The sequence below is a fragment of the Acomys russatus genome, chromosome 6 (genome assembly GCF_903995435.1).
Source record: "Acomys russatus chromosome 6, mAcoRus1.1, whole genome shotgun sequence".
Classification (NCBI taxonomy): domain Eukaryota; kingdom Metazoa; phylum Chordata; class Mammalia; order Rodentia; family Muridae; genus Acomys; species Acomys russatus.
The window spans coordinates 84,973,169-85,043,023 of NC_067142.1; the positions used below are offsets into that span (position 1 = coordinate 84,973,169).

At 48.6% G+C, this 69,855-nt stretch overlaps 3 protein-coding genes across 4 annotated transcripts; 2 read left to right on the top strand and 1 right to left on the bottom strand.

The window, feature by feature from the left end:
• Positions 1-5,304: 5,304 nt before the first annotated feature.
• Positions 5,305-20,278, bottom strand: Tatdn3 (TatD DNase domain containing 3). 2 transcript variants are annotated; one of them, XM_051148138.1, is made up of 10 exons: positions 20,222-20,278; positions 18,364-18,396; positions 17,063-17,136; positions 16,067-16,151; positions 14,110-14,172; positions 12,838-12,947; positions 12,099-12,154; positions 10,082-10,194; positions 8,050-8,127; positions 5,305-5,602 (listed from the first exon to the last, which is right to left on the bottom strand). In XM_051148138.1, exons 1-10 carry the CDS (start codon positions 20,276-20,278, stop codon positions 5,459-5,461), a joined length of 813 nt encoding a protein of 270 aa, XP_051004095.1. In that variant the 3' UTR covers positions 5,305-5,458. The 2 variants fall into 2 exon arrangements, with proteins under 2 accessions (XP_051004095.1, XP_051004094.1); XM_051148137.1 differs by having other exon boundaries at positions 8,050-8,130.
• Positions 20,279-20,439: 161 nt separating this feature from the next.
• Positions 20,440-40,134, top strand: Nsl1 (NSL1 component of MIS12 kinetochore complex). Its single transcript, XM_051148139.1, has 6 exons — positions 20,440-20,689; positions 22,816-22,894; positions 27,948-28,078; positions 29,855-29,909; positions 37,865-37,932; positions 39,378-40,134. Exons 1-6 carry the CDS (start codon positions 20,456-20,458, stop codon positions 39,654-39,656), a joined length of 846 nt encoding a protein of 281 aa, XP_051004096.1. The 5' UTR covers positions 20,440-20,455; the 3' UTR covers positions 39,657-40,134.
• A 15,083-nt stretch (positions 40,135-55,217) lies between these two features.
• Batf3 (basic leucine zipper ATF-like transcription factor 3) lies at positions 55,218-66,909 on the top strand. Its single transcript, XM_051148284.1, has 3 exons — positions 55,218-55,361; positions 57,387-57,491; positions 66,527-66,909. The coding sequence occupies exons 1-3, from the start codon at positions 55,293-55,295 to the stop codon at positions 66,707-66,709; spliced, it is 357 nt and encodes a 118-aa protein (XP_051004241.1). The 5' UTR covers positions 55,218-55,292; the 3' UTR covers positions 66,710-66,909.
• Positions 66,910-69,855: the final 2,946 nt, after the last annotated feature.

A 69,855-nucleotide genomic window follows, 5' to 3' on the forward strand; every position in this document is an offset into this window, starting at 1 on the left:
AAGCCAGATCATGGAAACAGCCCAAGTGTCCCTCAGTAGAAGAATGGATAAAGAAACTGTGGTACATTTATACTATGGAATACTACTCAGCTGTTAAAAGCAAGGAATTCCCAAAATTTGTGGACAAATGAATTGAACTAGAAATGATCATAATGAGTTAACCCAGAAGCAGAAAGACTCAAATGGTATATACTCACTTATAACAAGACACTAGCCAAGGGACATGTCCCATAAAAGTCTTCACCTACCAGGAAACTGGGACAGAGTGGAGGACATCCTATTGGGACTCTAGATGAGAGAAGTATGGGAGAATAGCAAAGTAGAAGGATCCAGAGGGTCCTAGAAACCTACAAGTAGAACATTATGACGGGCAGATCTGGGCCCAGGGGTTCTGCTCAAAACTATGGTACCAGACAAGGACAATACGTGCAGTAAACATCTACCCAGATCTAGCCAATGGACAGGACATTCTCCACAGATGAGTGAAGAGTGGGGACTGATTCTGCCCAGCTGACATTCTTAATTGTAAAAGAAATACTGCAGCCCTCCGTTCTGCCAGGTCACTCAGGACAGCAGGATGTCAGCTGTCACCAATTTGACAGTGGAGAGAACGTCCACCTCTTAGAACACACACACGCACACCTTCAGACAACACAGAGCCTAACACATCTAACCCAGGACTAACTCATAATAGTGTCGAAGCTGCAAACCAGTTATCCCAACATCATTTAGAAAGCCCTTTGTCTTTGCTTTGAGTTTTGATCAAGTGAGAACTAGGGTGGAGATAAAGGGGCGCTGTGAGTTCAAGGCCAGCCTGGTCTACAAATGGAGTCCAGGACAGCCAGCCAGCGCTACACAGAGAGATCCTGTCTTGAAAAAACAAAAACAAAACAAAAAATGTTGGCTTTGTTACTGGAAAAACCAGATCTTCACTGGAGAGACTCACCAGAAAGCAGTCTGGTAGCCAAGTCATCCCTAAAGTATCTCTGGTCCCCAGGGTGGAACTGGACATCTGCTCTAGACTGAGAGCAAGTGAGAGCCCCGGAGGGCAGCAGGCGCAGAGAGAGTTCTCATTTGTTAATTAGGAGCTAGTTTAATAAAGGTGTTAATTTGGTGGGTTTCAACAAATACTAAGCTATCCACATCACTAGCTGCAAAGTTAACAGCCTCCTTTTGGAAGACAGTGCTCTCCTCTGTGCTGGTTGTTGAAGGGTGCTGAGGTCCCGCACTGGCCTTCGCAGGCAGCAGGTGTGCCCTGTGAGTTGCTCTCTGTTACTGTGGAAGGGCACTGTGGCCCAGGCTACTGAGAGAAGGAAGAGTTTGACTTTCAGTTCCAGAAGGTTAGTGAGCATGACTTGAGGCAGCAGGTGGGCATGGCAGCTGCAGCAGGATGCTGAGAGCTCGAGACCTGAACCTGGAGCACAAGGCAGAGGGCTCGCTGCAAGGAGAGCTGAGCCTTAACCCTTCAAAGCTAACTCCCAGTACACACTCCAGCAGCCCACACCCCAAACTTCCTCAAACAGCACCATGACCTGGGGCCCAAGTGTTCAAATGCGGGTGCCTGCCGGGACATTCTCATTCAAGCCTAACTGCCAGAGCACTTGCATCTCTTCTGTTCTCCTGGGACCCTTTTAATTTCTGATCTCTCTCTCTCTCTCATCCTTCAGCCATGTATACTATCACAGTCACTCCACTTGAAGTCACTTGCAGTTTTGTATTGCTGAGACAAAATCCCTGTCACCAAACACATAATTTATCACCACCAGTCTCACCTCCCTCATCTGGGAAGGTGGACAAAGACCCGTGTGAAACTCTGGCCCTCACCGTCCAACCCCGCCCCCATCCAGTGTGTCAGCAAGTCTTGTCAACTTCTCCTTCAAAATCAGTCCCGAATCTGAACTCTACCACCACCCGGCTCAGCCTGTAATCACAGAAGTGTATCAGCCTCTGGTATACAGTGCTCGGGCTCCCCAGTTTGTACCCTTTCTGTTCCCACCTTTACTTCCCTGGACAACACGAATGAACATGTGTCCTATGTCACTTCCTGCTACACTGAGGGTAAAATCCGCATTCCCAGCCTGTGCTGTGTAGTTCTCCAAGAACAGTCCCGACTTGTCTTGTGTCCACATCTCCTCTGCTTACCTGGTCCTTGGCTTTGCTTTCTTCCTCTGCTGGGACATGCCAAGCTGACTCCAGCTGCCACCTCAGGACCTTGGCATGTGTCTCCCTTCCCTGGTGTGTGTGTGTGTGTGTGTGTGTGTGTGTGTGTCTGTCTGTCTGTCTGTCTGTCTGTCTTTCTGAAATATGCAATGTCCACAGTTAATCCCAGCACAAGAACAAACAAGTGAGGAATAATGATGCTCTCTGCCCTTCAGGTTACTCCAAACCGCAATAGATTAGATTTCTGAAATGCTTTTCTCCTTTCTGGTGTTTTGCTTATGAGCCTAGACTTTCACAGCTGAGTCATCAGCCCAATAAATTTAATTTTTATCTTTCAGATAATGCCATATTTGGATAAAGGACATCTCTAGAGACACACAAATAAACTCTTCTGTCAGTCTTCAATGTCTGTGAATTATTTAGAAACATTAGCTATAAACTGGCCTGGCGTCATGGTGGATACCTGTAACCTCAGCACTTAGGAGGACAGTGAATTCCAGGCCAGCCTGGGCTATGTCTCAGGACCTTGTCCCTAAAAGGGCTGGGGACATGTAATAAGACTAGAGCTGAGTTTTCACTTCACAACAGTAGATCCCTAGTTTCAAGAACCTTGACAGGCAATAATCCTTTCCTGAGCATGGGCCCTGGCAGAAGACATTAGATGCTTGATTCACAGCCAAAGGCCCAACCTTTGCCTGTAAGGAGACGTTATCTTTATTATGTGATATAGCCAGGCGTACCTCTGCTCCAAAGGGAAATCTTATCTGTCCTCTGAGGTGATTGCCTGTCCCCAAGGCTATCAGACAGAGCCTCTGCTCCCTGGCTGGACAGAAACAAGAAATAAGATCCACAGTTAATATCCTAAGCAGCCCGATTAGAGATGTCAGGAGTGAACACAGAGCATGAATGCCATGTGGCCGTCCGTATCCATCGCCTCAGCCTTGGAACAACTGGTGGCAGTTCTCTGAACTTGCCTCTGTCCCTTAGCTCCCCCCACCCTCCTGTGAGTTCAATGTCACCTCCTTCAAAACTTCCTTTAGCCGTTCCCATGAAACATTTCTACTTTGCCCTGTGTAGCCCAGAGCAGCCTCAAGCTAAAGCCAGAAATGCAGGAGACATGTGTTGGACCCTGACCCCACCTGAACCAGCAGGCAAGGAGCCGTGCATCTCCCAAGAGTCCGCCGTGAGAACACTTGGCTTCCTGTGGGCCGTGAAGCCGGCTAATGCGCACTGAGGACTGCACACTGCTTCCCTGGCACTCTGGGGAGAACATTGGTATGGCAGCATTGTCACTGTAGCCACAGACAGCTACCTCCTCTCTAAGCTCATACAGACATCCATGCCATTCCTCAGGCCTGCATTGTGCCCAAAGAGATGGGGTGGCAGAGGTAGAGGCCAGACAGAACCACCCACCTTGACCATCCTTGACCAAACCAATCTGACAAGAGGGCCTGGGTCAGTATAAAGGCTGAGCTGTGACTCAGCATGGATGGGCCGTGGGTGGGCTGTGTGAGGATGCTCAGACAATGAGCCCTTACCCACATCTGTACTTTCCCATGCGCAGAAGACACTCCACTTAGGAGCAGAGACCAGAGCATCTGCACATTTCTTCTGGAGTCTTTGCTGGCAAAGCTCTTTTATATATGCCTCCCTTTGTAGGCTGTCCCTCCTCCATGAACCCATGAGGCAGATTACAGAGAGCAGCCTGGACCATAGACATTGTTACTAGGCTGAGGTGCTGGGATGCCTTTAACCTCAGCACTCAGCAGGCAGAAGCAGGTGCATGTCTGTGAGTTCAAGGTCAGCCTGATTGGCGTAGTGAGTTCCAGGCAGACAGGCTAGGCTTTCTAGGGGTGGGAGTGGGGATAGGAATGAAATAAAAACCACTTTACCGTGTCCACATTGGGAAGAAGTCCAGGCTACTGTCTTGCCTGTTTTGTGGCATTTAGATTTAAACAGAGGAGTAGAACTAAATAGTCCTAGTGAAGAACTGTTCTCAGCCACAATCAACCCGTCGTTGTCTAGGCTCTGGTCTGTCCTGAAGGTGGTCTGGTACGTTGTCAGAGCTCCCAATGGCCCTTTGAGGAAAACTCGCTCCCTGAAAGGAGATCCTTGGACTTGGAAGTCTCTTAGGCAGAGATACGGTGTTCTCTGTAAGACGCCTGCCAGTAGCTGAGAGAGGGGAGGGCTGCTGTAAGGCACTGTGACCAAAGCAGCAGATGGAATCCAGCATTGCCTCCTTAAACACCTTCACTCTTGCCGAGATGCCAGGGCCAGCACAGTAGCTCACTAGCCACAACCACCCCATTCAAGCCCTGACTTTCATGCTTAAGCACAAGGGTCATGGGCTTCCTAATTTCAAGAACTAACTAACAGGTGTATGGACAAGTGAGCCAGTCTTTCTTCTGTTACTGTCTCCATCGATGAAGCCAGCCAAACATCTCCTGTCCTGTAGTCACAGAGGCCTACAGTCAATTCCTCAGAGCTGTGTCCTTCCTGGCCAGGTACTGTGGCATGAGGCTGCAGCCACGGCTGTGTAGGAGGCTGAGGCAGCATTACCGAGCCTAAGCAACAGAGTGTCTCCGTAGGAGGCAGGAAATGTCTCAGTGCTCTCACAGCTCAGATCTGGTTCCTTCTCACCTGCACAGCTCAGTTGCACAGCACACCCATAGAGGCCACTGACCACCAAATCTGAAGCATATCAAACTCCGCCATGCACACACTAATTAGTACGTATCCAAAAGACAAAAACCTATGGAGCATCTTCTATGAGCTTATTGTTAAGTGGGGGGACGTGGAGGGGGGTTTGAGGCTCTCTTCCCTCGAGTGGCAATAACTCCAGAAGCCTGTGTGTCCAGTCTGTGACTTCAAAGTACCACAGGGTTACAGTGAGAACCCAGGGTTTCAGTATCAAAGCCAAATCTCCCTTTTATAGAAATAGAGCTTTTAGAAGTCATTATTTTATTCATGTGCATGCATGTCTGGGTAGGGGTATTACCACATGTGTGCTAGTGCTGGAGGAGGCCAGAGACGGGGTTGCATCTTCTGGAGCTGGACAGCGTCACAGGCAGTAGTGAGCCACCCAACATGGCTGCTGGGAATTGGTGGTCTTGAGAGCTCTGGGAGAGTAGCGGGGTGCGCCAAGTGGCCCAAATTTGTTCTTAAGAGGAACATTTCTGTGAAACTATGACTGCTAGCCACATAAAATGGCTTCTTCGTTTCAGATCATTGAAGTGAATGCCTGCTCTCCCGAGCGCTGCCCTGAGCTGGCTGGGCCTTGCACTGGGCGGTTTTGAAGCTATTTCTGGAGCAGGCACTGAAGCTTGGGAAACAGTTTCAATGCATTCTGCGTCGTCACTTCTCGGACCTCCTCCACCGAGAGCCCTTTCACTCGGGCGATGCACTCTGCTGAAATGGAAACGTTGCAGGGTTCATTCCGTGTCTGAAAGAGAACAAAGCTTGACACTCAGTGTACACATCCCTGGAGACTGTAGCTAAGACACACACGGGAGTGAGCCGATAAAACACCCAGTGAGCTCCTTGTCTACCATGAAGGGACTGGCATTTCTTCATTAATGCTTTTTCAAATGGGGGCGGTGAACTTGGCAGGTTTGGTGACAGTGTTGACTCTAAGTCTGTGCTGCTCCAGGAAAGAACCAGGAGACACTTGGAGCTGGAGCCCTGAGCAGCAGCCTGTGAAGCAGCCTGGGCCAGGAAGGGTAGCCCGCCTGAAGGCTTAGCTGTCCTTTGTTCTGGTGCACACGTGACTTCTGGGTAAGGTCACTGCACTCCACTTGGCCCCTCACTTCAAAGGCTCCCAGCCCAGTGTGGTTTAAAAAGCCCCAAGGGCTGGAAAGACTACTCCAAGCAGGCTCTGCCATCTGGATGACTTTAAGGTAACCTCTGCCCCCCATTTTAATACAAGTGAAATAAATACACATTCTCCTTACACTTAGTGGTGTTTCTTTTTTTTTTTTTTTAATTTATTTTATATGCATTGGTGTTTAGCCTACATGTATGTCTGTGTGTGGGTGTCAGATCCTGGAGTTACGGACAGCTGTGAGCTGCCATTGTGGGTTCTGAGAATTGAACCTGGGTCCTCTGGAAGAGAAGCCAATGCTCTTAACCACTGAGCCATCTCCCCAGCCCCTCAGTGGTGTGTTTTAGTGACAACAACAACAACAAAAGCAACAGCAACATTTCTGCAGTCAACAGCATTTAGACTTAAAGAAAAACATTCCTGTAATTATTAAGTGGATACTTGAAATAATAATAAGAGGAATAACATTATTAAGGCAAAAACCCTTGATAATGCAGGCTAACAAAAAAAGAAGTGTGTCAAAGATTCTCATTCAAGGCTGTTCAGCATAGCACAGACTGGCCGAGTGTGCTGGCACACATCTGAGTTTCCAGCCCCTGGGAGGCAGAAGCAGAGGGATCAGGTGTGTAAGGCCAAATGCTGGCTACATGAGACCTGACCTGTCTCAGAAAATTAAACAAAAGCACACAATTTATATATACATATGTATATATATGGACATTATGTTTATACAAAATATTACATACATAGAATGTATATAATGTATACATATATTTTGGCTAATACCAAGTTTTTTATTACAACTTTATTATTTTACATGTATTAACATTTTGCCTGCACATATGTGTACACACCACATGCCTGCCTATTGTCTGTGGAGGCCAGAGGAGGGCATCGGGTTCTCTGGAATTGGAATTACAAGTGCTTATGAGCCAACATGTGGGTGCTGGGAATAGAACCCAGGTCCTCTGGAAGAACAGCCAATGCTCTTAACCGCTGAGCCATCTTTCCAGCCCATAACACGTTTTGCTTATTTGTTTGTTTTTTGGCTGTTTGGTTTCTCTGTGTAGCCCTGGCTGTCCTGGAACTCACTCTGCAGACCAGGCTGGCCTCCAACTCACAAAGATCCATCTGCTGCTACCTCCTGAGTACTGAGATGAAGAGCGTGCGCCACCACTGCCAGGCAACAACAAGTTTTAACAGTGGAACATTATGTAGTTATTAACTACGTTGAGGAAAAGTACATTTATTAATATATATCAGTGAAAGAAGGTTGGAAATAATGCTTCCAGGCTGATCCTATCTTAAGGAGCTAAGTCTGTATGTCTGTATATGGATATAGTGGTCTGGAAGGACATGAGACCTTAACCTACTGATTTTTCATGTATAAGGCTTCGTTCCTTTCTTGGAAGGTCTCATTTAACCTCAGGGTGACACTATGAGAAGACAGCATTCTGTTCACAGCAAAGATGATATCCGAAAAAAACTAATGAGGCTGGGTGTGGTGGCTTTAGTCCCAGCACTCAGGAGGCAGAGGCAGGTGGATCGCTGTGAGTTCAAGGCCAGCCTGGTCCACAGAGGGAGTCCAGGACAGCAGAGCTGTATAATAAAGGCTGTTTTTTAACTTTGTATCAGGTACTGCTAGGCACTTTCATATAATACTGAAAATATTTCACTATTTTAGCCATGTCTCATAACTGAAAAGTCAGCCAGGCATAGTGGTACATATGTATAATCCAGTCCTTGGGGAAGCAGAGGCAGAAGGACCAGGCTCAGCTATATAATGAATGGATAGATAGATAGATAGATAGATAGATAGAGATGATAGAGTTTTGGAGAAATTAAGTAGCTTCTCCAAAGTCAGGCAACTAAGTCTTGAACTCTCAAAAAACATCTGAGAGGAAGCCTTGATAACCCAGACATGTTTTCTAGCACATCTCACAGGAAAGCAGTGCCCTGCAGTGGATAGGCCTCAGCTCAGCATCCGAGTGCCTTGCAGAGTCCCTGCTAAGCCAGAACAGACCCTGGAAGGATGCATCTGCATCCCCACAAGCCCGAGAGCTGCTTACCATTTTTTCTGGTCCTAGCACAGGTGAATCTGTTTCTAAGCAGATAGAACTTAGAGGCAGCTGTTTCACAAGCTTCTGCTTCTTAGAGAAAAGAGAGAGTAAGTTTATAACAGGAGGAAGTGAACAACAGTGACTTACATGTGGGCGGGTCTTGTCCTGAAGGGCACTTCCATGCATCCTTACCACTAAGGCACCAGTGGTCTCTCGACAGCTAGCATGCTGTCACCAGACTACTTCTGACAGCCACTTTAAAATAGGAATATTGCCTAAAATTGCAAAAATTATCCAAAGCTTCCAGGGAACCAAATGGATTAAAATAAAAATAAGAAATGCCCCACAAGAAATCTAGTGCAGGGCTGGGGAGATGGCTCAGAGGTTAAGAGCACCATCTGCTCTTCCAAAGGTCCTGAGTTCAATTCCCAATAACCACAAGGTGGCTCATGACCAGCTGTCATGAGATCTGGTGCCCTCTTGTGGTGGGCAGGCACACATTTGGGCAGAATACTGTATAAATAATTAATAAAATTTAAAAAAGAAAGTACACAGAAAATGCTGCTAAGAAAGAGATTTTAAGTTCTCTGGTTAGCTGTCAGTTCTACATTCTGCACTTTGGGTTTTGAAAAGTGATACAGATGTGTCTCACAGAACTGAAGACATCACTGATTGCACTCTGTATCCTCATCGACAGAGTATGGAAAAATATGTGTCATAAAAGTGACCAAATATGGCAAATTACGAAAGATTTCCTTTTAAGTATTTTGAAGTGTAATTCATATGGCATAACAGTCACTCTTTAAATATATATATTTGATTAAGATATAACCAGTTGTTTCTTATTCATCCCTCCAATCACTAGCCAAAAGCAACCAACTTTCTGCCTTGTCTGCATTTCATAGAAACAGAATCTCCTAACGTGTATCCTTTTGTGTCAGGCTGCTCTCTCCTAATATGTTTCATGGCTCACTCATGCTGTGACATGATTAGGTATCCCATTCCTCCTTGTGGCCGAGGCATGCCACCCTGTGCAGGTGTGCCACACCGTGCTGCTCGGGCAGTGGCCACTAGACTCACCTCTAGCTTGTTTCTGGTCACGCACAAGGCCCCACTTTTGTGTAGGATATTTTTTTCCTTTGGGTGTATCTTCCTAGGGCGGAGTTAGTTGGTAACAGTAATTCTACACTTAGTTTCAGGGGGACTCCGACTCAGTGGTGTGGAATGCACCCCTGCACTCCCCTGAGGGAATGACACCAGCTTCTCTTCAGGCACCAACTGCTCTTTTCTGTTGTTTTCTTCAGAGAATTATCTGCTTTGTGGTTAGACTTAAATCCTTTGCCCGCTTTGCGGCCAGGTTCCTGTTTTCATCATTGGACTGTATTTGTACCTACCTACCCCGGGTACTGTGCTCTCACGGGACACATGATTTGAAACTACTTTTCTTTCTGTGGATTGTCTTTTCGGTTTACTGATAGTATATTTTGAAATATAGAAGTCTTATTTTCTTTTATTGTGGACATTTAATTGTTTGTTTGTTTGTTTTTGTTCTTTGTTTTTTGAGACAGGGTTTCTCTGTGTAGTCCTGGCTGTCCTGGACTTAACTTTGTAGACTAAGTTGGCCTCGAACTCACAGTGATCCACCTGCCTCTGCCTCCCTGAGTGCTGGGATTACAGGTGTGTGCCACCGTGCCCGGCTTCAGATTCATTTTTAAGTTTTCTATATGTTTGAATAGAAACTTAAGACTAATTTTGGGCTGGGCAATGGTGGCACACGCCTTTAATCCCAGCACTTGGGAGGCAGAGGCAGGGGGATCGCTGTGAGTTCAAGGCCAGCCTGATCTAAAAAGTGAGTCCAGGGCAGTCAAGGCTATAAACAGAGAAACCCTGTCTCGAAAACCAAAAAATAAAAAAATAAAAATAAATAAAAAACTAATTTTGAAATGTAACTAAAATAGTATCATAAGTTTGTCACAAAGCTTAGGTTTTAAATCGTACCTCACAAAGTGTTTTAACAAAGCGTTTTAATCGGAGACTTTACCTGCCCACTTCTTACGATGGACGGTGGTATTGAGAAGTAGTAACCAGCCCTCACTCCCTCCATGGCTACGGATGGCCGGCCGTCGAACGCGTGCAGGAGCACCTGCTCAGCACCTCTCAAGGGAAAAAGAAATCAGTGTTCGGTTCTGTCCCTACAAGAGCTAGTCAAAATAAACAGAGTCTGGATTTTAAGAAATATTTATCACCGGGATATAACGATCAGATTCCATGATAAATAGACAATGTTCAGAAAAAAGACAAACACTGAAATGCAATTTTTAAAACAATCATCTAAACTTTCTACATTTCTAGATCTTTTCTATATGCCTGTGAGCTGCAAAATGATTATTTAATAGAAGGGTGTTAAGCAAACTGATTTTCCTAACAGAAATTCAAGTAGAAAAAAAATGGACTTATAATTAAACAAGCCTTGGTTCATGAAACCAACCCCTACTCTTTGTGCATGCATGTGTGTGCATGTGTGTATGTGTTTGCACGCGCGTGTGTCGCTGAGGACCAGACCCAGACCCTTCCTCATACGAGGCAATCCCTCTCCCACTAAGGAACGTTCTTCCACACCGGCTGCAGCTCTTTTTTTTTTTTTAATATAGCATGTATTTATTGTATGCGCATTGGCAGTTTGCCTACATGTATATTTGTGTGAGGGTGTCACAGACAGATGTGAGCTCCGGCTGCAGCTCTTACAGGATAATTGTCCAGCTGACTCCTGAAGGGACAGATTCCTCACTGACCACACCTCTAACTGCATGGAGTTTTATTACTTCATCGTCTTTTTTTTTCAAATAGTGTGAATATTCATTATGGTCATAAATTTGTTATAAAATTTATTTAGTAGGTCACAACCAATCAATGTATGCTTTTGTACACACATACTGTAGACTAAACACACATGTACATGTACATGTACATGCACTGCTTGTTATACGTCGGACGGCCGTTTTTAATGCATATAGGAGTCTAAAAATAAGATGCATTTCTTATTGTTGGTGGCATTTTAAGCTTTGGAAGAGAATTATGTTCAGATTAGGAGAGTCCAGAGCAGGTAGCTGTGTTCTTTACAGATGATGGCCACAATCTGCACAGTACTGCTTTTTTATTTACTTATTCTTTTTACATATTTAATTTGTTGTATATATGTGTTTGCATAAATACCACGTGCCATAGCAGAGGGCAAAGGTTCTTGCCTGATACCTTCTGGTATCTGAGACTTGACATCTGGTCTTCAGGCGTGTGTGCAAGCCTCTCTACTCTCTGGCCCCCAAGGCAGCAGACAGAAAACATGCATACCAGGAGCAATGAGACTGCCCTTTTTGCCTTACTTTCTTCTTTCTTGTTAGAGCCAGGGGCAGGAAAGATGGCTGTATGGTTAACAGTACTTGCTGGTCTTACAGAGGACCTAGGTTCAGTTCCCAAAACTCACATGGCAGCTCACAACTTTCTATGAGTCTAGATCTAGGGCACCTGATCCCCTCTTCAGGCCTCTGAGGACACCTGGCACAGGTGCAATGAATGTACATATATACATGCAAAAAACACTCATATGCATAAGATAAAAATAAATTGAGAAATCTGAACTTCAAGTTTTCACTTGCTCTAGTTAAGCCTGATAAATACATAACTGCACAAAAATAACCTTGTAAATATTAGCCTGGCAAACAAATCCATCCTGGTGAGTTTCTTTCTTTCTTTCTTTTCTTCTTCTTCTTCTTCTTCTTCTTCTTTTTTTTTTTTTTTTTTTTTTTTTTTTTTTTTGGTTTTCTGAGACAAGGTTTCTTTGTGTAGCCCTGACTGTCCTGGACTCAATGTGTAGACCAGGCTAGCCTCGAACTCACAGAGATCTGCCTGTCTCCCAAGTGCCGGGATTAAAAGCGAGTGCCACCACGCCCGGCTCCTGGAGGGTTTTGTCTCCACTCTTCATACATTTCTTCAGGGACGCACGCTTGCTCCCTAGAGCCTCAGCTGGAACTGCGAAGCCTGAATGTTAGGGATATAAGTACCTTGCTCACGTAAGAGGCTGATGGTGGGTCTTCCAGCTGAGCGCGAATGCACGTTTCTGTTTAACAATAACAAAATTCCTTTGAAGACTTTTAATTAGGAAAATACTGTTTTGTGGTATTAAAATAATCCCTGAGGCTGGAGAGATGACTCAGCTACTCTCACAGAGGACCAGGTTTCATCCCAGCACACAGGGCAGCAGCGGGTTAACAGCTCTAACTGCAGTTCCAGGTACCCCACGCCCTCTCCTGGCCACCACAGGCACTGCACGCACACGGACCACAGACACACATGCAGGCAAACATCCACGCACAGAGAGAATGACTTTTAAAAAGTAACTCGGGGGGGGGGGGGGGGTTGGGGATTTAGCTCAGTGGTAGAGCGCTTGCCTAGCAAGCACAAGGCCCTGGGTTCGGTCCTCAGCTCTGGAAAAAAAAAAAAAGATTAAAAAGTAACTCGGGGCAGGGACAGGTTGGGGTGGGGGCTGGCTGGAGAGATGGCTCAGTGGTTAAGAACACTGTCTGCTCTTCCAAAGGGCCCAGGCTCAATTCCTGGCACTCACATGGCAGCTCACAACTGTCTAATTCCAGTTCCAGGAGAGGAGACCTGACACCCTCACACCAATGCACATTAAAAACAAAACAAAACAAAAACCTCACGGGAAAAGAGACATAGGGCTCATTATAAGAGGACCAGCCATTACACAATTTGCTCTTTAGTTACGAGAGATAGTTCACCTACAAAGGCACGTTGAGTCTTTTGGCCAATTGGACCTGTCTGATCAGGACCTGTCTTTGCTCCTCCTTCTCTTCATTGGTGCCCACAAATCTAGGGGAGAAGTCTAGCCCCACCTGCAACAGGAAGACAAAGATTGTCACATCTCACATCTCACATCTCCACGTGTGACGCCCACAGAGACTATGAGTGGGTACTCAGGGCACATATATCACTACACAGCAGCCCCATGAAAATACTAGCCAAGTAGACATAATTAACTTCAATATACCCCAACATCTAAGCTGTTTTATAGTTCTCTTGTGGGGTACCACAACTCTAAAACCCACTATGTATGTCACACATCTCAGTCTGGGGCCAGCACTGACAAGTCACACCAGGCCACGCACTGGCACTGCAGGTTACAGAAGCCCATTTCTATTGCTGCTGCCTGGACGTGCGTGCTAAGAACTCTCTCCAGAATTTAAGAAACATGGTATTTCATTTTTTTTTCCCCCCCAGAGCTGAGGACCGAACCCGGGGCCTTGCACTTGCTAGGCAAGCACTCTACCACTGAGCTAAATCTCCAACCCCAGAAACGGTATTTCATCACAAACTCAAGACTAAAGTATGCCTTTATGTTACCTGTGATTTTTTTTTTGTTTGTTTTGTTTTGTTTTGTTTTGTTTTTTCGAGACAGGGCTTCTCTGTGTAGCCTTGGCTGTCCTAGACTTGCTTTATAGACCAGGCTGGCCTTGAACTCACAGCGATCTGCCTGCCTCTGCCTCCCAAGTGCTGGATTAAAGATGTGTGCCACCACCACCCGGCTGTGAAGCTTCTTTAAAAATTGCGTTTATTGGGTTGAAAGTCACACAGGGATACCACAGTGCACATGTGGAGGTCAGAGGACAACTTTCAGAAGTCAGTTCTCTCCTCCTGCCATGTAGGTCCAGGTCCTCAAACTTGGTGGCAGCTGCTTTCACATGTGGAACCATCTCACTGGCCCTCCCTCTCCAGGCCTCTCAGCCTCACAGAGCAATGGCCACACTTAAGCAAAAGCAAAGTCTTTAGAAATATTATTACAGCATCTTCTCCCACTAGGAGGAGCCTAGAGTAAGGCTTTCTGTTGCTTAATCCCCAAGTGCTTTTGTTTCCTGAAGAAGTATCCCATTCTTGGCAGGCTAAACAGGATAAGCACAGCTATCTAAGTCGGTTACAGCGACTAGTACTGAGCTAAGGATTAGTGCCTCTATCCTGTGGAGGTCTGGACTGGACATTGTCTCGTCAGCAAAGGTTTACCTCTCCAATTGCCAGCAACCGATCCTTGTATTTCTCAATAACAGGCAACGCTACATCCAAATCCTGCAAGGAAAAGAGATGTAAATGTGTCAACGCCCAGAGTAGGAGCATCGTTCCTCAGTGTGTGCTGCGTGCCAGGCCCTAAGCCACACTGGGACTTCACGTCACTGCATCCACTCCCCACGTCAGCAGCTCTAACTAACATCTGAGTAGGAACAGCCACACATGTTCCGGCCACAGGCTTGTGAGGCCCTCTCTGCTTAGGAGGCATTCGCTCACAGGTCTGACTTGCAGTTCCTGGAGAGGCTGAGAGGTCACAGGTGGTGGCCATGCACATGGCTCTGTCGTCCCTAAGCAGCGGTTTGTCAGTTCATGACAGTGACACTCCATATTCCCTTCACTTTCTTTGCATTGATTTGTCTTGAGCTCGGGCTCGGGCTATCTGTCACAGGAGTTCAACGATACAAACAATGCGCTTCCCGTATGAGCTTGGGAACTACTGAGGCAGTGGCACGCTGTTCATTTCTGTGACGTTACCTTTGCATTTAAGAGAACTTTGCCTGTGGTGGCCTTCTAAGGAGAAGACAAAATTTAGAAATTGCTTATATAAAAGCCGGGTGGTGTTGGCACACGCCTTTAATCCCAGCTCTTGGGAGGCAGGAGCAGGTGGAGTGCTGTGAGTTCGAGGACAGGCTGATCTACAAAGTGAGTCCGGGACACAGAGAACTCCTGTCTCGAGAGAAGCAAGGAAGGGAGGGAAGCAGCTGACGGAGGAGCAGGTGTGTGCTCATGGAGAGAGGGAGGCAGAGCAGAGGGAGAGCAGTGAAGGCCTCCAAAAGACGTCACAGCAGACTTGGTCAGAAAGAGCCCACTCTGCCTGGGAGCTACCAGCTAGGACCTCACACTGTGGAGAAGCTGCCTGGCATCAGCTGGGACGGTTGTCAGACAAGACATCTTCCTCGGTGGACATTCAGAGCGCTCTGCCTCTGGGGCCAGGGCACTGGACAAGAGGAGAAACAGCTTGCTTACAAAGTCTGAGTCAGAAAAGAGGAATGAAGTTTGGATTTGCGTGGGTTTTTTGTTGTTGTTGTTTTTTTTTTTTTTTTAGTTTTTTGAGACAAGGTTTCTCTGTGTAGCCTTGGCCATCCTGGACTCACTTTGTAGACCAGGCTGGCCTCGAACTCACAGCGATCCACCTGCCTCTGCCTCCCGAGTGCTGGGATTAAAGGCGTGCACCACCACCGCCGGTGACTTTTAACTTTTTAACTGGGGACTGAACCCAGGCCCTTGAACATGGTAGGCAAGCACTCTTTCACTGAGGTAGGGCTCATCCCTCTTTGTAATTTTTACTTTAAGGTAGTCTCACTTTGAGACAAGATTCTCACTGGGACCTAGGAGGAGGAGGAAGAAGAGGAGGAGGAAGAGGAGGAAGAGGCGGACAAAGAGGAGGAGGAAGAGGAAGAGGAGGAAGAGAGGAGAGAAAAAAGAAGGACATAGAGGAGGAGAAGAAGGAGAAGGAGAAAGATAAGGAGGAGGAGGAACAGGAAGGAGGAGGAAGAAGAGGAAAGAGGAGGAGGGGGAGGAAGAAGAGGAGGAGAAGGAGGAGGAAGAGGAGGAAGAGAAGAAAAAGGAGGTGGAAGAGGAAGAGGAGAAGGACAAAGAGGAAGATGAGAAGGAAGAGGAGGAAGAGGAAGGAAGAGGGAGGAGGAAGAGGAAGGAGGAAAGGGGGAAGAGGAAGGAGGAAGAAGAGGAAGAGAGGAGGAAGAAGAAGAACAGCAGCAGCAGCCGCAGCAACCTTGGCTGATGTTACAGCTCAGGGCAGAATGCTTGCTTAGCATGTCTGAGGCTGTAGGTCCCATCCACACACCACAAAGAACAGAAACTAGAGAGTAGTGTGGGGACGGTTACTGAGTCAACAGTTCCACCCGTTGTGGCTCTTATTTTACATGACGTTTACCTTTAATGTCACACTTCTTGGTTTTTCTGGTGAAAGTTCTTGAACTGGGTGAACTCCCAGACATGGCAGGATGAATCCAGTATACCTAAAAATGTAGAAAAACTTAGAGAACAACTTTGGGCCAGGAGATCAGTGTCTCCCTACAGAACAAAAAGGAAAAAGCCTCTGCTTTTAGGGCTATGTTAAGATGTCTTCTCCTCACTGATCATGCTATTTCCCTTGAGACAAAGTCTCACTATGTAGCTTTGGCTGGCCTGGAACTTACTCTGTAGACCAGGCTAGCCTTAAACTCACAAAGATCCTTCTGCCTCTATCTCCTGAGTGCTGGATTAAAGGCGTACTCTATCAAGCCCAGCTGCTTTTCCTCATTCTTTCAAAAAACAATTCTTTGATGTTATTTATTTTGGACATAACTATTTTTATTTGCAACATTTTAAAATCATCATTAAGCAGGTGTAGGCTCTGTGCTTTGGTCTCAGCATTAAGATGGCGAGAACGGGAGGGCTGCCTGAGTTCCTGAGGTCAAGACTGGCCTCAGCAACATAAAATAAAACTTTAATTAGAAGTAGCATCAGAGCAGGAGAGGTGGCTCCACAGATAAAGCTCCAGGACCTGAATTCAGCTCCCAGCTAGGCAGGCATGGTGGCTTCCTGTAACCTCAGCCCTGGGGAGGCAGACGAAGAGGCAGGGGACCCCTGGAGCCAGGCAGGACAGCCAGCCTAGCCAGAGCCAGTGAGCTCGTGGTTTAGTGAGGAACCTAACCTCACTACATACAGAGGGAGCCACCAAGGAAGACACCTAACATCAGCCGAGGGTGTCTACATGCCCACATATGCATGCACATCTGCACACAAATGTGAACACACACACACCCAACAAAGAAGAAGAAGAAGAAGAAGAAGAAGAAGAAGAAGAAGAAGAAGAAGAAGAAGAAAACAACAACAACAAACAAACAACAGCAGCAGCAGCAGCAACAGCAACAGGAACAGCAAAAACCTTTCTGAAAGTTGTATAATTCTTTCAAATTCTCCTGCGTGTTCAGCAACTGTCACAAGGGCTATAACATTAGCCTAAAAAACAAAACAAAACACAAGAATAGAACAGAATACCAAATAATATACTCATTTAATATAAATTAAGGGAAATGTTAAAGCTTTCTATATAATCAAAAGGATTATTTCTTTTTATTTATTTATTTATTACTTATTATTTCTTATTATTATTCTTACAGTTCTTATTATTTCCAGCCTTCCCTATGTTTGATGAGTACAACTGTCCCCTCATTAACCTACGCGGACCAAAAGCAGGCACTGCTCTAATTTTCTGGACAAAGACAGTGTGTGGGAGCAAATGAGGTCTTTAGGGTCACGTGACCCCAAAGCCCATTGCCACTTAAGCTGCCTCACGACGGTGTGCAGCTAATTCCATAAATACTTTCAAGATTTTATAATTTGTATTTTTAAATTTTATTTTTACTTATTCTCTGTGTGTGCACACGCATGTGCATGTGCACGCCACAGTGAGCATGTGGAATCCGAGAACACCTCTGTGGAGTCAGTTCTGCTCTTCCACTGTGGTACCAGGGACTGCGCTCGGAACATCAGGTTTGCAAGTGTTTTTTATCCATGGAGCCATCTCTCCAGCCCTTGCTAACTTTTTTTCTAACAAATCAAACTGTTTCAGAAGATCTTTGTAATTTATCCTAGATCTCCAAGACAATGTGACTTTAAGAAGTGAAAGAGTGGGGGCTGGAAAAATGGCTCAGAGGTTAAGAGCACTGGCTGTTCTACCAAAGGTTCTGAGTTCAATTCCCAGCAACCACAAAGTGGCTCACAACCATCTAAATGAGATCTGGTGTACTCTTCTGGTGTGCGGACAGAATACTGTATAAATAATGAATAAATAAATCTTAAAAAAAAAAAAAGTGAAAGACTGACTGGCCCATTCTTCAGTGCTGCCAAGCATGGTGGCTGTAGGAACATATTTTCAAATCAGACTAACATGTCTCTGTCACTTCACTGGCATGTGTCTTTGACCTATTACTAACCTTTAGACATTAGATTCCTCATCTTTCTGACGGAGCACATATGACTATAAAAGAGCAACTGCCTCAGAAAGTGAGACTTTAAATGAGCTAACATTCAGTAGGGGCTTAGCTCTGTGGCTGGCATGGAGAGAACACTTTAATGCTGTTTACTGTGGAAAGCCTAGCAGAGTCCGTCTAAACAATACCTAAAACCAGCACGTCGTGAGGAGGCAGAGGGGAGCAAACGGGGAGGCTGTGGACACTAACTTACCTTCTTGGCTTTCTCCAACACATCATCCAGATCCTACAACAAATGTAAGCAAGCACACTTACTGTACGCGAGTAATTGACTGCTCTTTGGCCACATACGTGCAGAAGAGGCACCATAACGGACAACATTGTTAGCAAGGGGCAGGGTGGCAGAAAATGATGGGCCACCATTGACTCTTGCACTCAGAGCACACACTGCACCGAAACAGAAACCTCTGCTGCCAAGCACACGTCCTCTCTCACTCCACCCGTTAGCCGCTTTTGGACGTCTCCCCCACACTTTGCTTTTATATCACTGGTGGCTGCTCTGAATTCGCCTTGACTGTCCTTTTGTGACTTCAGGCTCTTTTCTCTGCCTCAAGAGACCTCATGTTTCTCTGTGTTCATTTACCATCCTCAGCACGTGCACCTCCAGGCCAGAAGAGGGCGCCAGATCTCATTACAGATGGCTGCGAGCCACCATGTGGCTGCTGGGAATTGAACTCACGACCTCTGGAAGAGCAGTCAGTGCTCTTAACCTCTGAGCCATCTCTCCAGCCCATATCTTCAGCTTTTTATGGTTTTTGGCTATCGTGCTGAATCTCCAAGTGGCCTCAGTGTTTACTGTCCCCTGGACCCAGGACTCTCACTGACTATATAATCTCCACTGGAATGGGATTAGACTTACCAGTATGTCCTCACTTAGGGTTTCTATCTGCCCGCCTCCCTACTCCAGTCCCAAACCGTGGGTCTTTCCTCATCTCAACAAAGAGCATCACCACCTGATACTCATGATATTCTTACAGACTGGCCTCTACTGTTAGGATTCTGCTTCAGTCTGCCTACCTGTGATGTCACTGCTTACCTGCCATGGGGGACGTGCCTCTACCCTGGGCCATATAAAAGACACCCTCCACGTGCCCCCCCAACCCGCACTCTCTCTATCTCTCTTCTTCTCTACCTCTTCCCTACTTTCTCTGTTTCTCTTCTCTTTTTCTGGGGTACCCCTTCCCCCCTGCTCTCTATATGCTCATGCTCCCCCAATTCTCATTTAATAAACTCTGTATAACATGACATCTGCCTAGTACCTTGTATTCTATCATCCGCCTTAATCTTTAATTTTTATATATAACATCTACAATCTCTTGCTTGTAAACTGAGACATTTCTTAAAGGGTTAGCTTTCTCTCCTCCACGTTTTTGCCACTCAGCAGCAACTTTGTCTTCAGAATATTCTGTTTCTTCTTCTTTAAAAAATCACTCTTAAGGCTCTAATGGGTTAAAACTGTGCACCTAATGCAATCTGAATGTCTTACTGACCTACCTCTCCCATCCCATGAAAATCTCCTCAGTCTTTGAAATTTCTCTTTTATTAAGCATTTCCAGCTGTTCGTTAACTAAAATAGGCCAAATTCTACACTGTATTCGGTTCTGCAACCTGCCGGTGTTCCTCATTATCGTTCACTCCCACCGCGAGAGTCACCTCCAAGAAACAGACACCTGCTCCCCTCCATCTTCACTCTCCCCAGCAGCCGGCGGCGAAGCCTATTCCCACCCCTACACACGTGCCCCATCCCGTGCTATTCTTGTTTGCCCCTCTCCCGGCCTAGAACGGGGACCTCTGCTAAGGCCTAGGATGGATCAGCCCAGAACAGGGGTGGTAGGAGAAAGGGCTGTTGAAACGACAAACGCAAGCTTCGTGGAGTTAGTTCACCGCTGTCTAAGATGAGAAAGAACAACCAGTACCACGATGGAGAGTCAAAGGGAAACCGGTCAGGTCGCCTTAGACCTAAGTTCTGAGGATCTGGGGGAGAAAAGATAACTTGCAGGAAAGGACGCAGCCCTCCCGACTCCCGCAAGCCCCAAATCGCCCTCACATACGCTGTCAAAATCCGGGGCGGAGAGATGGCAATGACAGTCCACCAGCCCCAAACCCATAGCTGCTTCTGCAGGCTTCTCAACCGGAAGCCGGCCGGAACTCTGGGACCGCGGACACCCGGGGGGAACCGTATGGCTGTGGCGGGTAGAGTTTCCGGCCGGACACGTTCAGGAGCGTTTCAATGAAGGAAGCATCCTTCCGCTCTCAGCGGGCCCGCCTCAATTCAAACCGGGAAGATGGCGGGCGTTTCTGAGTCAGTGCTGGTCTCAGCCCCGCAGGATCAGAACAGCCCGGCCGCCTCAGACCCCCAGGTCACGGCATCCGCCTCTTCCCTAGAGGACTTCCGAGTGCGCTGCACCTTGAAAAGGGCCGTGGTGGAAGTGATGGAGATGTGCGGTCGCTTCGTGCAGGAGCTCGGGGCCGCGCTGCCGGAGGACGTCCGCGAGCTCGCCCTGAGGGACGCGCAGTGGGTAGGACCGGCCCCCCTGCTTCCTGGCCCTCACTCCACTCAGCCTGCCTCCAGGCTTCGCCCATGTCAGGCCTCCGCTGATCCAACGATGGCCCAGATTGACAGGGGAAATGCCAGGGAAGGCAGGTGGATGCTCGTGCCACCTGGGTACTTCATGTCCCTTGGACATACAGGGCAAACACGTATGCAATCGTAAGGAACAGGCAGCGTTATGCCCATATATTTTACTATGTACAGTACTATACGTATAAATAAGGCATCGCATTTTGCTTTCATACTAAGCTTTCGAATCGGATGGCTTATGTTTTACAAAACATCTCCTTTGGTACTAGCCGTGGTGTAAATGTTCAGTAAGGACAAAGTGGGTCCCAGCGCATGTTTACTGTCTGGTATGAGGAATTCTCCAGGACGCGGTGATCCTCCAAGTCAGCCACTTGGCTAGTCTTTTGGTCTTTGCGTTTGTTTTTGTTTGTTTTGTAGCATTGTGTGAATGCAGGAAAAACGTTTTAAGTCGAAAAGAGATGGAGAAGCTGTCTTGATGTTAGTGCCACCCTGGTGCCACTAAATTTTATTAAGATCTAGCCATGCTGGACATGACAGTGTACATCCAGCATTTGGGAGACAGATGCATGCAAGGCTGGCCCACACGATGAATTCCAGCCAGGGCTGTGTAGAGATACTGTGTGTGTGTGTGTGTGTGTGTGTCCCCGACCTGCCCCATCTGCCTTTATAACTCTTTTCCCCTTTCTTCAGTATTTTGCAAAACCCTGAGTACGAAGGTTCTGGGAAGCAGATACCGGCCTATATGTAGGGGAAATGCAGCATATTTGTGACCAAATGACAACAGTCAGAGTAAAAATAGAGGTTATCAGTCTGAAAAAAAAACAAAAACAAAAACAAAAACAAACAAAAGCTGGGCGTGGTGGTGCACGCCTTTAATCCCAGCACTCGGGAGGCAGAGGCAGGCGGATCACTGTGAGTTCGAGGCCAACCTGGTCTACAAAGTGAGTCCAGGACGGCCAAGGCTACACAGAGAAACCCTGTCTCGAAAAACCAAAAAAAACAAACAAACAAACAAACAAACAAAAATGAGGAGTGGCCGGATGTGTAGCTTACTCGTAAGAGTTCTTGCAGCACGCACAGCCAGACTGAGTGAGAGAAGAATGAAGGACTCTCCCCTGGGTTCCTGTATTGCAGCTTTGTGCGCAGCAGCTCTTATGTCTCATGGCACTTTGAGGAGTTGTCTTGGGAGGTGGCTGTAAATAAGAAGGTTTGTCTGATTCTAAGAAAAGAAAAAGACAAATGTGGCTCCTCCTCCTCCTCCTCCTCCAGACCAGGCTGACCTCAAACTCAGCCGCCTGCCTTTAAAGATTTATATTTATTATTATGCACACAGTGCTCTGCCTGCATGTACGCCTGCAGGCCAGAAGAGGGCATCAAGATCACATTACAGATGGCTGCTGGGAATTGAACTCAGGACCTCTGGAAGAGCAGTCAGTGCTCTTAACCCCTGAGCCGTCTCTCCAGCCCCCGGGATGAGATCTTAAAGAGAATTAAAAGTGGGTGTTCGGAGAGAAGCTTTGACTATGTGGATGCACCTCCACATAAAACTGAGAAACACAGTAACATTCTTTTAAAAATTTTTTAACGTTTAATTATATTCTATGTGCATTGGTATGAAGGTGTCAAAAGCCCCTGGAACTGGAACTATAGACAGTTGTGAGCTGCCATGTGGGTGCTGGGAATTGAACCCAGGTCCTTTGGGAGAATAGACAGAACTCTTAACCACTGAGCCATCTCTCCAGCCCCCACAATAATATTCTTAAAGATTCATGAAGCTGCAATGAGCATTTCAAAGGCAGATTGTATTTGCATTTAAACCTTGAGAGTTTAATATAATAGGAATTTTACCCTATAAAATGGCTTTTTCTCCTTTAGTGCTGGGAATTGAATGCAGGGCCAGTGCAGTTATTACTGTGTGGTGTGTGTATTTAGCTGTACTCCTAACATATATTTTCATTGTTTCTATCCTGTTAAACAGAGAGATTCTGTTACTGTTTTGCAAACATGTCTGAACTCAGTATTTAGAATCATGTTGCTGACTTGGCTGCTGTGAATTTATTGCAGACTTTTGAGTCAGCTGTGCAGGAGAATGTCAGCTTTAACGGACAAGCCTGGCAGGAAGCTGCAGATCATTGTTTTATGGGTATGTGACTTTTTTTTTCTCTCTGTCTTTAACTTTGTTTTCTTTTTAAAGAGAACTCAGGTTCTCTGGAAGAATATCCACTGCTCCTAACCTCTGAGCCCTCTCTCTAGTCCCATCTGGCCTTAACTTCTGAGGTTGTTTTTTTTGCAGCTAACTTTATTATTCATTCATTCTTTCTTTCTTTCTTTCTTTATTTTTGGTTTTTCTAGATAGGGTTTCTGTGTGCATCTTTGCCTATACTGGAACTCACTTGTAGACCAGGCTGGCCTCAAACTCAGAGACCTGCCTGCCTCTGCCTCCTGAGTGCTGGGATTAAATGCCTGCCACCCTGCCTGCTAACTTTATTTTAAATGCTATTTTATAATCCCTGTTTTCATTGTTTCTCTGTGGTTTAAATAAGAATGACCTCATTAGGTTTATCTGTTTGACTTCCTAGTCATCAGAGAGTGGCACTATTTGAGGAGTATTGAAAGAATTGTGTCAACTGGAGGGTGAGCTTTGAGGTTTCAGAAGCCCATGCCAGGCTCAGGCCACCCCCCACCCCCTACCCCATCACCACCACCCATTTTGTGGATCGGGATGTAGCTCTCCACATGCACCATGCTCCCCAACATGATAATAATGGACCAAGCCTTTGAACCCGTAAGCAAACCCCCTATTAAATGTTTTCTTTTATAAGAGTTGCCTTAGTCAGGCTTGTAAGCCCCTCAGAGCTAGAGAGTGCCCAGGCCCATCCTACAGAAAAAAAACAAAAACAAAATCAAACAAAAAAAAAACAAACCAGCAATCCAAGATCAATCCAAGATCAGGCTACCCTGAGAGGATTTACCCCCAAAAATTCTAAGTAAAGCCTGCCTCCTGCCCAATTCTTTTTTGTTTTGTTTTGTTTTGTTTTTTTGAGACAAGGCTTCTCTGTGTAGCCCTTGCTGTCCTGGAACTTGCTCTGTAGACCAGGCTACAGGCTAGGCTCAGACTCACAGAGATCTACCTGCCTCTGCCTCCCGAGTGCTGGGAGGATTGAAGGCGTGCCCGGCCTGCGCAATTCTTTGTTGCTTCCCTGCTGTCTTTTTCTCTCCCAATAAATTTCTTGAGTGAGATGCGTTGTGCAGTATGACTTTGTGGCATTCCTTGGCTCCCAGGATCCTTTCTGCTCTAACACAATGGTGTCTGTTCACAGCAATAGAACAGTGACTGCGACACTCTCTTTTATAAACATTTTACTTATTGTGTGGGGATGTACACACATGTAGGAGTTGTTTTCTCCTTCCACCCTGAGGGCTCCAGGATCACACGCAGGTCCTCGGGCTTGGTGGCGAGCGCTTTTACTTGCTGAGCCATCTCCCTGGCCTTAGTCTCAGTTATTTAAAAAAAAACAATTATGGAGTAAAAAGAAGAAAGTAATGTAGATTATTGAACACAGCCCAAGAGAAATTTAGTGGGTACCTTGATCTATCCTGTATGGTATCTGATATCCTAAAAGGTCTGCCATCTGTCCTTCAGACGCTTTTGCCAATAAGCTCTTCGGGGATATTGTAGATTTACCACCAGTTTAAAAAAAAAGAAAAGGCCCAGAAAATCCCTGTACATCCTTATAACGCAGGTTATAGATTTGCATTGCTTAGATGATACTTAGATGATACAGTGAAATGTTTTTACATGTAACGTTAAGCCGTATGAGTCATGCAGAGGATGCCACAAATTTTTGTTTTGTTTTGCTTTTCAAGACAAGGTCTCTATAATAGCTCTGGCTGTTCTGGACTCACTTTGTTGACCAGGCTGTCCTCAAACACATAGAGATCCACGTGCCTCTGTCCCCCAAATGCTCCCCCTCTGAGTGCTGGATCACAGGCGGGCACCACCACATTGGGCTTAGACTTGATTGTACCTTACTAATGGTGCTGGCATGCCTGCAGAGAAAGGCCAGAGTAGGAAGGAAGCATCAATAGGAGGAGAGTGACCAGTTAGAGAGAAGAGGCGGATGTCCCTACCTGAAGGGCTGTCCTGACAGGCCACATGTCTGCCTGGCCCTCAGGGCTGAGTAGCATCTCGGATGACATTCATTGCTTTGTGTTTACATTGTCCCATTGTTTGGGCTGATTATAGGCCCACTAGCAGCTCTCTGTGCTTATAACTTTCTTCTTAACAGTAGGAGAGTGCTTTGTCTAGAAAAACTTCCTTTATCTCAGAGAAGAGTAGGCCTCCAATGGGTACTAACCTACCCAGGCATCTCAAGTCACAGCAAGACTAAGCGTATCCTCTGCCACTGGGGCCTGAGAAGGCAGTGGCAGGCAACAGAGTAAGAGACATGCCCTACTCCCACTGTTAGGGGACACACATGTTGACCACACTGTACATCTGCTGCATATGTGTAGGGGGTCTAGGTCCAGTCCATGCATGCTCTTTGGTGGTTCAGTCTCTGTGAGGCCCCATGGGCCCAGGTTAGTTTACTCTGTAGGTCTTCATGTGACCTTGACACTTCCTGCTCCTTACAGCCTTCCTCCCACTCTTCCACAGAACTCTCCAAGCTCTGCCTCTCGTTTGGCTGTGGGTCTCTGCATTATTCTAGGCTTCTGTCTGCAAGCATAGCAGGGTATCATTAATAGTGACAGGAGTTGGCTCTCTCCAATGGGGTGGGTCTCAAGTTGGGACAGTCATTGGTTTGCTATTCAATCTCTGCTCCATCTTTACCCCTGCACTTGTTGCAGGCAAGACAAATTTTAGATCTAAGGTTTTATGGGTGGTGTCCCCCTCCCTCCACCGGAAGTCCCACCTGGCTACAGGAGGTGGCCCCTTCAGGCTCTTAACCCCTACTGCTAGAAGTCTCAGCTAGGGTCACCTCCCATGTACTCCAGGAACTTCCCCTATGCCAGAGATGCCCCTCACCACCAATTTCCGCTCCCTCTTCTGGTTCCCCCACCCTCCCCTGCTCTCCACACACCTGATCCCCACCACATTTTCCTCCTCACCCCCTCGCCCACCCAGTTCCCTTCCTCCATCTACTTCAGATGTCTGTTTCCTGTTCTGAGTGAAACTCAGCATCTTCCCTTGGGCCCTCCTTGGCAGCTTTGTGTCTGTGGACTGTAGTGTGACTATCCTGTAGTTTATGGCTAATATCCACTTATGAGTGAGTACACATCATGACTGTCTTTCTGGGTCTGGGTTATATCACTTAGGATGATCTTTTATAGTTCCATCCATTTGCCTGCAAATTTCACGATTTCCTTGTTTTTAATAGCTGAGTAGTATTCCATTGTGTAAATGTACCACATTTTCTTTTATCCATTCTTCAGTTGAGGGACATAAAAACTACATGGTATTGGTATAAAAAAAGGTTGGCCAATGGAATCAAATCAAAGACCTAGAAATAAACCCACACATCTAAGGGCACTTGATTTTTGACAAAGAAGCAAAAACCATACAATGGAAAAAAGGAAAGCATCTTCAAATTATGCCGGTCTAACTGGATGTCTGCATGTAGAGTAGAAGAATGCAAATAGATCCATATTTTTCACCCTGCATAAAACTCAAGTCCAAGTGGATCAAAGACCTCAACATAAAACTGGATACACTAAATCTAATAGAAGAGGAAGTGGGAAAGAGGTTTGAACTCATTGATACAGGAGACAACCTCCCAAACAGAACACCAACAGATCAGTCTCTAAGATCAGCAATCAATAAATGGGACCTCATGAAACTGAAAAGCTTCTGCAAGGCAAAGGACACTGTCCATAGGACAAAACAGCAGCCTACAGAATTGACTTGGTTTTGTTTTGTTTTGTTTTTCCGAGACTGGATTTCTCTGTGTATCCTTGGCTGTCCTGGACTCACTTTGTAGACCAGGCTGGCCTTGAACTCACAGTGATCCACCTGCCTCTGCCTCCCAAATGCTGGGATTAAAGGCATGTGCCACCACAGCCTGGCTTTAGCTTTTGTTGTTGTTTGAGACAGGGTTTCTCTGTGTATCCTTGGCTGTCCTGGACTCACTTTGTAGACCAGGCTGGCCTTGAACTCACAGTGATCCACCTGCCTCTGCCTCCCGAGTGCTGAGATTAAAGGTGTGCGCCACCACGCCCAGCTTAAATTTTTTTTTTCCCAATGAGGCCAATTGTGTCTGTGTACACTTACTTCTTTTAGGGTAATTCATTTCTGTTCCCTATCCTAAACCGTCTGAGCCCAGATTTACACACTAGTAACACACTCCTGCTCCAGCTTGCACGCCACTGTTTTACACTCCAGGGAAGATTTGATAGAACAGTTAGTTGTTGCTAAATGAGAAAGTCCCCTGTGTCACCATGCCTTTCATTTTGTTCCTGCCCCTGTCCAGGTGAGTCTGATCTCAGTGGGCACTCTTCTCACTGCTGCCATCGCAGGTTGGGTTGGCACAAAGTGAAAGCTTGTCCCTGTATGAGTTGCCTTTTGCAGTTTAGTTATTGGTGGGGAAGGGGGCAGAGGACGGACTCAGGGCCGCCCATTTCGAGCACACACTGAGCGCTGAGCTGCACCTCAGCCCTTTTCCTGTTATTTGTCCTGTGCCATTTGGATCACTTCTGTTTGGAAAGACTCCGTGTCTGTACACTTTCCTTTCCCAAACCCCTTTTCATCCATTTGCCTTTGTTTTTGTTTTTTTGTTTTGTTGTTTTTGAGACAGAGTCTCTCTGTGTACTCTTCATTGCCCTGGACTTTCTTTGTAGACCAGGCTGGCCTCGAACTCACAGTGATCCTCCTGCCTCTGCCTCCCGAGTGATGGGATTAAAGGCGTGTGCCACCACTGCCATTGCCTTTGTTTGCACCTAGATTCCAGGCTTAAATGTCATGACTTCAGCTCCACTGGTAACTGTTTCCTTGTTCTGTATCCGTGTCTTTCTGTCCTGTTGCGTGTGTCAGGTTACAAGTGCTGTCTCTGGGACGGGCTGCCTGTCTTTGTATTTCCACAGGTGCTTCAAGTTGATCAGTGCAGCGATGAGGGCTCCATTAGTTTGCCATGCTTGTTTTCTTTAATTATTTTGTAAATTGAGCCTATTTCCATGCTAACAATGGACTTTTTCTGAAATAGATTCTGACATCAAAGTGCTTGAAGATGAATTTGATGAGCTCATAGTAGACGTGGCAACAAAGCGCAGGCAGCATCCCAGAAGGATCCTCGAGAGCGTCATCAAAACCTTGAAAGCACAGCATGAGAGTCTGGTAAGATGTTTATATTTAAGTCCTTGCACAGTGTTTTACCACAATAAAAATTACTTTTCAAATAGTGCAGTCTGGCCTTGAACTCCTGATCTTTCAACCTCCACCTCTCTGGTGTGCTGGGATCACAGTATGTGCCACCACACCTGGCTGTCTCAGCATTCTAGATAGGCTTGCTTTTTCCTGTAGGTGTCAGTCACCATGCCTGTCATGTGACAGATTTATTAAAATTGGGACAAATGCAAATTAGTCCTAGATTAAACCTGAATCATAATTCAAATGAGGCAGGCCCAGAAGCAGTTTAGACTGGAGTGTAATGCTGAGGAAATTTGCTGGGGAGACATTGCCTCCCCACCCCAGGTGACTACATGCAGGCCTTAGATTGTGCAACCCTCTTTGCCTCTTTGCCTTTCGTTTTTTAAGTCAGTAGAACTTTCAAGTGTGACCCTTCCAGTAGTTTCTCCTTCAGTAATGTTTTAGGGCACTAGAGGTCTACATTTGATCTAAATATTCAGAGTCATACTTTGATAGGGAAAAAGAAATCCTGGAATATTTCCTCTTTTTCACATCTGTCCTTAAAGAAAACCCTTCCAGTCAGGTGTGGTGCCATATGCTTTTAATCCCAGCACTCGGGAGGCAGAGGCAGGCGGGTCCTGAATTATGAGGCCAACCTGGTCCACAGAGTATGTCCAGGACAGCCAAGCTACACAGAGATGCCCTGTCTCAAAAAAAGAAAGGAAGGGAGAGAGAGAGAGAGAGAGAGAAAGAAACCCCGTCCCAGACTCCAGGAGAAGTGCTTGCTGTGTGTTGATCGCATTGTCCCTCCCTCCTGGCTCACCTCCCTAAAGAAAACTCTCAAAGTATTCAGTGAAGCAAAGGGTGGAGAGACAGAGCTGCAGGGCAGCAGTGTGTTGCTCCCCCCACTTTTTCACACTTTGGCTCCGAGTGTGATTGAGCAAGAGTAATAAGGAATGTTTCCTGTTTCCTTTTGCCTGGTTGGGGAATGTCCAGCTGTTCCTATGTGCCACAGGTGTGCATAGTAATTGGCTGGTGTGGTAGTCTAGCCCCTTTTTAAAAAGGTTTCTGTGGAAATAGGAAATCTGAGTTCCAAACCTTTGCCCTGAATAAACTTCCACCACACTGTGGTCATTACCGTGTATTTTAATTTAGCTTTCATTTTAGTTTTTCAAGACAGAGTTTCTCTGCATAGCCTTCGCTATCCTGGACTCACTTTGTAGGCCAGGCTGGCCTCGAACTCACAGCAATCCACCTGCCTCTGCCTCCTGAGTGCCGGGATTAAAGGCGTGCACCACGCCCAGCTTTACCCTGTGTTTTAAACACCACTGCACCTTCACTTTGTCTTTCTGATTATAGTTTTCATAGTGTGACTTTGTACTGTATGCAGCAGGTGGCAGTACATAAAAGGTTTTCAAATCTAAGGACTCTGTCCCCAAGAGTTCAGGATCCAAAAAGAGAAAAACCTGGAGGCTGGCACTGTTGACTGTGCGCTTGCTTGTACTGGAGGCTGGCACTGTTGACTGTGCGCTTGCTTGTACTGGAGGCTGGCACTGTTGACTGAGTGCCTGCTTGTACTGGAGGCTGGCACTGTTGACTGTGCGCCTGCTTGTACTGGAGGCTGGCACTGTTGACTGTGCGCCTGCTTGTACTGGAGGCTGGCACTGTTGACTGTGTGCTTGCTCACACTGGCTGAAAGAGCTGCTTGTTTTATCTGAGGCATCGCGTGTCTAAATGGAATGTTTTCGTTTGTGCTGTGTTTAGAAGCAGTACCGTCCTGTTGTACATCCCTCGGACCTGAAATGTGACCCTGACCCAGGTAAGCCAGTTGGAGAATGTGTTGAAAATGATGCTCCCTCTATAATGGTCCCAGCTGTGAGTCTCCTCCTCCACAGCCAGTGCGTAGCACTTGCTTTTTGATTTTATAACAGTCTTCGTCATTGTGTGATCATCCTTTCTCCGATATTACGTGCCCAAGCATTGGATGCTCCAGACTGCAACTGCTCAGCTGTCTCTGTGCTTCCACAGGAACTTGCGTCTCTTTCTGTTTTTTTTTTTTTTTTAAAGATTTTATTTATTTATTGTATATGAGTGCTCTATCTGTATGTACACCTGTGTGCCAGAAGAGGAAATTAGATCATGTTACAGATGGTTGTGAGCCACCATGTGGTTGCTGGGAATTGAACTCGGGACCTCTGGAAGAACAGACAATGCTCTTAAGTGCTGAGCCATCTCTCCAGCCCCTCTTTCTGTTTTGCTGTAGGTTTCTTTTATTGTTTTCATGTGTTCAGATCCTGTCTTTAATATGGTCTGCCTGGTTTTGTACATTTTTATTATATTTTTATATTATCTTCTTGAGTTCATTTGGTTCAGTCCCAGTGCTGATAAATATAGCTAGGCCACAGTTGGTGAGTGCCTCTTAGATTCAGACCATAATCTTGTCCTGTGGAACTCGGTTATTTTCTAGTGTCTGGCCCCCCAGGCCCCCCTTGGGGAGCCCTGCCTGGACACAGTGCCCTTTATTCTCTTGCTCTGTCTCCCAGTTCGGACATGTTGTGCTGTGGCTCTGCTCTCTCAGTGTCCCTGTGAAGCTGTGGCTGCTCTGCATGTTACCCGACCATACAGTCTGTACAACGCTTCTGGAGCGAGAAATGGACCTCTGTGCCCGCTGCGTATTGATAAGCCCAGGGCTTCTGCTGACAAGTTTAGTTCTTCTGAATAGCAGATAGAATTCACTGTTACGACTTTCTTATTGTCCTGTGGAGAATAGAACCTGGCCCTGCTACACGAGTGCTTGCCAACGCACCACATCCCCAGTGAGCTTTGTGTGTGTCGTGGTTTTTGAGGCCCCATTATGTAGCTCAGGCGACCCTTGAACTCATCGTCATCCTGCCTCCCCCTCCTGGTGCTGGGATTAGCTGTGAACCACCATGTCTCACTCAGTAGTCGTTTTTTGATACTTGGTGATTTATCAAGCAAATTTTCAAAATTCTGAAATAACTATTGGCTTTAATTTTATGCCTTCCTTCTGGGTGTATGTACTTGTTGCTTGTACGTTCTTAGGCTCCTTAGATAAAGGTTGTGAAAGGCCAGCTCTGAGTTTCTAGTCTGTCTTTGCTCTTTTATTTTTTTATTTGCTTTCATCATGTTGACTGTATTGAACTCATGACCCCAGAGCAGTAGAAGATTGAGGTGCATGGGATCACAGATGTGTAACCTGTTTTCATCTTCAGAAGGAATGCTGACTGCCCTCGGTTCTCACACAAGGCATTGGTGGCCTCGGTGGTCTCAGTGGCCTCCTTAGAAACCGAGTCAAGCCAGGTGTCCTGTGCATGCTTGCTTGTTTGTGCTCAGGAAATACATTGGAAGTAAATAGGAAGCTCTCAGCTGGCACATTCCTGCTGAATCTGCAGGCTTTGGAGGTTCATGTTCCCTTGTTTAGTCAGCACACTGACCCGGAAGCAAAACTGGGCTTATTACCCAATCTTTCATTTCCACTTTTTCATTTCCCTCAGTTTTAGAAAGCAGGCAGCTAGGGAAGAGTGTTCTCAGGGTGCTGAACTTCCACATTTTTTACGGGCACACCCCCTCCCCCTGCCCCCACCGGCCTATTTTCTGAGTGTTTACTGATAAGATGTGGCTCTTGTTGTCTGGAGCAACCCTGAGCAGTCGTTAGTATAAAGTCCTGAGGTGAGGAGAGTCTTTCCCCACTGCCCAGCACTAACCATGCAGTGATGGCAGAGGTGCATTAAGTTTGTCTATAGTCACACTTGCGGTCTAGGCTGGCCCTGGGGGTTCAGCTCCTGTTTCCTGGCAGTGCTGCCTGGCTTCCAGCACTGCTGAGTCTCGGCAGACACTCAGAGCAAGGATATGTCAGAGTTCACATGTGCACCTAGGCTGAGAGAGAGACGGACAGACAGAGACAGAGAGATTGTTTTGGAGGTAGGTATGAGTGCCTATGGCCAGGGAATAGAGATTTAGGCTACTTCAGATTCCATGTTACAATGTGGTAACAGTTGCTTGGCATTTTGTGATAGCAGAGAAAACCATAAACCGAGAGGCTGTCGGGGTCCATCAGTGGAAGTGCCAGCAGGTGGCTCCTCAGGTGCACTCTGACAGCACTGGTAGCCTTTGGGTTGACAGAGCCTGGGCTCCGTTTACAGACTTTGTACAAAGACCTCAGGCCACTGACAAAGGAGGGCACACACCTGGAAGGCTAACGATGGCTGGGACGATGCGGCTCTGGGCTGGAAGCATCTTACCCTGAGAAGGCTCCCTGTGAGGTGCTGTTCTTCTAGGAACTTTCTGTTGGCCTTGGTAGAGTGGTACACACTGGCGCCAGGGGAACCCACCCCGTCTCTTAGACGGCTCGGGCCAGCCACCAGCACTAGGAGACTCCCGTATCAAGACTGCTTCCGTGTTCTTCCCAGACACAAAACACAGCTGATTGGCTTAGCATCACTGGGACGAAGACAGCAAAATGCTGATTGCTTTGAGTTTCCTTAGCAAGTATTCATGCTGGAAAATGATGTTTTTCTTAAAATTTTTATTGACTTACTGTGTATGTTTGTGCAGGCAACACCTGTGCGTGCTGCAGCATCTGAAGTCAGAGGACGACTTACAGAAGTCACGTCGTCCAATTGGCAGCAAATGCCTTTTCCTGCTGAGCCGTCTTGCCAGCCCAGAAACTAATCCTTGCGTATATACAGTATAGCCACGTGTTTAATGAGTAATGAGTTTTGTTCACTTTTGGGTTCTGTTTTTGAGACAGGATCTTGCTAATGGTCAGGATGACCTGGAATGTGTGGTCCTCTTCTCCTCGCTGCCTGCCTTCTGCACTGAGGTCACAGGTGGCTGGCACCTTACTGACTTGTAGAGCTCTGCCTGTTCCTCCCCACCCCCATCTTTATTTTTGAAAAGTCTTTCTTTGATTCTATTCCTAGAATTATTGATAGCTTGGGTTTTACTTTATCTTGTCTTGTCTTTTATTTTTTGTTTTTGAGACATCATATGTCTCTGGCTGGTCTGGAACTTGTTGTGTACACCAGGCTGACTTCAAGTTCAGAGAGATCCGCCTCCTCTGCCTCCCAGGTGCTGGGATTACAAGTGATACCACCACGAACTGCAGAAATGTTCTCGTTTTGAAAGGAAAGTATTTAATTTGCTTGATTAGAGAAAGAAGAGGTATTGTAAATCCAGAGTTAGACATTTAATTTCAGAATGGCACCGGGCATATTTTTATTCCAAGAAGCTTTCATTATGCTGGAGCTGAGTTTTGCCCTTTTGCAAATTACATTTTTTTTTTAAGATAAATTAATTTTGTGTATACAGTGCTCTGCCTGCATGTACACCTGCACACCAGAAGAGGACATTAGATCTCATAGATGGTTGTGAGCCACCATGTGGTTGCTGGGAATTGAACTCAGGACCTCTGGAAGAGCAGTCAGTGCTCTTAACCTCTGAGCCATCTCTCCAGCCCATGAATTACATTTTCAGGAAGATAGTATATGATTTCTGGTAAGGTGATACTTTTTAGAGAGCTACAGTGGATTCCAGAAGATATGAGTTCTAATTCTATCTCATTGCAGTTCCCTTTCTCGGGTTATTTGTAAAAGGAAGCATGAGATATGCTCTGAAATGGCCTAAGAATGACAGACTGTGTGGTGACCACAGCAGTCCATAGAGCAGAACAGGCTTCAGGGTGTGGGTGTGTGTCTGAGGTCTTAGCTGTCACAGGCAGGTTCCTCAGAAGCCTCATTTGTATTCGCCAGCTTCACCTTTTGTTTTGTTTTGTTTTAGACAGCACCTTTCTATGTAGACCTGGCTGCCCTAGAGCTCGCTATGTAGACCTGGCTGTCCTGGAGCTCGCTAGGTAGTCCAGGCTGTCCTGGAGCTCGCTATGTAGACCTGGCTGTCCTGGAGCTCGCTATGTGGTCCAGGCTGTCCTGGAGCTCGTTATGTAGTCCAGGCTGTCCTGGAGCTCGCTATGTAGACCTGGCTGTCCTGGAGCTCGCTATGTAGTCCAGGCTGGGATTAAAGGCATGTGCCGCTGCTGCCTGCTGTCCACTAACTTCACCTTTAATCTCTGTTATTCTTGTAGAAAAAGATCAGTCTACTCAGCCCTCACATCTTACACCATGTAACTGCCCTGCAGTGTAAGCCGTCGCTGCTGCATCCCTTCCAGTGTGACTGTTGCTTCTCTCTCTGTTCTGTCCTATCTCTCACTGCTTTTCTCCCAGAACTGTAAATTCTGAGGTGTGGTAAACACTTGAGGTTAGATAGGGTTTCTCTGTGTAGCCTTGGCTGTCCTGGACTCACTTTGTAGACCAGGCTGGCCTCAAACTCACAGCCACCCGCCTGCCTCTGCCTCCTGAGTGCAGGTTTTTCAGGTGTGAGCTTCCCGCACTAGGCTCCATCAGTCTTGTTTGTAACCTTCCATCTTCCTAGTGCAGTCTTTCCCAGCTGCCCTCGCCTGCGTGATCGTATCTGTCCCTTTCACCTCTATCCTGGGAATTTCCTCACTCCTCTCCTGCTGTGGATCACGTTTCCTGGTTCCTGTTTTCTCCTGTTTCTGGTTTATTTCCTTATTTGGGTAGAGTGTATTCTATCCACCTACCTACCTCTGACGCTGTACTCCCCAGTCCATTTGCCATCAGATCCCTGTTTAAGGCAAACTTTCCATAGTACAGTCAGTTCCTCTGTGAGTTGATGTCACCAGCTCCGATTAAGGAAGTGTCCACTATCATGTCTGTGTCCTGCCATATCTTTCAAGCACCTACTCTGAGGTTCTGTGATCACCACTAAAGATCCCAGGACTAGAGAGAGAGCACAGTCCGTGTCCCAGGAAGTTCTCAATGACTGGGGGAGTCCAAGCTTCTCACTGTTGTCCATACTGCCCTCTAGTGGCTCTTCTGAAGAAGGCGGAAGCTGTTTGGAGGTAAAGGATGGTGTGGCAGAGGCACACACAATATGTATGTATTAAAGACCATCGCCATCTAGGTACTTGAGTGTGATAGCTAGAAATATGATAAACATTTTAAACTGTTTTCAAATGTGCCTTATTACGTTTTCACGTACACAGTAAATATAAGAGATTATCCAAAAAACCTGTAGTCACATGTAGTCTATTGTGCTTTTTCAGGTCAATAATTGAGCCTGCTTCTTTAAGTTTAGGAGTATTTTATCTGGGAGAGAGTAAAGTGAGGAACGAGATGTATCGGATACCCCCAGAGACCTGAAGGTTTCCCCGTAGGCTTGCCTGGTAGCCAAGCGTTTAACACATTGGCCTTTGAGGAACATTCTAGACTCACTGGTATATTATAGATAGCCACTCACTGAGAATTTTAATTGACACTTAGGACTAAGTGCATTGATTTGATAGCATACTGCTCCAATGTTGGATTGATTACCTGTTACTTAATAAATTATCTCAGAATTGAACAGCTTAAAACAATAAACACGTGTTATATCCCTTATGATTTCTGAGGCCGTTAACCTGGTAAAAGGGGCTTTAGTTCCTCAAACCACAGGAACTGTAAGTTACCAGTCCTGCAGAGAGGAAAAGGACCTCATGCATATGAGTGTGCACACTGAAGTGGGGCTCATCAGGTCATCGTAGGCTAGCTAATGTGCACAAAGTTGCTGTACTAGGGTTCTCTAAAGGAGCAGTGGATGGAATGAATATGAGAGAGAGTGTGAGTGAGAGTTATTAGAGTGACCCGCAGCTGTGGCCTGTGTAGTTTCACTATGGCTCTCTCCTGACGCAAAGGCCAAGGTAGCTGTTCAGTCAGTTTCCACTGGTTCCTATAGAGCTGCTGCTGTTGAGTCTACATTGAAATCCCAGAGAAGTAGGATCTAATAACAGTGAAGGAGCGCCTCAGCAGCAGGATGGATGAACTTCCTAGCAAGAGTGAGGGCAAGCAGGCAAAGAACAGAAGCTTCCTTCTTCCCTGTCCTTTCATGTGGCTCCCATCAGAAGATGTCCAGATTTAGGGTGCATCTTCCAATGGCAAGTGATGGAATTAGGAAAACCCCTCCCAGACTTACAATCACATCGACAACAACAATTAACCATAGTTGTGGTAGAAATACACAGACAACTTAGCATGTGGGGCTGGGGAGAGGACTCAGCAATCAAGAGCACTAGCAGCTCTGAGAAGGAGACAGGAGTTGGGCTCTCCTAACCTCTTTTAAGTCCAGCTTCAGAGGAGCTCACAACCTTCTCTGGCTGCTGTGGACATGTTCATACGTGAGCGCACACACACATGTGGACATGTTCATGCATGGACACACATAAACAAAACAGAGTGTGCCATCACTGATAGATAGCCAGGCTTGTGCACCAGGGTTCTGGAGCAGCCCACTCCCCAGAAGGAAACTCTGCAGGCGTTTCCCTTCCTGGTCCCTGGCAAGACCGGGCTGCATTCTGACTCCGGCTTTGCCTGTGGTAAGTGCAGCCCTGCAGTGCGCACCTTCCCGCAGTGTCTGCTGAGGTGTTTCTAGTGCTGCTTTACTCTTTTTGTGGCTGGTGACCAAAGTGTGCCTGGTCAGTATTTATTCTCAGCATGAGACACCCTAGAGTCACTGGGAGCCAGAACTGTCAGAGTCCTTCGCCTCCCGAGTGCCCAAATTGTGGCCCAAACAATTGTGGCCCAAAATGTTGGACCCTGGGGGTCCAATTGAACCTCAGTTAAAGGATTACCCCATGAGGGAGCTGGTTTGTATAAGAAAGCTGGCTATGCATGAGCCAGTGGGAGAGTAAGCCAGTAAGCAGCATTCCTCTTGGGTTCCTGCCTTGGCTTCGCTCAGTGGTAGATGGTGACCTGTAGGTGAAGTCAGATAACACTTACGTCCCCCAGCTGCTGGTGGCAACTGGCTTAGTCAGGTTTCAGCTGCCATGAGAGACCTCATGATCACAGCAGCGCTCACATTTAGCTGGGGCTGACCTACGGTGTCAGAGGTCTGTCCAGTGTCGGGGTGGGATTCACGGCGGCTTGCAGGCCAATAGAATGCTGGAAAGGTAGCTGGGAGTTCTACATCTGGATCAGCAGGCAGCAGGGAGAGAGAGATGCTGGGCATGGCTTGAGCATTTGGAACCTTAGAGCCTACCCCAAGTGACATACTTCCTCCAACAAAGCCACACCTACTCCAGCAAGGCCACACCTCCCGGTAGTGCCACTCCCTAGTGACCAAGCATTCAAGTATATTCAAACCACCATAAAATGACAGTTAGCAAAGCATCAGAATCAAGTTAGAATGGTGTTTCCCCTGGTGACTGCTGTGTCTGGGATGCAGCACTCAGGAGGCAGAGGCAGGTGGATCGCTGTGAGTTCAAGGCCAGCTTGATCTACAAAGCGAGTCCAGGACAGCCAAGGCTACAGGATTCCTCGCCACCCTGCCTCTCAGTTTCCAGCCTGGCAGCCAACTTAACACAGGGTGGTGGCCTTTCCATTTATCTTGATGAATTAAATCCGACATTGATTTTGGTAGATTATGAAGTACTTGGGTCAGGGTTGGTGCACACCTTTAATCCCAGCACTAGGGAGGCAGAGGCAGGCAGATCTCCTTGAGTTTAAGGCCAGCTTGGTCTACAGACTGAATTCAAGGACAGCCAGGGCTGAACAGAGAAACTCTGCCTCAAACAAACAAAGTACTCTTAGAAAGATGAGAATAAGGTGACTCGTCCTTACAGATTTCTGTCTGGATTGCATCTAAATGTCTTTAGGATTGGCTAATTAGATAGAAGCTAAAATACTGTTTGGTGGTTTCTTGCAGCTTCTCGTGTGGAAAATTTGAAATCCCGTGGAGAAGACATAGCTAAGAAAATCAGTGACGCCATGAAGGTAAAAGTTGTGCTAAGTATGTAGCGTGGGAAAGACCAGTGCTCACCGTCGGGCACAGGTGTGTTTGGGGCTGCAGGAGGAGGCTCAGGAGTCCCATGGGATCTCCATTATTAGGTTCCATTTATTAGGTGCCTACTGTGTGCCAGATAATCTGCCTGGCAGGTACCCATTTATCAGGTGCCTACTGTGTGCCACATAGTCTATGTGGCAGGCACTTCCTGGAAGCCAGGTATTCTGCTGGCTTCTCTAGTGGGTCATACTTTATGAGCTGTGTTGGCAGCTGGTCAGACACACTGGGATAATAATGTTGGTAACATTTATGGACCGTGTGTCTGCTTTACGCTTACTATCTCATTTAATTCTCTAGGTATGTTAGCCCCCGATTTATAGATGGGAAAACTGAAGCACTAAGCCTAAATAAGTTGCCCAACCAAGTGACTGAGCCGGGGTATCTGGCTTTGGAATTTGTTCTTTTGTTGTTTCTGCTTTTGTACTGGGCTTGAACCCAGGCCTCACATATGCTTAGCACATGCTGTGCCCGAGCTGCTCCCTCACCGGGGAGTCTTGCTCTTAATCACTGCATTACACTGTTCCAGCTGCAGACCCTCAAAGCCACAATGACATGGCTTCTAAGGGGACATTATTTTATCTAAATATAAGAACAAATTCCTGGTACATAGAAATTAGTTTTAAACTCCTGCTGAACCTTCTCAGTTCTGAAACACACTTTCTGTGGCATTACTTTGTGGTTTGTGTAATTCTATGTTTTCTGATAATTGATCATTTTGCTACTTTTATCCTATTCTCGATCCAGCCTCGGTGGGCCAGGCACTGAGCCTGCTTCAGTTTTGTAACACAGCGTGACTGACACAGATGGGGTCACTCGTGTACTTCCTGTCGGTTGTGTCTGTCATGTTTTAGGCATGGAGTCCGGTTCTCTGTTTTGAGGACATGGCCTCACTGTGTCCCACAGGCTGGCTTCAAACCAGCTGTAGTCACCGAGTGCGGGCGTTACCTTCCTGTCCTGCCGTGGCTGGCCACGGGGAGCTCTCAGCAGAGTCTAACTGCTGACTGTCCCGCCCATTGCAGCGCCTGCTGCCGCTGGCCTTGATCAGGACTCTACAGCATGGCCGCCCTTCAGGCTGGGAATTCGTAGCTCTGAATTTCCCTTGCTCCTATCAAACTTAACATCACCACCAGTTGTTGTGGGAATAACCCATATGGTCTGAGTCTTAGCTTTTAATTAAAATCCCTCCACTTAAACTAGGATTTTAAAACACAGAGCCAGATATGTATAACCACACAGCACCAGGTCTTAGCGCTAGAGTTGAAGTAAAGAATTCCATCCTGGGATTTAAAGAATGAACAGTCAGTGTGTCCATGTCTGTGTATAGTGTGCCTGAGTCTGTGCGTTCACCTTTCAACCTGAGGTCTTCCTTCCCAAGGCTTTGCCTGTGCTAATTGAACAAGGAGACGGCTTTTCCCAGGTCTTAAAGATGCAGCCTGTCATCAAGCTACAGAGGATCAACCAGGAAGTCTTCTCCAGCTGTTATGGGAAAGCAGATACCAAGCCTGACAAGGTTGTCACACAAGTAGAAACCACGCCAACTGAGACTGTAGCCAGGAAAGCCTCAAACGTAGTGCTAAAGAGAAAGCAAGCCCCGGACTGCTCCCAGAGAAAGTGCTACCCGCTGCGGCTGAAGAGAATTAATCTCGATATATAAGCTCTGTTTGTTGGGGAGCTGAAAGTTAGTGCTCTCAACATGTGGTCACAGTCTGAGGCCTGGGAGACGTCATTTAAAGTAGCAGTGACAATGTGCAGGTACTATGCGCTGTGGGGGTTCGTGGGCTGTGGTGGAATGCTGTACTTCTTTCCGAGTCTCCCTGTGCAGTAGGAAAAGCCCTCGCAGTGTTGCACACCTGTCCGTGTCCTCACATGCCATCAGCTCGGCTGCCTTCCTGCTTTCCACGCTTCCCAGGGGGACATGCTCGAAGGGGTTTTCTTGATGTGCAGCTCTCTCTGGTGCTGCTTAACTCCGATGGTGGCTGTTCTGACCATGCCTTTTATGGCGTTAAAGTTCAGTGGTTGATTTCACTTCAGAAGTGCCCAAACAGGCAAGGCTAGGACACCAGGCTGTGTGGCAGCATGGTGGGTTTCCAGGGAGCGAGTGCTGTGGAGCAAGATGGGAGCAGGAGCTTGGAGGCGTGTCTGCCTGAAAGGCCTGTTCCACACACATGCTCTACAGTGATGCTCAGACGGGCTTGGACTGACCAGCGAGTGCTGGGCATGGATGTGACTGTGGCTGAAGCACTTGCTTATTAGTAGTGAGCTTTGAGAGGTGCTCAGTCCTCAATGCACAGACTGGGTGACGAGGAACCCCAATGGTATTTGGGGCTCACTACAACAGGAGTTCTTTTTTTTTTTTTTTTTTTGGTTTTTCGAGACAGGGTCTCTCTGTGTTAGCTTTGGCTATCCTGTACTCCCTTTGTAGACCAGGCTGGCCTCGAATTCACAGTGATCCTCCTGCCTCTGCCTCCCGAATGCTGAGATTAAAGGCGTGCACCACCACACCTGGTGCACAACAGGAGTTCTTAACGAGGGTTGTCTTCCCAGGCACCTTTGGTAATGATGAAGATGCTTTGCCTGCTGTAACAAGATTTGGAGCGGGGTGCTGCGGGGGGGAGGGTGCCGCACATGTCCCAGTGGATGACACAACTAACCTTTTGCCCCAAGACCAGTGACGCTGAGGTGGAGAGGCCTGCTGAGGGGAGAGCAGGCCAACAGCAGAAGGAGGTGTGTGATTATTGCAGCGTTCCCAACAAGTCTGGGAGGGGCTGTTTGTCCCGTTGCACTTAGCTCTTGTCAGAGCGCCCCACTGTCAGCCTTCATAAGACAACTGCATTTATGATCTTACTGTATATAACCAGACTCTAGAATGTATATATATATATATATAAAGTCTCCAAATTTAAAAAAAAAGTTAATTCTAGTTGCATTTTTATTGAGTTTTAAGGGATGCAGGTTGGTAGAGTTAAATGGTGTCATGGCTTGGGCTTTGCTCTGAAGTGTGTAAGCAAAGAAAAGAGATGAAGAGGTCGGCTAAGCAGATGCAGGAGAACGTTGGCGGCATTGAGCCTCTGTGATAAAACAGTTACTCTGGGCTTTGAAAATGTGTGTGTGTGTGTGTGTGTGTGTGTGTGTGTGTGTGTGTGTGTGTGTATTTACGTTTGTTTTCTTGTGAAGCAGCTGGATAGATGAGACTTGTCGTCTTGAGAAGCTTGCCCTGCAGGCAGGCACGCAGTGCTGAGCACCAGTGCTGAGCAGGCCTGCGCTGTGACAGGAGTTACGGCTTCTTAGGCCGTGGCTTAGCAGGATGAGGGTCCTGAAGCTAAGAACCCAGTTGGAGCTGAGAGGAAACTGAAAGTCTTCCGTCTGCTGGAAAAGGGAGAGTGAGTCGGAGAGGGCATTTAAATTCACCGTGAGGGCTGGAGAGAGAGCTGAGAAGTTAAGCGCTCTTTGCAGAGGACCCAGGCTTCATTCCCAGCACCCACACAGTGGCTCACAGCCAGCCACCTCTAACTCAAGTCCGTGGGATATGAAGCCTTCTGCTGGCCTTCCTGGGCACTGCACACATATGGTTATAGGCAAAAGGCCCATACTCATTTTTAAAAATTCTCTGTCGGCAAAACTTAAACAAAAGGCCAAATCTAGCCTGGTTCTCTCCTAAATAGAAGCCCGACACCCTCACTCATATGTCCTTCCCAATAAATTTCTTATTAAAAAAACAAAAGCAAAGCCAAATCTAGGCCCCAGGAAGGGAGAGCCCTCAAGAAGACTGCAAATTCTTAAGGGCATCAGTTGAGGGCTGGTGAGATGGACCAGCCTGTGAGAGCACCTGCCACAAAGCCTGACAGCCTGACTTTGATTTCTATGGTCCACATGGTGGAAGGAGAGAACAGACTCTCATAAATTGTCCTCTGACCTCCACAAGTGCACAATGTGTCACAAGCACTGCCCCCTACACACACACACACACACACACACACACACACACACACACACACACACACACACACACACACACACACACACACACACACAACGCTAGCTGTTGGGTCTAGATGAGCCTCCTTATGTGTTGGAAAGTCTTACAATCCAGGTTTGAATTCAGGACTCATTTTCAGGAGTATGCCTCTTACACACTTGCTGACCCAGCGGTAGCAGTTCTGGGGGGGGGGGGTGGCTCTCCTGCCTGTGCAAACAGTTCCCGCCTGTCCACCGTGCTCCTGCCACATGGTATCAGTGGAAGCCAAGGACCCCTTGGGGAGAAGAATCTGAAGGAGACGGGGAGCCAGAGCCCCCTGCACTTTGACCTCCAGAGGGAACATGAAAGTGAAACTGAGGCTTTGGCAATTTCTGTGGAATCAAATGTTTGCAAGAAATGGCTTTTTCTATTTCTAGAAACTGCAGTAGAGCATTAAGAAGTTCATAAACAAACACAACCCACTGCCTGGGGTGATGGACTCTGTCCCCAGCACCCCCAGGCTTGCCCACCTTGGGACACCAGTGGCTTCGAGCTGGGGGCCCTGTGCTGGGTTCCCCAACAGCGTGAAACAGAGACATGCCCTCTGAGGCAGCAGGAGAGCCATGACCAGCTTCGCTCAGTGTCATCTGCGAAAGGGGCTTCCCCCACAGAGATCTCAGCCGCTGCCGAAAGAGGCACCGCAGACCAAAATCCAAACGCTCAGAAAACATGGATTTTCCTAAGGAAATGCACTTTCTCTTTCATGCCTCCCAAAAATCTGATTAAATGTTATGCAAACAGATTTGTTCCAGCCTCGGGGTCTCCTGTCCATTCTGCTCTTGTTTGTTCAAGATAGAAGATGGCTCAGAATGAAGGACGGGAGGCGGGAGGTCATCAGCAGAGCCAGCTGGGTGGGAGTGTAATATGGTGGTAGAGTTCAGACAACAGTGTTGGTTAAAGCAGTGTACAGATAATAAAGATTATTATATAGGTCTTGGCTATGCTGTCCAGGCTGGTCTTACAGTGTTTTTGTTGCTTTTGAGACAAAGTCTCACTACATGGCTCAGACTGGCCTCACACTTGACATCTTTCTATGTCAGCCTCCCACTCTGGCCTGAGGATAATCTCAGTCTCTTGCACTGAAGTGATGATCCTCCTGCCTCAGCCTCCCGAGTAGCTTGGGATATAGATGTGGATTGTGGCACCCGCGGTACCGAGTCGAGGGCAAGGGACTGCAGATATAACTCATGCACACACACACACACACACACACACACACACACACACACAAACACACAAACACAGCGGGTCCTTCGTGCTAAGAGAGCAGCAGCTGCAGCAGCAGTGGTGGCAGTGGTTTATTATTCTTGCCCCCTCTCAGAGTTCCAAAGAGCCTTCTTAGAGGCAGCAAAACAGGAATCCTCCTCCCAGGTGAAATCCCTCAAGAGGTGATTGCACACAGGAGGAAAAGTCTCGAGGAAGGGAGGGGTGCGTTCTCAGAGCAGTAAACATGACTAGCTAACCAAGATAAACACAGACATGGAAGCTGCTAGAAACAGGACATGAAACAGCAAGACAGGCAGGCAGCCCAGTCGGGCCTGGTTCCTACCGTGGGTCCCGTATCCAGCAGAAGCAACAAAGCCAGAATCCACCATACCCTGCAGCGATACAAAAATACATCTATCACCAGGTCAGGGAAGGGGGGTGGGCTATGTCTGTTAATTTTTTAGGAGCAAAGCCTTGTTCTGTAACCTGAAGCCTACTGCATAGCCCAGGCTAGCCTGAAACTTTTGGTGGTCCTTTCATTTAGTCCTCTGAGTGCGGGGATTATAGGGTGTGTGCCACTGTTACTGCTGAGGGGCTAGATTGGGTTAGTTTTCTCTTAAAAGGTGGGGAAATCTAGACCATCACTGTGGAGAGCAGGGGAAATCTCAGACACACATACTAGAGGTGAGGATGCACACAGCGTAGCACAGAGGACAGCGTGTGCATGTGAGCGAGAGGGTTGAGGCTCCAGGGCCCCAAATCCAGTCTCTAAGGCTGGGGTTTAAGTGCCTTTGAGGGGTCATCAGTCCCAGTAGGCCCACATCTTCAAAGTGAAGGTGTCCTGACCCCACCATGACCGCTTGGGACCACTGTGCCCAGGGACAGCCTACTGATGAGGGACAGCCCACCAGGCCTTCGTTCAGGAGTGTGAGGAAGATGCCAGAGGTTTGCCATGTTTATGGATGTGTGGTCCCTCTTCCTGTCGTAATTTCTATAGGAGATCTGTCCAACTCCCTGTCCCTCACCACCACACCTGGAAGCCCTGGGAGTTGATTCAGTTTTGTGGTACTAGGGGTCAAAGCCAAGGTCTTGGGCACAGTGAGCAAGCACCTGCCACTGAGTTCATGCTCAGTCTACACCACTGGATTGCTGAAGGGGACAGCAAAGTGCCAGTATTCCCACATGCTGAGTGGGTTTTTCCACCATGTGCGAAGATCTGTTCCTCAGACCCTCCCCTCCCCCTCACTATCCGTCATGATGAAGAGATCGGGCTGGGAGCCGCTGAGGCCCTTGCGGCTTTCTAGCGGACATCTGAGCAGGAGCAGTGAGGCCGAGCTCCCACCTCTGAGGCTCCTGGCTAGGGCCTAGCCTGGTCATGTCCTCAGCACTGCACCCCAGCCTCTTGACTGTCCGCCTTGATTTCAGCAACACAAGCCAATACAGATTGGCAAACATCTCTGCCTTTCTCAGGCGGCAGGCATGGCTAACGGAAAGCAGGAGAGGCAGCTATGAATGGAAACCTGCCAAAAGCAGGGCCTCCTCGGCTCAAATGTGCTTTACTGTGCGTGCTCAGGACCTACCAGCTGCCAAGGCCAGGCTGGCGTCACTGCAGGTGTGAGCAGTTCTCCACTCGGTCACAAGAGATTCTGAATCAGGGGCTGATTTAATGAAGTTTCGAGGCGACTTCCTGACAACTGAGTCGTCAGATTTTAGAACAGTCCACACCACACATCTAATCCAGTGTCCTTTCTCTTCAGAGAAACTAAAATTTTAATCATCTTTTTAGTCACCAAATCAGTCCTCCAAGTGACTATGCTCTGAGAACATGGAGGCTGAGTTCCTGACCCTGCCTTCTGCCGTCTTAGGCTGGCTGGCACAGTTGTGTCAGCCCCATCTTACAGCAAAGGCCAGGCCTGGTGGCCCTCTGATGACACCTCACTTCTACTCTATGTTTAAACTTTATTTTTATGTGTTTTGCCTGCCTGTATGTATGTGCGCCCTGTGTGCAGTGCCCACACAGGCCAGAAGGGGGGGCACAGCCGTTGAAACTGGAGTTAGGTGGTTGTGAGCTTCCATATGGGTGCTGGGAACTGAACCCTGGTCCTATGCAATAGCAGCTAGTGTTCTTGCTGAGTCATCTCTCCAGCTCCACCCCTTTCCATTAATAAAAAAGCACAGGCCAGCTCAGACTCAAAATCGGGTCAGGCAGGGAACTGCAGAAAGGTGTGGACACTGAAGAGTGGCTCACTGTGGCCACCAGGCTCATGGTCTTCTATACCTGGAGTCTGGAACTGGACAGATGGCTCAGTGATTAAAGCCAGAGTACTGGGTTCAAGTCCCAGCACCCACACGATGGCTCACGACCTCAGTTCCAGGGGATTCAACACCCTCTTCTGACCTCTGCAGGAACCAGGTATGCATATAGGCAAAAACACCCATGTGCATAAAATAATATTTGAAAAAGCAAATTTAACCCCTGCAATCCCTTCACTCAGTCGCATAACTCCCAGCACTCAGGAGGCCATAAGTTTGGGTGCTGGTTAGTCCTTGTCAACCTGACACAAGCTAGAGTCCTTGAGAAGGGGCCCTCGGTTGAGGAATTGCCTCCATCAGAATGGCCTGTGGAGCAGAGCACGGTGACACACACCTGTAATCCCAGCACTCGGGAGGCAGAGGCAGGCGATGGCCGTGAGTTCGAGGTCAACCCAGTCTACAAATCCAGTCTAGGACAGTCAAGCCTGCACAAACTTTGTCTCAAAAAACCAACCAAACAGCTGGGCCTGGTGGCACATGCCTTTAATCCCAGCACCCGGGAGGCAGAGGTAGGCAGATTGCCATGAGTTCAAGGCCTGCCTGGTCTACAAAGTGAGTCCAGGACAGCCAGGGCTACACAGAGAAACCCTGTCTTGAAAAGCCAAAACCAAACCAAACCAAACCGACAAAAAACCAACAAAAAACCAAACCAAACCAAACCAAAATACCCAAAACTCAGAATGGCTGTGAGCAAACCTGCAAGGCATTTTCTGGATTAGTGACTGATGTGGGAAGGCCCAGCTCACTAAGTGGTGCCGCCCCCGGGCAGGTGGTTCCAGGTGCTGTAAGAAAAGCTGAGGAAGCCGCAGAGAGCAAGCCAGCAAGCAGTGTTCCACGTGGTCTCTGCTTCTCTTCCTGACCCCAGGCTCTTGCCTTGGCTTCCCTCAAGTTGTTTTGGTCAGTGTTTTGTCAGTTACAGAAAAAAACTAGGACACTAGGCAGGCCTTTTCCCAACTGAGCTGCTACCCCAGCTGATGGCCAGAGACCCCTGGGAACATGCTTCCTGGATGGCTCAGTGGTTACGAGCTCTGGCTGCGCTTCCAAAGGACCCAGGTTCAAATTCCAGCACCTACATGGCAGTTCACAACTGTCTCTAACTCCAGTGCCAGGGAATCTGACACCTCTTCGCACAGACAGAATACATGGAGGTAAAACACAAATGTAAATAAAATAAAATGGTTTTTTGTTGTTGTTGTTGTTGTTTGTTTTTTGGTTGTTTTCGAGACAGTGTCTCTCTGTGTAGCCGTGGCTGTCCTGGACTAACTTTGTAGACCAGGCTGGCCTTGAACTCACAGTGATCTGCCTGCCTCTGCCTCCCGAGTGCTGGGATTAAAGGTGTGTGCCACTATGCCCAGCTTGGTTTTTCTGTTTTTTTGTTTTTTCAAAGAAGAAGAACATGGTTCCCACAAATGCCTCTTGCTGGGGCACCCATTCCAGAAGCCTCTGGAACCCTGGTCTGTTCTTTGTAACCACGCTTTCCAGGGTGGCTGGGAGGAGCCCTGGCTGGAAACAGGAAATTTGTACTGTTTTTCCTTCTTGGTTTCCCATGCACTGAGAAACTGCCCAGCTCCAGAGCTGCCCGCGGCTCTCTATGGCTCTTACTAGGACGTTCGTGCTTCAGTCACAGGCTGTGAGGCTCAGCAAGATGATCCGAAGCCAGGTCAGAGGGCGAGCCTAACGTCAGCCCAGGGGACACATCCCAAAGACACTGGCCTTCAGAGGGGCCTCAGAGTGACAAAAACAACAGACCCGGAAATAGGCCTCAAACACCAAGGATAGAGCTGGCAGATTGCCCAAGGCTGAGCATGCCAAGTTCTGTGAAAGTTCTTGGAAGACACAGGAGGTGGCTGGTGCCTCTTTGCTTCCATGAGAGGTGAGGGGAGTGGGAGTAAGAGGAAACCTATTTGTAGAACATGTGGGGCCAAAAATAATCCCGAGAAACTGCAGCATCAGCGCTGCCAACTATAGCATAGTGGGCATCGACACAGGTGGATCAGGTAGACCAGAAGTACGCTGCCGAGGCCTTGCCTGGTTCAAACTGCACTGGTCAGGAAATGAAGGCTTTTACCTGCACCTGTGTGCACTGGCCTGTCAGGGGGAGGCAAGCAGGAGAGTTGCTCAGCCATCGCCTGGACTTCTGAGCTCAGACAGTGGAGGCTTCTTCAAAATCAAGAAGCAAAGCAAGGCAGAAGCAGTGCTCACTTTAAAGGGTGAACATGAGTGACAGTGACCAGGGAGAGACCTTAGCTGGGCAAGTGCTTGCTTGGCAAGAAAGAAGATCCGAGATTGACCCCAGCACCCACCTAAAGAGCTGGAAGTGGGGGATAAACATGCTGAGACAGGGGCATCCCTGGGGCTCGCTGGCCAGTCAGCCCCGCCTCCTTGGTGAGTTCCAGGACAATGAGAGAGCCTGGCTTCCATATGCACGTGCACACATGTGAACACACACATACACAAACACAGCTCCGTATTTGAAGAAGTACAATCAGGAAGGAGAGATGTTTAATTTTATGATCAGTCTTGCTAAAATGCATGGAAAGGCGAATTAAGATGACAGGCAAATAAAATTTTGCACTTACTAGACAGGAAAACATAATAAACAGGACAACAAGATCGACGAGGATGTAGGATTCAGCTGGCAGCACTGATGGACAGTGTCTAAGAGGCCTGGCTGCCCTTCCAGAGGGCCCAGGTTCAATTCTCAGCACCCACATGGTGGCTCACAGCCATCTGTAACTCCAGTTCCATGGTGATCCGATGCCCCCTTCTGGCTTCTTCTGACACACCAGGTGTGCACACGGTACACATATATATGTGCAGACAAAATCAGCCTAAAAAATTTAAATACAAGATAAAAATAGACAAGGTAGAGCTCATCATAAATCTAAAGAAATGACAACTCCCTAAAATCATGAGTCCTGTGTTTTATTGGCTTCCTGGTACTTCTGAGATGATTTCTCACTATACATTTCTAATTAGCTGCTTTGTGGGTTTTTTTTTTTTTTAATTTAAAATACAGTTCAATGGATCTATAGCACCTCTTTCCACAGAGACCAGAAAGATTAATTCAGCCATATAAATGTATGATAACTTAAGAAACACCCAGTTAATTCACAGGCAAATGGGGGTGGGGGAATGTCATGTAATTTTTAAGAGTTGGCAGACTTGGAAAAGTCCCTATTAATTTTTTTGAAATATTGAAGTTGTAATTTTCAGGACATTTATGGTTTCTTTTCCTGTGATTCATGATTCTTAGAACTGATGGTTTAGTTAATTAGTCATTGGTGTCCCCAGTAAGTGGCCTACAGGCTAGGCTCCAGGTGACAGCACGGAGAGCTGTAAATGCCTTTGTTTTTATAGCCCACTTTACTGTTGTTTTAAGTGAAAATCCCAAATTGTTCTATTATACCAGTGAAGACTCAGGAGCCAGATGCTGGGGTGAAAACCTGCTAGCTCAGAGAGGCAGAGAAAGCACCCAGTTGACCCTCCTATTTGGCTCATGTCCCGATGGAAAATGCCTAAAAAGCTTACTAGCTCAGCTGACAGCCCAGGAGGAAAAGGCAAAAAAACTCAAAGCCAAAGGCTTGCTAGCGCAAAGCTCAAAAAGCCAAAGGCCAAGGAGCTGAGGAGCTCAAGAGCTAAAAAGCTAAAAGCTAAAGAGCCCAAGAGCTAAGAGCTCCTTCTCCTACACAGTCTTAAATACCCTAAACTCAAAGTCCCTCCTACTCTTTAATCCCTGTCAGTTGATTTCTTGCCCCGCCTCTTGACCCAGGGTTAACTTTATTAAATCCTTGTACAGAAAGCTCTTGGAGTAAACATATGTGCTAGGGTTGGCTGAACCTCACCTTAATCACTTGTTTACAATAAACAGAAAGTTCTAGGATTAAAGGTGTGTGTTAGGGCTCAACCAGGATAAACCAAAGACAGGTTTTCACAATTCACAGTCTCAGGGATCAGAATGGGATCAAATAGCCTTCAGCACTACTTCATGACTGGACCACCCAACAGTCGATCAGTGCTGACCTTTTCCTCTAAATGAACCATTTCCTCTTGCATAATCTGAGATTCCTCGTAATTGGTTTGTGGGCATAAGACATTTCTATTGGTTGTAACTCCCTGCTGTTGTCTTTTTTACGTTTCTTTGGTTATATGCATTTTTATTTTTCAGTTCTCTAATATATAAACAGTTTAGAGGGGCACATGCTGTGCCCTTCACAAATGGACAAATCAGGAGTCTGCTTCTGGCACCCTGTCTACTGAAACATACCTGTGCGTTTCCAAACAACAGTTAAAATGCCATGCTCAGGGGGCTGAGAGAGAGCTCAGCAGCCGAGAGCATTGGCTGATTTTCCAAAGGGCCAGGTTTGATTTCTAACACCCACATGGTGCTCACAACCATCTGTAACTCCAGGTTCGGTCTCCTCGAACATCAGACAAAACATTCATACACTTAATAGTTTAAAAATTAAGCCATATTCAAGCTTCGTGGAAAGCGTTGCTCCTGTCACTAAGATGCACAGGACGCAGGGGCTCCATTTCCACTGTGCGCAATGTTTTGTATTTAAGTCCTGAAGGGAGCAAACTGTTTTTGAAGAATTGTAAACAAGAAGGGCGCCCATGCTTGCAGCTTTCTGTTTGATGACACAGAATTTTCAGGCTGGATGCTTGGGTGTTCAGTTCAACTCTGAGTTCCCTTCTACCGCCCACACAGCTCTGGTGCTGGGCTGTGTGGGAGCTGTTTTTGTCTTGGTAGAACATATCACTGTTGCACAGTTTAGCATGCAGGACGGAGGGAGTATTCCTGGAGGCAATGCAACTGGCAAACACTTGTCTCTGCATGAAAGTGTCTGCAAAGCACACATGGGCCCCCGTGGGTGGACTTCCTGGTTAAGCCTGCCTTTTCTGGGGTCCCTCAAATGCTTGCAGTCACCTCAACACTGCTAGACTTGAGATGGTAAGGCACAATGAACTGAAGAGACAAAGTTCTTACCCATTTGTGGTTAAAATACCCCATTTTTACCAATTTCATTGTTAACTGTTGAAAATGGTCCCCACGGGTCCATTTTGAAAATTTTCCCCAGTAGGTGGTGCTATGTTGACACTGTGGGACTTTTAGAAGGAAGGGTCACATTGGTGGGTATTCTCTGCTTCCTGTCAGCAGTGGACAGTCCACTGCCATGAACCTCACTATATCTTCTGTGCCTCGACTGACCGGAACCTCTGAAGCTTGTAGACCAAAACCAACTATTTTCTGCCTTACTTTTCCCCCCTTTCCTTATTCCATTTTCTGGTCTCTGTGTAGTGTGCATGTATGTGTAAGCATGTCTGCATGTGTGGGGGTATATGAAGGCCTGAGGTTGACGCAGAGAATCAAATCTGGATCACTCTTTCACTGACTGGCATGGCCAGTCTTACTAGCCTGCTTGCCCTGGGAATTCTGTCTCTGCTCAGAAAGCTGGACCTACAGGTAGGCCACCACACCCATTCCGAATTTACAAGGATTCTGGGAATCTGAAGTTCTCACTTTTTAACCACTGAGCCATCTCCCCGGGCCCCTTAGGCTGTTCTGACAGGCACTGTGTTCCGAAAGTGAAACAGTGCATTTTTGAACACTAGGTGACCACTCCGGGTCAGGATGAGCTTGTGACAGTGAGGCACTGCGTACTGTCCGTTCAACTAGTTCCTGGCAGACTAGCTCGGCCCTCTGCCATCTCCCCAGCCCTCCCCCAGCTCTCTTTACCATGGCCCTTGCCTCCTGGGTCTCCTTGTTGCTTTCAAATTGTTCTTAAGACTTAAATGTCGGGCTGGGGAGATGGCTCAGAGGTTAAGAGCACTGTCTGTTCTTCCTAAAGGTCCTGAGTTCAATTCCTAGCAACCACATGGTGGCTCACAACCATCTATAATGAGATCTGGTGCCCTCTTCTGGCATGCAAGTGTACAAGCAGGAAGAATACTATATACATAATAAATAAATCTTAAAAAAAAAAAAAAAAGACTTAAATGTCCCATTGCAAATGTTACTGTTATGGTTTGGAAGGACACCTACTGGCTCCTGTCTTGGATGCTGGGTCTCCACTCTGTGGTGCTATTTTGTGAGATTACCAACATGACCCCATAACAACTTCAGTCAGACCAAACCATATCTCGGCTCAGAAGCCTCGTGTTTTCTACCTTACTCCAAAATAAAGGTTGCCTTGTGTGAAGGGTTTCACTGCTTTCCTGACCTCATCTCTAGGTGTCCACCTCTCTCTTCTGCAAGCCACACTAGACCTGGGAGTCTCTTGTAGTTTCTTGAATGGCCAGGTCCTTGCACAGGCCTTCACTTCTGCATTGGTGCAGCTTTGACCATACCCTCCAGGTGTCCCCACAGCCCTGCAGAGAAGCCTTGTTTGATCTCCCTGTTTTAAAACACACACACACACACACACACACACACACACACACACACACACACACACACACACTCCCAGCCCTTGCTTTTATATCCCAGACCCAGATGAAGGCAGACCACATCTGAAGTTCTCCATTGTGTTTGTCAGACTCTACCTAGACCGTGAGTTCCCGGAAGAGTGGCTCTACTGGCCACAGTGGCCAGTTTCTGGTAAATGCAGTGGTCTCTACTTTTGGCTTTCTCTTCCCTGGCCTCACCAGAAGCCCAGAGAACCACCTTCTGGGAAAAAGACGAGAGAACATTTATCGGAAGACCAGTTTCTAAGAGAGAACAGCAGGAGTGAACTAAGTGGTCACAGGACTTTCAAGCATCTAAGCAGCTTGTTATTGGAAAGAACCATCTTCTGGTGAAGTGAATCACCAGAGCGTTGGATCACCAAGCTCTGAATCTATGGCACACTCCCCCTAGACAGAACCCACTGTGGTGTAAATAGGAAACTGACGAATCATACCATGTCTCCTCCCAGTTCAAGGGAAAAACACACAAACCCAAGAGATTTATGACAAGACAGGTTAACTCCTGGCTACACCCAGCCTACCTCAAAGAAGATGATGAGCATCAAAGATCCTCCTCCTTAGGGAGATGGCTTTAAATGTGCCAAACAAGCCACTGGGCAAAACGTCCTCATTTCTGCCACAGACAGAATTTGGCCTAAAAATGGGCAAGTTGATGGACAAACTCTGCCAAGACAGGGTAATAAGCAAGTCCTCAATAGTTCCTGCCTCACAAATATGTCTGTCAGATATATTGGGCCAGAAGGCTGAAGAAGATGCTCCAATGTTATAGAGAGGGTGGCTGTTCAGGCAGCAAACTGTTTCTGTTGTTTTGGGTTTGGTGTTTTGTTTTTGTTTTGTTTTGCTGTTTTTCACCTTGGAAGCTGCTATCCTGCACTTCCTGTTTACTCAGGTAATTAATTTTATTCCTTCTCAAGTCTCTGATGACGTTGAAGACCAGATAGTTCAGTTTTACAATTCAGCTTAGTTGTTTAGGGGTTAAGATGTTTTTAGGTGTAGATAGATGTTTTAAGTTGATAGAGATGAGATATGATAGATATTGATTTACATTCAGAATTTTAGACTCACCAAGACAGCTAGAGATGTGGGAAGAGCACTGATTGCTCTTGTGGGGACCCAGGTTCCATCCCCAGCATCCACATGGTGGCTCACAAATATCCCAAACTCCATTTTCAGGGTGGCTGACACCCTCTTCTGGAACCAGATACTCATGTGATGGACAGACTCACATGAATGGAAAGAAACCATCCCATGCTGGGCATGGTGGCACAAACCTTTAGTCGCAGCCTTCAGGAGGCAGAGGTAGGCAGATCTCTGAGTTTGAGGCCAGCCTGGTCCAAAAGTAATTCCATGGCATCCAGGGCTGTTACACATAGAAACCCTGTCTTGAAAAACCAAAGGGGAGAGGTAAAGAAAAAGAAAAAAAGAAATCATCACCTAAGCCAATACAAGACCGCGGCTGGCTCTGGGGAAGACCCCCCACCCCCAGGGGACTTAAAATGTGGCATAGCTTATCAAAAAGAGGGAAGGCCATGACGAGAATGGGGCATGTGCATGCGCTGATGTGTCCAGGATGTCCCCATTCTGAGACATGTGAGAATGAAAGGTCTAAAAGTTAGGGCTGTCTGCCCCAAAGTTGCTTATTTTGTTTGATAGTCTTTTTTTCTTTTCTTTTCTTTCTTTCTTTCTTTCTTTCTTTCTTTCTTTCTTTCTTTCTTTAGATCTTGTTTTGCTATATAGCTCTAGCTAGCCTGGAGGTTACTGTATAGCCCAGGATGGCTTTGAACTCGTGAAAACCCTGCCTTAACCTTCTGAGTTGAGAAACTATAGTCTTGAGCCACTATACCCAATTAATAATCACTTTAATTTTCAAGAACCGAGGTCCTGGGCTGACCTATACCAAGTGCAGGGTGCTGCACACTTCTGTACACTGTGTGAGATGTAACTGTCTGTCACACACACACACACACACACACACACACACACACACACACACACACACGCATGCACGCATGAATTGGGTTGTTGATGGAAGGGGGTCAGAACTAAAATCCAGGCAGCTGGTTAGGTGTGGTACATGGACACTGTCCACGCTCTGACCTGCTAACACACATGACCATCACCACTCCTCTCGTGCCTGAAGCCAGGTTCAAGCACGCTCCTCTCTTACCGCCTAAGTCTTAAATACTGGCAGAGAGCCATGCACACTGGGTTGGGATTCAAATAGGCCCCCTCCCCCTACTGCCCAGAAACCAGAGCCGGCCAAGACAACACGCTAGGAAGGCCTCTCTTGCCTGGTTCCCACCCGTCCCCCAGCTCGCGGTTAGCTTTCGCCCCCTATGCGCTGACCACAACCTGCAACCGCTAGTTCTTTGCTGGGCAGTCATCTTGACTTCACATTGTTAAAACCGGCAGGCAGGTGAAGGGGGATGCGCTATGCCTCCACCTAGTCTGGCATAAACGTAGCAACCACATATCTTAGTCTTTAGTTAGGTGCCACCTTAATCTCGAAGTAAAAGTAGCTGGCCCATGGGATCTTTGCATGCCCTGCCCAGATCCCCGAATGTGTGACCAGGACGTCTAGTGTGACTGACACTCTCTCGGGTGCCTTTCTCTGTTTCAGCTTTCACTGTTTCACAGCCTCCCCTTACCCCTCCCCCACCAGAATTCACCCTCAGAGTCACCCCGCCCCCTCCCTCCTACTGGACCCGACAGCTTTGAGGTAGAAAATCCCGGGGGCGCCCGCTGCCCTCTTGCGCGGAGGGTCTCCGTCGCGGCCCCTTTCCGCTGGCGCCTCCGGGCGGCAAAGAAAGTGAGGGTTGTCCGGGTGCCACCTCTCCCGGAAGAAGCTGACCGGCGCTGGGGCCCGGCAGGCAGGCTGCGAAGGGACGGTGACGCCCACCCCTGCTTCTCATCCGATACCCCGGGGAGCTACCGGAGGACTCTCAAAGGCAGCACCCCGTCCTCACCCACCTGGGGTCTCCTCCCGTGGGTGGGTTTCGGGGCTGCCGCGGGACTCTGTGAAGAACCAGGTCCCTAGCAGAAAGCAATGACTTGGGTGGGATCCTGGACCCCGAGGTGTGGCGTGAGGGCGGGGAGAGGAGGAAGCAAGGGCGGGGTGGCAGCAGGGGGCGGGGACGGGACCGGACGGGCCGCGCGGGGTGGGGAGGCGGGTGCCGGGGAGCCGGGAGAGCGGGAAGCGGCGGGGCGGGGCGGCAGGTGCGGGGATGCGGGCAGAGCGCAGGTAGCGGAGCCCCGCGTTCAGGGCGCCCCGTGTGGCGAGCGCGCGGCATGTCGCAAGGGCCCCCCGCGGGCAGCGTCCTGCAGAGGAGCGTGGCGGTGCCTGGGAACCAGCCGCAGGTAGTGGACGTGGGGGCCGGGTACCGGGAGGGGAGTGCTGCGCTCGACTTGTGTCCCGGCCATGCGCCCTGGGCGCGGGGAGGGGGGCGGAGGGGGGCGACACTTGGGTCCTCGCTGCCCGGGCCGCTGCATCCTTGCCTACTGCTGGAGTGAAGCGGCTCGAGCTCCGATGCTGGGAATACAGCCCAAAGGGGCGGTTTGTCCCTGCATCCAACCCACTGGGAACCTGGGACCGGTCAGCCTGCCTGCGTGGGGTTGTATCTTTAGTGGGCAGACTCCACCCCCAGCGTGGGTGGAAACTCCTCGACCCCATCCTATCTGCCCCCTTCTGCTGTCCCCAAGTTTCACAGCTGTACCCATTAGAAGCTGAGACAAAATCGAGACAGCTGTTGGGAAAATTCTTGGCCAGCTAGTTAGTTGCTTTAGTAACAGACGTAGGTGGAGTGGCCTTGTACCATTTACTTCGACTAGCTGAGCCTCAGTTTCCCCGTCTATAAGATGGACCCTATAGCGTCTTCTGAGGATGCTTGCGCAGATTATGTGGCCTGTGGATCATTTGTGTCCCCATTTGGTGCTTCTGCTGTGTGGGAAGGTGTGAGCACCTGCGACAGGAGGTAAATCCAGTTTACAGCGACAGCTCCCAGAAGACGGGAGGCATGTTGCCCTTTGCCCTGAGACGCGTTAGCTTTGGAGAATAAAGAGGCACTAGCGGGGATCCAGTGAGATCAAAATCTCAGGCCAGCTCTCACACCGTTAAGGGCAGCTGTCCCCAGGGCCTAGCAGGGTTCTGAGTACATGGCAGGCTCCTGGTTAATATAGAGATTAGAAGAGTGGGTGGATCTGTGAGGGTATGAAGCTGATGTTCTTGTGTTTACTCCTTATGTCCCCCATGGATGCTCCACGACCTACTGAGGAGTGCTGGGTGTAGTGGCACAGAGCTGGGGAGGACAGGGGACATGGGGAGGTACAGACAGGAGGCACATTTTGACGCCCTTCTGTGTTCTCCTGCGCCTCCGTCATGTATGTCTAGACCTATCATGCTGGGCACTCACGGCTGACTACCTGAGTTTGTACAGCCGCCTGTGGTTTTTACCGTGGTTAGACATTGCACTCTAGGCAGCTTTTGGACTTAATCCTGAAGGATATTTGTTTTTCTCCCTTGATGGCTTTCATGCAGTTCTAGAAAGCAAACCCTGGCACTGTGTAAGCACTCGCCGTGGTAGGTGCATTTTTCTGCCTGCCCGCATCATGCCACCTCATGAAGAACTTTTAGATATTTGGTTAAGAACTTTCAAGACACATCACAAATTTGCATTTGGAATAACCCTGACCCCTGAGAGAAAATGTCAGCCAAGCATTGTTCAAGAGAGCATGTCATTGGTGTTCTAGAGTTTTCCTCCTATTGGTAGTTGTGTGGTTGCAATTAGTAATAAATGCGTAGTTATGGCCCGCGCACAGTTTCAGAAGGACTCGCCAGTGTGCAGTAGTGTAAAGGCTGTGCACAGCAAGTCCCAGAGAGCAGGTACCCTGGTCTTCCCCACCCCTCAGATGAGCAGCGGCACTGCAGCCCTTCCCGGCAAACGCCCTGTGGGGTAGAGGTTTTGTGAACGTTGGTGTGGGGACCAGCAGACCTGACTTCCACTTCCCACTCACCCCGTGCTGGCCATGGTACCTGCAGGACTTCCCTAACCAGAGTTTCTTATTCCTTGACTCTTAGTATTTTTGTTTTGTGGTCCTGGGTATGGGACTCAGGGCCTCACGTACCCCTCACAGATGTGCTGCCACCAAGCTGCTCCCAGGCCTCTTATTCCTCATTTTAAAACAGTTTCTCCTCACATTCCTCGGGATGGGGATGGAGATGACAGAGCCGCAAAGCCCCAGTGCAGAATGGGTGCCACTTAACAAGGGCAATCAGCAGCCCACTGGGGCCGGCAGGGGACACCGTCCCTGGCAGCAGATGACACGGTGGAGGGAGCTCCCTGAGTAAAGCCAAGAGAATTTCACCTCGCCACATGTCACCCCCAGAGCCCTGAGGATGAGGACAGGAAGGTTCGAAGGAGAGAGAAAAACCGGGTTGCCGCTCAGAGAAGCCGGAGGAAGCAGACCCAGAAGGCTGACAAGCTCCACGAGGTGAGACTGTGGTCAGGGGCAGGACCACAGGACAGCCACAGGGACAGCCATCCTCTGCCCTGGGGAGGGGGGCATTGGTGACGTCACTACCAGTTGTACATATCTGATTCCACTGGGTCTTTCCAGCCTCCTGTTCTGCGTCTTCGTTCATGGGCCTCTTCCTTTCGGCACCAGCGCTCTGTGTGCTTCCTACGCTGCGTCTCCTCTCACTGCAGACTCAAGCAAGAGCTGTGTGGTGGCACACACTGTACTCCGCACTCGGAGACGTGGGTGCAGGAGGGTACTCAATTTGAGGCTGGTCTGGACTACAGAAAGACTATCTCAAGAATTAACAGTGAAAAAAAAAAAAAAAAAGAATTAACAGTGATTAGTCTCTCCTGGAAAGTTACCTATTGTGTCAATAAAGAACTTAGTATGGTATTTAAAAAAAGAGAGAGAGAAAGAATTAACAGTACATGGTGGTGCACGCTTTTAATCCCAGCACAAACTCTGTGAGTTTGAGGCTAGCCTGGTCTACAAAGAGAGTTCCAGACAGCCAAGGCTATTACACAGAGAAACCCTGTCTTGAAAAACCAATGAATAAATAAATAAATAACAGCGACAGTGACAATAGTAAAATTAAAGCTCCGGGAAAGCAGTTCCGTAGAGTGCTCGCATGTCACAAAGATGCCCTGTGTCTCAGTCTCGGTGCCACGTACATCAGGCACGATGGGGTGTGCCTGTAATCTCAACACTCAGGTGTAGAGGCAGAGAGTCAGAAGTTGAAGGTCAACCTTGCCTTTATAGTGACTCTGAAGATAGCCTTGGCTACATGCGACCCCATCTTAAAGGAAAAATAAAAAAATATAAAAAATTACTGGAAGTAATAGAGCAAGTCTTTAATCCCAGCACTCTGGAGGCAGAGGCAAGAAGATCTCTGTCAGTCTCTGTCCGTTTGAGTCCAGCCTAGGCTACACTTCTAGGCCAGTCAGGGCTTTGTAGTGAAACCTGGTCTCAAAAAGAGAAAATAAGTAAACAAAAGAACCTGGCTGAGGCAGGTCCTGAGAGGGTCAGGTGTTCAAGCCATTTTCTGGCTACATAGTAAGTTTGATGCCAGCCTGGGCTCTATGAAAGCCTCTTCCAACCAAAATTAAAAATTGAAAAATGAAACAAAATAGATTGCTGAGCTTTTAACTCCTTCTCAAGTTCACCCAAAGAGAACGGCCCGTAAGCTCATACATTAGAACGCTCAGTATGGAAGTTGGTGGGTTGTTCCCTAAGGATTAAGAGGTGCGGCCTCTTTGGAGGAAGCCCACTGGGAGTGGGGCTTTGAGGTTTCTAAAGCCCCACTTAGCTCTCCTGATCTCTGCCTTGTACCCGTGGATCAGATGTAAAAATCTCAGCTACAGTTCCAGGGGAGTGCCTGCTGGCTGCCAAGCTTCCTAGCCTAGCCTCAGCCTGCTAGTGCCGGGATGGCAGGAGTGGGCCACCACTCTTTATCCTTTCTTCCTCCCCACCCCTACCTCCCCTCCTCCCCTCCCCCCTTCTCTGCCCGTTTTCTTAAATGTTGGTGTGGATTAAGGTGTTTTACTCCCGCCTTTTCATCTTGCCTGGGATGTTTCTCTGTTAACGTGTCCTGCCCACCATCAGCACTTAGCAGCCCCTTCAGTACTTCCAGGGAGGCCCCGGGCTGCACGTCAGGATTTCTCCTTTTGCTCAGGTGTCCCCAGGGCTCTGCTGCAGGCTTCTCGAGTGCACTTTCGAGACAGAATGTGGTCTCTTTGCCCTGAGACTTTCTCCTCTCACTATCTCCATGTGGTGGCTAATGGCGCCTAACCACCTTTCTTATCTCTCAAATCGGGAGCCTTTATCTGAGTCTATTTTCTCTATTGCTGAATACCACAGATTGGGTAGTTGATAAAGAGACTATTTGGCTCAGGGTTCTGTAGGCTTAAGACTCTCAAACAATGGAGCCGCATCTGCTCAGTGTCTGCTCAGCACCCAGTGAGGCCCCTGCTCTGCGAGGTCACATGGTGGAGGGTGAGATGGTCAGACAGCAAGCAAATCAGAGAACTTTCTTCCATAAGCAGCCACTCTCATTGTAACACGACCACCCATAGAACATCCGTGAGTCATCTCCCCAAGGTTCCCCGTCCCAATATTGCTGTTTGGGGGCATGTTTTCAGGCCAGCCGGTGGGGTGGGGCATATTTGGCCATAAGCACTGCCATTTATGCCCACGATTCTGCTTTCGCTCACCCACAGTCCCACAGCCAGGGCTGTCGAGGGGTGGGTGGTGTTTCTGCTCTTAGCTGTTCAGGGGTTGGTGTTCAGAGTTAAGGTCCAGTGCAGCACCCTCGTGCCAGGCAGCTCTCTCCTGCTTTCTTGCCATGAGTGTTTCCCCACAGCTGGCCAGGAGATCCAGGGGAGGGGAAAGGGTACCTGAAAATGCCTCCACCGCAATCAGATCACCTTTAGACTGCACACACTCCAGGGCCCTGAGACTCGGGCTTAGAGACCCACCTCGCGGCCAGAGTCTTTGCTGAAGGCAGGAGGGCTGAGGCTGGAGGCCATGGTCCCCACATGGGCTTCAGGGAAGGTCTTCTCAGTCTTCGTGAGATCTATAAAACTTCCACAGAAAAATGGCACTGCCTTTGCCTCCTTCCTTCCCTCTTTGTTGCTAAGGTCATGGTGTTTCTGGATTTGTGTAGCCACATAATCTCCTCAGAGGACCAAGGGCTTTCTGCTAGTGCCTAGTCCTGTGTTCAGACCATGTGAGCCTGCTGGACGGCCGGCTCCTCCCGTCTAGAATCTTCCAGTTCAGATTAGGTGTATTGCCATTTGTTGGTTTTTGTTTTTTCGAGACAGGGTTTCTCTGTGTAGCCTTGGCTGTCCTGGACTCACTTTGTAGACCAGGCTGGCCTCAAACTCATAGTGATCCACCTGCCTCTGCCTCCTGAGTGCTGGGATTAAAGGCGTGCGCCACCACTGCCCGGCCTTGTATTGCCATTTGTAAGTCCTGAGCAACTGTGCGCAGAGGTGACCAGGTGTCTTCGACAAGACTTGTCCTGCAGCAGCAACATCTAGTAGGATCCATAAATACTTATTTCCTTGGGCAAAGCTTTGCTGTGGAGTCAGAGAGAAGAGACCCCCATGTGTGTCCTTGGGGAGTGCAGGATTCATTTCCTCCTGCTACTGTACTGAATTCTAGCAAATCCATTACCCTCCATGCTGGCAGGGAGCCGTCCAAACGCATTCCACCATGCTACGATGAAGATGTAGACATGGCTGCGGCCCCATGCTTTGGTCAGCTTCTAGGGAGCTCCATGCTCCTTGGTGTGCGGTCGTCCATCTTTAAAGCAACACTGGCCCCACTGTCAAGTCTCCTGTCTCCCTGCTGACCTAGGAATCCCCTGATGCCGCTGCCCCCACTTGGGTCACCCCCATCTCATGTTCCTTAGTCTCACCTGCAAAGTCCCTTTTGTTAAATAGGCTCCTGTGCACAAGTCCCAAAGATGAGGATGGGAGCGTTTTTAGGGGCCAGAGCTCTTCCGGTCACAGAAGGTAGCAGATGATCCTTATGAATGCCAAGAAAGGGCACATAAAGGTGCGTTCGTTCCTTCTGTGTCTCATGGCTGAGCATGATAACCCAGTGAACCAGGAATGTAGGACTGGTGCTGCCCTTGTGCGTGCCTGGGCCCTTGTAGAGCTAGAGGTGACCTGCTGACATGTCCTTCTGCCCAACATCTGTGGCCTGACAGCTGTGGCCTTTCCTAGATCAGGCCAAATGGATCTGAAGCCAGTCCCCTCAGGGCAGGGTTGTTCTCTTCTTCACCGGGGCTAGAGACACAGGTCAGGAAATCTCCCTGTGTGTCACGGGTGGGTAAGGACCATGGCTGCACTTGGACACGGACCACAAAGCTGTGGCCCTGGCTTTACTCATTAGTTACACTCAAGAGTGGTCACAACGGGCACGAGGGAGTAAGAAACCGGCTTAGGAAAAGGAAAGGCAAAGAGACTGTCAGCTACGGACCCAAAGGCACCCTGTGGAAAACTATCTCAGGTCACCTCCCTGCCTCCTTGCATAGGATGCCATAGCTGTGGAGAGTCCGTGTTTTATGGTGGGTAGGACTCTGAGTGACCAACTGCACCCTGGTGGCAAGGTGCTGGTGAAAAACAGTGTTGTCGCTGAGATCCAGTGAGTGGGGTGCGGGCCACTTCACATGTCACTGTAGCTCATGTTGGAGAGCCCTGGGGACCTGTGGGGCTCCCAGGCCACATCCTGGGACGACCTGAGTGGGAACCACACCTGGTGAGAAACCAGCTGCGGGCTAGGAGGACAGCTACCTGGTAACTGGCTGCCTGATGCTGTGTGTTGGGTGGCCCATGAACTGGGCATTTCCTCATCCTCACTCCCCAGTACAGAGCCGAGTCCTGAATGTCACAGTGGCTCTGGCTGTGGCTTGTCTTCTAGGGACACCACAAAGGGGGGAGGGGGAAGTGTGTGGAACAAGACTGTTCAAAATGGCCCCTTCTCTCTTCTGTGTCCCTCACTCACTCCAGATGCCACAGTGGCCTCTCACTTTTGTGAGCTCCTTGGCACCTTCCCTCTTCCTGGCTGTTCACTGCCAAAGCCCACGGCCTGTCCCTCATCATAGACTGGGCCGAGCTGAGGGAGAGCTGGGTTAGCTGACTGACTCCTGGGAATTTCCCTCAAGGTCGTGCCTGCCGACAGAGATGTGTGGTGGTGAGAGCGTGCTCAGTGTTCACATTTCTCTCTGCGCAGCGTTGGGCTGAAGCTGCAGATGGGAACCAAGATAAAGTCGCAGAGTGGCAGTGCCATGCCGAAAGGTGGCTTAGAAGTGGGTCAAAATTTGACCAGGCACCAAAGATGTCAGACTGAGAAAGAATTTTGAGTCAGACAAAGGTGGGAGCGATGCCAGCCTTGAAAGCCTTAAATGTCACAAACTGACAAATGACTTGGGCACTGTGACTGTGGTGAGTGCTGTCATATACCGCGTGTTCAGAGAGAACACTGGTGAGAGGGCACACGCAGTTTAGGAGCTGATATGACACTGATTTGTACATCTCTTGCTGGTGACACCGTTTTTCTGATCGGAACTGTCTCCATACAAGGCTTAGGACACACCAGCTGTAGAGTCTTGAAACCTCGATTCTGGTAACTACTGTGGGGAGCTAACTGGTGATGCTTGAGAGTTGGGGTTCATGACGCTGGGGATGGGGTCCCAAGTCTCCAGGAAATGGCCACATCCTCTGGCGCCGCCACTCGCTCCTGTCCACTGTGTCACTCACTGTATTTGTCCTCATTATGTCCTCAGCCTCCCTGACCCTGACCTTAGAAACCCAGGACAAGACTCCCCATCCTCGGCATGACTGGCGTTGGGCCTTGTTGCTGTGGGCCCTGAAGGGTGTTGAGCAGGGAGCCTGGACTTGCCCACTGAATACAAGATTACCTACCTACCACGTATCAGTGACACACCCTCAGGCCTTCTGGTCGAGGACACTGCTTCATTGCATCTTTATTTGCTGTGTGCCATGTGGCATGCCATGCGTGTGGCGGTCAGAGGGCACCTGCAGAAGTCAGTTGTCTCCTAACTTGCACCTGTAACTCACCAAGTTATTCTGCGATGGCGTCTTGTGTGACCCAGACTAGCATCAGACTCAGCCTGTGCTGAAGTTGACCTTGGACGTCTGTGGCGCTGGGGACCGAACCCGGGGCCCTGTGGGTGTGGAGAAAGCCCCCTACCAACTGAGGTCTACCTGCTATTTGTAGTGGTCTTGCCCCTCCACTCATAGTTTTGAGTCCTCTGCATTGAGAGTGTGACTGATAGTTGGGGGTTGTAGACACCCCAGTTCCTGCTGATGGTCTGTTAACCAAGGAGACCCAGCTCCCTGGGCAGCTAACTGACTTTGGACGAGAAAGCACGCCAGAGGGTATCTGGAGTTAAGCCAGTGACCTCCTGCTCTGCGGGCAAATGCTCTGCCGCTGAGCTGTAGTGGGATACCTCTGACAGATCTAGGCCTCCCTCCTCGCTGAAAGGTGGTGACATCGTTTGCTCTTTGCCCCCACTTGTGTCCCGTGGCCTCCTCCACTCCTTCTGGGGCCTCTTCTTTATAATATTAGTCCTGCCTGGATGTTTTTTGCTGCTTCTCTTTTTATTTTTCCCTCCTATTCCACCAGATCAGTAAAAGTCCCTCAGCTGACTTAAGAATAAAACTTAAATCCCAGGAAAGAAAGTCCCTGTGGGTAAGAGGAAGGGACCAGTGGAGAGGTATGGGGACCAAGGTGGGGGTGGGGGAGCATGGATAAGAGGTAGGGTGCTTTCTGAGACCCGACTCTCTGGAGGTGGCAGATGAGGAATTGTCAGATGACTCTGAGAACTTTCAGATCAATGGTCTGGGAAATCTGGCACCTCAGGGTGGAGTCGGGCTGGAGGCAAAGCTCAGAAGCTCTGGGCACCTCACTGCAGACCCAGGAACCACAAGAAGGTGGTGCAGAGCATAGAACCCAGTAAGTAGCTTGCCGGGGCTGCTTGCCTCTGCCCTCTGTCTCATGCACAAGTGTGGGGCACCGTATCTGGACACCAGGACTTCAGTTGGTCACACGGTCTAGAGGGGACCATGAGGAAGGTGAGAGAAGGCAGAACAGGGCCATTGCATGCCGAGGCCCGGCTGACCCAGGACAGCCTGCAAGGAAGGAGGAAAGGAGATGGTTCTGGAGAGGCCTACCTGCATCAGCCTCTGCCTGAGTCCCTCTTGGGGCCTGAAAGGGAGAAAGGTTCCTAGGGGTGGGAAGAAAAGTGACAGCACGCTGACTGGTTGCCAGCATACGGGTTGGACCACATGAGCTGGGTCTGAATAGGGCGGCATAAGCTCCTCGGAGCTCTGCATCTCTGATTTTTGGGGAGAGACATAACTTAATATAAGTGAGATCCAATAGTGTACGTCTGAACAGAACTCAGATGAGAAATGTGAGCCGTGTGTGCATGTGATCAGGGAAGCCTTCCTGGGGGCAGTGAGACCATGCTAGGCTTGCAGAGAAAAGGACAAAGGCAGATGAGGGAGAACTGCACAGGCCAGCTGAGGGTGTGCGTGTGTCCTGGGGGTTTGTAAGGCTAGACTCCTTTAGTTACGTTTACTAGAAATGATTAGTAACAGAGAAGGTGTGATGGGAAACGAGGCTGGGTCCCCAGCTCAGGAAGTACCCAGTGTTCCTGAGTCACAACCTGACCAAACAAATCAAACTAGGCATGGATGGGTATGACGGCACAACAGGATTTAGTCATTCTTAGCCTGGAGGGGGCCACTGAAGGCATGCTGCAGCCATCTACTGTTGGCTGTGTGCCGTAGACTTTGAAAATGCCTTGGATTACCTGGCCTTTAATCCCAGCACTCAGAAGGCAGAGGCAGGCGGATCTCTGTGAGTTCAAGACCAGCCTGGTCTACAAAGTGAGGTCCAGGACAAGCAAGGCTAAACAGAGAAACCCTGTCTTGAAAAACAAAAACAAAAACAACAAAAAATGGAAAAAATGGAAGAAAATGCCTTGGATTAAGAGGAAGAACTGCATGCTGAGTTGCTGGGTGATGTGAAGTTGTGGGGCAGCAGCTGTCCGTTAGATGACACAGTGCAGATTAAAAAACGAACAGGGTAGGGCTCAGTGGAGCTCGGCGTTCTGTGCACTCAGGGAAGTCTCCAATGGCTTTAGTCCATTTAGGAGGACAGTCCCTGCAGCAGGCCCCTGCATGCCCCCTGCATCAGCCTCCTGCATGCTCGCAAGAGCCACACACTGCATGCTGGGAGTAACATTTTCTCAGTCTGGCAAGTTGGAGTGCGTGCCAGGGCTGGTGGCCAGCAGGGCAGAGAGAGGGCCTAACAGTCCTGGCACAAAGAACTCAGAGGCTCAGAGAACATCCAAGGGTGGTGGGGACGAGTCTGTCACCTATCATTTCAAGAACTGAGGTTGCACAGAACTGAGTTCATTCTGTGTGGCTTTATTAGGCAGAACCCAGCTCAATGGGCGGATGTGGAGGAGCGGAGAAGTCAGTACAAAGAGGCTAGGGCATCGCAGGAACAGCAGGGACTGTCCCTAGAAGGTGGGGTGCCCAGCCCAAGATGGATGTATGAGCTAGCCCTGCATGTGAGAAGTTCCTACGCAGTTTGGGGGCACAGCAGAGGAGCTCTCTGATCCCCTCCAGTTCTGAGCCTCTACGCCCTGATGCAGTAGTAGAAGCTATGCAAGACTGCAGGAAGGGACCACACACGTCCTTGCATTTATTAGCACAGCTGAAGGCCCGCTGGTCCAGGTACAGTCCGGATGCTGGGATGCAGGTCATTGTTGGAGATGACGGCTGATGCAAATGGGCAGGAGGGACCACTTTTGAGCGATGGGGATGTTGTGTGCATTAACACAGGTATATACTTCCGTCACTGCTCCCCGAATTAGACACTTAATATGCACTTGTTTCATGTAAATTATACTCCAGTAGTATTGGTTGAACAAGGAGACCCGTGCAATCAGGACCGTTTTGTTCTCGCGGAAAGAGAGATCTGAGGGCCAGTGAGCACAAAGGTGAGCCAGCACCATGGACATCTGTAGCCCTAGCTTGGGAGGCAGATAAGAGGACCACGAGCTTAAAGCTAGCCTGAGATGCACAGTGAGCTGGAAGCTAGCCTGGGACACAAAGTGAGACCCTATCCCAAAACAAAGAACAAAGAGTCTCAAGTAGCCTAGGCTGGCCCTGCATTCTTTTTGTTGTTGTTTGTTTTTGTTTTTTTGTTTTGTTTTGTTTTGTTTTGTTTTGAGACAGGGTCTTTCTGTGTTAGCCTTGGCTGTCCTGAACTTGCTTTGTGGGCCAGGCTGGCCTCAAACTCACAGTGATCTGCCTGCCTCTGCCTCCCGAGCACTGGGATTAAAGGCGTGCGCCACCACGCCCGGCTGGCCCTGCATTCTTGACCCTCCTGCCTCTCCCTGCCAAGAGCTGGGACCACTGTCACACACCCCCACCCCATCTCTGCCTGTCCTCTCTCTCGAACAGGAGTACGAGTGCCTGGAACAGGAGAACGCCGCACTGCGCAGGGAGATTACAAAGCTGAGGGAGGAGCTGCGCCACCTGGGCGAGGCTCTGAAGGACCATGAGAAGGTGTGCCCGCTCTTGCTGTGCCCCATGAACTTTGTGCAGGTCCGGCCAGACCCTGTGGCCAGCTGTCTGCCACGATGACACCCCAGCTCACCGTCCTTTGTCCAGCTCAGAACCTCAGTTTGCACACCAAAGTGTCCACGGGTACCTGTGGCTGTGCCCCTCCAGGGAGCTCTGGGACCGGCCTGAGCTCAGTGTGGTGCTCTGAGCCACCTGACTTCGAGCCCCAGAGCAGTGGGTCCAGAAGGCCCCAGCGGGAAGGCCACCCTTTGGAAGTCACTCCTCACCACTTCGGCAGCTAGCTGGTCCTGTCCTTAGGCAGGGTCTTTTGGTCTAGAATTTGGATAATAAAGGTAGTTATGGAGTTTCCTTTGTCCATCTTCTTGGGATGGAGGGCACACAGTGTTCCTCCTCCACTGCAGGTGGTTCTCTTTCCTGTTCATTCAGAAGCACCCTTGGCTACGGCAGAGCTTAAGACAGTGGGATTTCCTTTTTCACCAGGCCCCCACAAAGTCTTTGACCCAGCTTGGTTCCAGTGGGTGAGCTGGCTGTGACTCACACCTGCCTCTTGCGTGACCCAGCCTTCCATCTGGCACAGCTTAACCTCATTTCAGCCATAGAATTCTGTTTGTTTTGGTTTTTGGTTTTTTGAGACAGGGTTTCTCTGGGTCACTATGGCTATCCTGGACTTGCTTTGTAGACCAGGCTGGCCTCGAACTCATAGTGATCCTCCTGCCTCTGCCTCTCAAGTGCTGGGATTAAAGGCGTGCGCCACCACACCTGGCTGTGTGTTTATTTATTTCTGAGACAAGACCTTACTCTGTAGCCCAGGCTGCCTTTGCCATCTACGTGACAGGATTATACCTTACTAGTGGAATGGTTTTTCTTTTCTATGTGTCCCTGAGTGCACATCTACACACCCAGAAACCAGCACTGTGACACTTTACTAGCAGGAGTCCTCAGAGGTTGGAAGAAGGTGTCGGATCCCTGGAGCTGGAGTTACAGGCAGTTGTGAGCTGCCCTGTGGGTGCTGGGTCCTGTGCAAGAGCAGCCAGTGCTTTTAACTGCTGAGCCATTTCTCCAGCCCTGAGACTTTTGTTCCTGTTGGGCCTCCCAAATGATGTTTGTTCATTCTGGAAATGGGACAAACCGCCCTGTTTGGGAAGATTCTTGCAGAAATGCCAGAATCTCAAGTAAAGCTATGAGAAGGCCATAGGGAAAACATTGTTACATTTTCCCTGGGTCCTCAGTTTTGTGGAAGGTGGAGCCATATGTTTGTTTGTTTGTTTGTTTGTTTTTAGGGTTTCTCTGTGGAGCCCTGGATGTTCTGGAACTCACAGAGCTCCACCTGCCTCTGCCTCCTATGCTGCGTGTGACATTGACACTGACATCACCGCTCAGCTAGATGGATCTTCTTATAAAGGGAACAAGAAGTGGGGACAGAAAGGAACGGGCTTTGTTGTCAGCGTAGATGCTAAAAAAGAAAAATGAAAGAGGAAAAAGGGGAAGAGAAAGAGGCCGTGCTGCTGTGATCACGCAGCCAGGAAAATGCTCGCCGTGCCTAAGGACCTCACTTCCAGTGGAGAAAGCCAGGTGCCCTGGAGCACACCTGCAGACTCCCCACAGCTGAGGAGAAGCTCCTTGGCTAGCAATCGAGCAGTCTGGCTCAGGTGGTGAGTCCTGGGTTTAGTGGAAAGCCCTGTCTGGGGCATGGAAGCCAGTGAAAAGAAAAAGGGGGGAGATGTAGCGAGCAATGGCAGAAATCATCCAATGTTGACCTCTGCCCTCCATGACCATGCCCTGCATGAATGTACATGTGCTAGTGCACACATACCGCACACACACACACAAACACACACACACACACACACACACACACACACTAGGAAAGGAGAAAAGGCAGTAAGAGGAAAGAGAATAGACTGTAGCCCTTCCTGGGCAAGGGGCTTGATCCTGGCTACTCCTGCAAGCCCCCTGTTTGGGAAGGTACCTCTCCCATTGGTCTTTTAACTTGCAAGGGCTAAAATTGCACAGTTCCTTTCTGAGGCTTAAGAAGGCTAGTGTTAGAAGTCAAGGCTTAGGCTGGGCGTGGTGGTGCACGCCTTTAATCCTAGCACTCAGGAGGCAGAGGCAGGTAGATCACTGTGAGTTCGAGGCCAGCCAGCCTGGTCTACAAAGTGAGTCCAGGACAGCCCAGGCTACACAGAGAAACCCTGTCTCAAAAGCAAACAAACCAAAACAAAAAAAAGAAGTCAAGGCTTATGCCTGCTGGGAGAACCACAAGATGGTGCTTTTTTTAAGCACAAGAGCTGTTTAAAGTCATCCCACCTACCCTTCAGCTTGCAAATGAGGGTCTCAGGCACAAGAAGAGGAAGGCACTAGTTTAAGAGTGCTCTAGGGAGCCCGGAGTAGTGGCGCACACACCTTTAATCCCAGCACTTGGGAGGCAGAGGCAGGTGGATCGCTGTGAGTTCAAGGCCAGCCTGGTCTACAAAGTGAGTTCCAGGACAGCCAAGGCTACATAGAAACCCTGTTTTTTGGGGGGGGGGGCGGAGAGAGAGAAGAGAGAGAGAGACGGTTGGGTACATAGAATAGGGCCACGGTCCCTCCATAGGAGCTGGTCGGGGAAGGTTTCTAATAGTGGAGTCAAATGTGAAATGTGCTGGCAGGGACTGCTGTTGAGGACAGCCCATCTGTGAGGGGTAGACTAGGAGCCCTAGAGACAACCTACAAACTCTGTTGTTTCCTAAACATCCCAGATCCACCCACTTCGGTCCAATATGCAAATTGCTCTATCTGGTATCAATATCTTTATTCAAATTAGCTTCTGAACTCTTGAGATTTCCTCCCTCACTTCAGGGTAAGGACTGCTTTGAAAAGCAAGGAACCCAGACAAGGTCAGCCAAGGTGCTTGGGGATGAAACCCTCACTGAGAGAGCAGGGCAGCTCAGGCTCTCTGAGAAGCAGGCCTCGCTGTGAAGAACTGAATGTGTGTGGTGTCAGAAGCAATCACGTGTCGCGGATATGAGGGACAGGACAGTGGCCAAGGACAGGCGGCACCCTGCTGTCTTCTCCGCAGCTGTAGCAGAGGCATCTGCATGAGGCCTCAGGAGGGGGCTGCTGGGCTTGGGGGAGGGGAGGCTGCGGAGCAGGGCCCCCAAAGCATAGAAAGTGTCAGGGAGGAAGCTGGTCCCTCACACCCACACAGCCACACAACTTCCTGTCCG

Excerpts from the sequence above, each read along its gene's own strand:
- Tatdn3 (XM_051148137.1), bottom strand. The coding sequence starts at position 20,278 with ATGGGTTTGGGGCTGGTGGACTGTCATTGCCATCTCTCCGCCCCGGAT. Across the intron at positions 18,397-20,221 it reads CCGCCCCGGATTTTGACAGC|GATCTGGATGATGTGTTGGA; the intron begins GTATGTGAGGGC and ends CATTTGTTGTAG. Across the intron at positions 12,948-14,109 it reads GGTTGCTGGCAATTGGAGAG|GTGGGGCTAGACTTCTCCCC; the intron begins GTAAACCTTTGC and ends TTCCTGTTGCAG.
- Nsl1 (XM_051148139.1), top strand. The coding sequence starts at position 20,456 with ATGGCGGGCGTTTCTGAGTCAGTGCTGGTCTCAGCCCCGCAGGATCAG. Across the intron at positions 20,690-22,815 it reads CCCTGAGGGACGCGCAGTGG|ACTTTTGAGTCAGCTGTGCA; the intron begins GTAGGACCGGCC and ends AATTTATTGCAG. Across the intron at positions 29,910-37,864 it reads GAAATGTGACCCTGACCCAG|CTTCTCGTGTGGAAAATTTG; the intron begins GTAAGCCAGTTG and ends GGTTTCTTGCAG.
- Batf3 (XM_051148284.1), top strand. The coding sequence starts at position 55,293 with ATGTCGCAAGGGCCCCCCGCGGGCAGCGTCCTGCAGAGGAGCGTGGCG. Across the intron at positions 55,362-57,386 it reads TGCCTGGGAACCAGCCGCAG|AGCCCTGAGGATGAGGACAG; the intron begins GTAGTGGACGTG and ends TGTCACCCCCAG. Across the intron at positions 57,492-66,526 it reads AGGCTGACAAGCTCCACGAG|GAGTACGAGTGCCTGGAACA; the intron begins GTGAGACTGTGG and ends TCTCTCGAACAG.